At 54.7% G+C, this 67,148-nt stretch overlaps 6 protein-coding genes across 19 annotated transcripts in view; 2 read left to right on the top strand and 4 right to left on the bottom strand.

Moving 5' to 3' along the window:
* The window catches only part of SNRPD2 (small nuclear ribonucleoprotein D2 polypeptide), a 5,439-nt gene extending 2,012 nt beyond the window's left edge, over positions 1-3,427 (bottom strand). The window contains exons 1-2 of the mRNA XM_060083754.1: positions 3,326-3,427; positions 1,468-1,647 (exon numbers count right to left, since the gene is read on the bottom strand). Coding sequence (XP_059939737.1) covers positions 1,468-1,647; positions 3,326-3,327 — 182 coding nt within the window. The 5' untranslated portion in view covers positions 3,328-3,427. The remainder of the gene's footprint in view (positions 1-1,467; positions 1,648-3,325) is intronic.
* Positions 3,428-4,116: 689 nt separating this feature from the next.
* On the top strand, positions 4,117-13,028 carry QPCTL (glutaminyl-peptide cyclotransferase like). 2 transcript variants are annotated; one of them, XM_060084187.1, is made up of 7 exons: positions 4,117-4,365; positions 4,863-5,006; positions 5,770-6,051; positions 7,584-7,736; positions 7,837-7,936; positions 8,429-8,545; positions 10,619-13,028. In XM_060084187.1, the coding sequence occupies exons 1-7, from the start codon at positions 4,156-4,158 to the stop codon at positions 10,837-10,839; spliced, it is 1,227 nt and encodes a 408-aa protein (XP_059940170.1). In that variant the 5' UTR covers positions 4,117-4,155; the 3' UTR covers positions 10,840-13,028. The 2 variants fall into 2 exon arrangements, with proteins under 2 accessions (XP_059940170.1, XP_059940172.1); XM_060084189.1 differs by having other exon boundaries at positions 10,098-10,803.
* A 1,405-nt stretch (positions 13,029-14,433) lies between these two features.
* On the bottom strand, positions 14,434-28,528 carry FBXO46 (F-box protein 46). Its single transcript, XM_060083841.1, has 3 exons — positions 28,485-28,528; positions 27,630-27,804; positions 14,434-17,389 (listed from the first exon to the last, which is right to left on the bottom strand). Exon 3 carries the CDS (start codon positions 17,309-17,311, stop codon positions 15,494-15,496), a length of 1,818 nt encoding a protein of 605 aa, XP_059939824.1. The 5' UTR covers positions 17,312-17,389; positions 27,630-27,804; positions 28,485-28,528; the 3' UTR covers positions 14,434-15,493.
* A 3,376-nt stretch (positions 28,529-31,904) lies between these two features.
* MEIOSIN (meiosis initiator) lies at positions 31,905-51,100 on the top strand. Its single transcript, XM_060084115.1, has 14 exons — positions 31,905-31,963; positions 37,193-37,295; positions 41,511-41,622; positions 43,029-43,163; positions 44,044-44,289; positions 45,548-45,583; positions 45,761-45,869; positions 46,703-46,803; positions 47,287-47,442; positions 47,863-47,936; positions 48,917-49,081; positions 49,158-49,405; positions 50,246-50,335; positions 50,932-51,100. The coding sequence occupies exons 1-14, from the start codon at positions 31,905-31,907 to the stop codon at positions 51,098-51,100; spliced, it is 1,803 nt and encodes a 600-aa protein (XP_059940098.1).
* Positions 51,101-51,793: 693 nt separating this feature from the next.
* SIX5 (SIX homeobox 5) lies at positions 51,794-55,935 on the bottom strand. Its single transcript, XM_060085472.1, has 3 exons — positions 55,115-55,935; positions 53,330-54,132; positions 51,794-53,054 (listed from the first exon to the last, which is right to left on the bottom strand). Exons 1-3 carry the CDS (start codon positions 55,912-55,914, stop codon positions 52,456-52,458), a joined length of 2,202 nt encoding a protein of 733 aa, XP_059941455.1. The 5' UTR covers positions 55,915-55,935; the 3' UTR covers positions 51,794-52,455.
* A 902-nt stretch (positions 55,936-56,837) lies between these two features.
* Positions 56,838-66,882, bottom strand: DMPK (DM1 protein kinase). Of its 13 annotated transcripts, XM_060085487.1 has the most exons (16): positions 66,565-66,882; positions 64,850-64,906; positions 64,304-64,397; positions 63,952-64,035; positions 63,765-63,860; positions 63,073-63,221; positions 62,824-62,917; positions 62,330-62,536; positions 61,985-62,248; positions 61,180-61,268; positions 59,754-59,862; positions 58,836-58,993; positions 58,655-58,752; positions 58,437-58,483; positions 58,048-58,133; positions 56,979-57,710 (listed from the first exon to the last, which is right to left on the bottom strand). In XM_060085487.1, the coding sequence occupies exons 1-16, from the start codon at positions 66,741-66,743 to the stop codon at positions 57,551-57,553; spliced, it is 1,971 nt and encodes a 656-aa protein (XP_059941470.1). In that variant the 5' UTR covers positions 66,744-66,882; the 3' UTR covers positions 56,979-57,550. The 13 variants fall into 13 exon arrangements, with proteins under 13 accessions (XP_059941468.1, XP_059941464.1, XP_059941466.1 ...); XM_060085481.1 differs by lacking the exon at positions 64,850-64,906 and having other exon boundaries at positions 56,865-57,069; positions 58,048-58,137; positions 64,304-64,395; XM_060085483.1 differs by lacking the exon at positions 64,850-64,906 and having other exon boundaries at positions 56,888-57,069; positions 64,304-64,395.
* Between the last annotated feature and the right edge of the window lie 266 nt (positions 66,883-67,148).

The following is a 67,148-nucleotide window of genomic DNA, read 5'->3' as shown; positions in this document are numbered from 1 at the left end:
ACAATATTATGACAGATCAATTATGCCTCTATAAAGCTGTTAACTACCACCACAAGGGAGTCTCTGGGTGAATCAAACATGGCAGGACACATACTAGGGTGGTAGGCTGGGTGGGGAGAGGGATGAGAGGATGATATGGGGGCAGAGGAGGAAGCTAGGGGAAAAGGAAAGAGTCAACTTAAAAAAAAATCATATATATATATATATATCCACCAGCTATTGAGCACTTACCATACAGGAACTCACCAGGCCCCTTTAAGCACTTTCTAAGCATTAACCCGTCAATCCTCCCTGCATCTCACCCCCAGGAGGTAATCACTGACTGGCTTACTAGTTCTCTCCAGCTTCTAGAGCAGGAAACTGAGCATAGTGGGATGAAGTGACTCACCCAAGGTCACAGAATCTGGAAGTGGCAGAGCCTGTGTTCGAATCCAGACCTATCTGCCTCCTATACCCGGCACTTCCTGTTGTTCTCATTCTCATTTTACTCAAGGGGAAACTAAGGCTGAGTGAAAGACTTGTTCATGGTCACATAAAAGCTAGTGGCAAAAGCAGTCCAGGAGTAAGTTTCATCACACCACTGTGAGGAAAGCACTTCCCAAATGCTAACTAAAGGCTGCAGGTCATATGTTTACTGAGCATTTATTATGTGTTAGGTACTGAGCCACGTGCTCTTCATACATAGTATCATTTAAGCCTCCCAACTGTTCTGAGGGGTATTATTATGATGCATATTTCACAGATAAGGAAACTGAGGCCCAGAGAAGAAAAATCATTTGCTGCTCCCTATGGCTGAAACACTCAGACCCTCGCTTGCACCTTCATTTTATTCTTATCTGTCCACCGCTGCCTCTTCCTTTGAGGCCTCCCATATTATCTACCTAAGACAGCACCCCCTTCCCGGTACTTCAAACTCTTACCTGGCTTTACTTTTCTGCATAGAATTTATCATCACTTGTCTTTATGACATCATTTATGTGTTTGCTGTCAGCTTCCCTGCCTACAGCATAAGCTCCCTGAGTATAGGAACCATGTTTGTTTCCATCATTGCTGTATCTCTGGAGCCTAAAACAGTACCTGACCCAGGTGGACGCTCTCATTATGCAATAACTGCAAAAAAACTGATTAAGAGCTGTGTGCCAAATGCTCGACTTCTAATGACTTACTACGCTTCACATATATTAAGTGATTGAATCTTTGCAACCACCATGATTGCTGCCACTGTACGGACGAGATAAAGTCACTTGCCAAAGGTCACATGGCTGTTAAGAGGCAGAGCTGGGACACGAATCCAGGAAGACTGGCTCCCAAGTACATGACCATAACCACTGTGCTTCACAGCTGGAGGGACAACGACAGACCACCACATCTTGAGGTCCTGAGATGCTTCTGCCCTGGGCTTCGGACTGGAGCTGGGACTGCTTCTCCAGGCCTGGAAAGAACACCTCCCCAGACCCAGGCGCTTACCTGTCGAAGGCCTTCACACGGCCCAGGAGCTTCTTGTTGTTGCGGCAGTTGATAAGCACTTGGGTGTTGTTCTTGACCGACTGGGTGAGCACGGAGAGTGGCCCTGTGTTAAACTCCTCCTCCTCCCGTTTCTGCAGCTCCTCCGGGGTCATCTCACTCTTGGGCTTGTTGAGGAGGCTCCTAAGTGGGCAAGTATGGAACCCATAGGTGAGAGGGCCCAGAGCCGGAGCCTGGGTGGTCATGGCCTCTGGCTCGGTGTCTCCCTCACATACCCACCCTCCTGCTCGGTCCTCTCTCAGCATCACCACTTGGATGCTTAATAGACATTTCCACCCTTCACGTCCTAGGCTGAACTCCAGATCCCCCAATACCCCCAACTTCTACTATACTATCCACAGCCTTCCTCATCTCCATCAATGGCAACTCCATTCTTCTAGTTCTTTAAGCAAAAAGTCTTAATGTCAACTTGACTCTTCTTTTCTTCTCCCACGTCCTATATTCAATCTGTCAGCAAATCCTGTCATCTGCCGCTAAAATATATCGGAATCTGTCCATTTCTTACCATGGCTTAAACCTCCATCATCTCTCTCCTACTGGTCTCGCTGCCTCCAACCACGCTCCCCAACAGTTTGCTCTCCACAAAGCAGTCTCGGGGATGGTGCCAAGACTCAAGTCATATATCACCTCACTCTTCAAAACCCTCTCATGGGCTTTCCCTGGTGGCGCAGTGGTTAAGAATTGCCTGCCAACGCAGGGGACACGGGTTCGAGCCCTGGTCTGGGAAGATCCCACATGCAGTGGAACTAAGCCCGTGCGCCACAACTACTGAGCCTGAGCTCTAGAGCCCACGAGCCACAACTACTGAAGCTCGCGCGCCTAGAGCCCGTGCTCCGCAACAAGAGAAGCCACCGCAATGAGAAGCCCACACACCACAACGGAGAGCAGCCCTCGCTCGCCACAACTAGAGAAAAACCCGCGCGCAACAACGAAGACCCAACGCAGCCAAAAATAAATAAATAAATAAAAATAAATTTATATTAAAAAAATAGGTATTAGGCAAACTTTCTTCTTGGGTCCCTGCATTTGCTTTTCCCTCTGCCTGGATACCTCCCCAGATATCTCTGTGGTTCACCCTCTCACTTTCTTCAGGTTTTTGCTCAAGTGTTGCCTCCTTTATGTGTCCTGTCTCTCAAAAGTGGCGTTCCACATTGTTTCACCCTGCTCTACCGTTTCTTTATTCATAGTCCCGGTCACCTAACACACCACATACTTTACCTGTTTATTACCATTACGTTTACTGCCTGCCTCTTCCCATCCCATAAGATGCAGAAGGGGATTTTCTTCCTTGGGGGAGTGGGGTAATTTACTGATAGAGCCTATGTGTCTAAAGCAGCCTGATATAGGAGCACTCAATAAATAATTGTTGAATGAATACGTAAGGAAAATCATTCCCGTAACTCGTTATCCGTAAAAATCGAGAATGTAGTTAGAAAGCCAACCGTCTCCAGCTCAAATTATCCGTACAAGCCCCTTATCTAACATCGTTTTTCCTACAAGTCCGTACTCCCCTCTTCCAGATTCTTTATTCGTAAAAGCGCTTCCCCTTAAAATTCATTTCAGTAAGATTCATTATTTGGGAAAGCCCAGCCCGTTATCAGATAAAGCTGTCCCTCCTCCCGAAGTGAGAATCCGTCAAAGGCCCCACGTCCGTTCTCAAACCCATCAGTAGAAAAGTACGCCACTTTACCCCTAAAATGTTTGCCTCCGCCCCCGGCTCTGCCCATCCCCTTCCACCGGTAAGTGGCCAAACTTACACCCTCAACCCCACTCCCGCCACCTAAGCCTAGCCCGGCCTCACATGTTAGCAATGGTGGTGGCCGCACTCTCGAGTCACTACCGTCTGCTCCGCGTTGCTTCAGCCTTCCTCAGAGAGCGCGACACAGAGGCGGGACTTCCGCTTCCTGCGGCCCACTTCCGTGGGCGCCTGCGCAAACCCAACCAGCGCATGGGGGCGTGGCCAGTTGCCATAGCGATTTCCACCAGCCCTTCGCAGCTGTGGGATAAAAGCTTCACATGGTGATTCCAGGCCATTCAGGACAGTACGGGGCGGATGTTCACGACAGTGGAGAGGAAAAGAAAGCGGGGCTGATTCAAACCATTTTGAATCAACCGCACAGGTTGAAGGAAGGAAAGGACAAGCTATTTCCACATGCCCGCCCGCCCTGCCTTTGGGGGAGCGGCCTCCGCGAAGCCAATCCGCTCCTCGCTTCCGGGATGGACACCTCCCCTTTTCCTTCGGGGACCGTTCAAGTGTCTATTGATCTTTTGACTAGGGGTAACCAATCCTTTGCCTACATCCGGGAGGGGCGTGGACCTGCGCCCGGCAGGTCGAATGTTTTCCATGATCAAACGCTTCATATTGGCTTCCCCTCCTCCGCTGAGGCGGTACCTACCTCTTTCGCGCTCCCTTTTGGGTTGTGCAACCCTCAGGGGAACCAACCCCCAAAGCTCCGGGGAGACAGGGAGGCGTGTCCTCAGAACGAAAGTCCCATTGGCTTTACTGCCCGCGGAAGTGTGGGATGGTGCAGCCGCTCTTGTTGCTCATTGGTCCGATGATTCCACGGGGTGGGACTTGGCTGGGCCTAAACTCTATCCGCTGTCCCAGACCGGTTTCAGGGCAAAGCTGCCATGCGTTCCGGGGGCCGCGGGCGGCCCCGGCTACGGCTCGGGGAACGCGGCCTTTTGGAGCCACCCTCACCGCCCAAGCGCCGCCTGCTACCTCGGGCGCAGCTGTTGCCTCTGCTGCTGCTGGCGCTGGCGGTGGCCTCGGTGTTATACACCAGTTGGAGCGGCTGGCACCGCCAGACTGAGGAGCTGCCGCTAGGCCGGGAGCTGCGGGTGAGGCCGGGAGGGGACGCGGGCACTGCGGGAGCCCTGATTCCCCGCATCCCCTTCTCCGAGGTTTCAGGTTGACGTGACTTTATCTTTATCGTATTGCCCTAGCCGCAGGTGCCGCCGTCTCCGTCTTTAGAGCGCATGCCTCTTTCCAACGGAATAAGGCTTCGGGCTTGTTCTGTAATAGCGGTTACCCCGTAAGAGGAAGGGTCTGGAGGAGTAACACTGGGAGTTCTGGGTTCTAATCCTAAAGTCATTTATTTGGAAGAGTCCCTTACTCTAGCTGGGCCTCGATTTCCCCCATCAAGATGGGGGTGGGCTGGGCCGGATGGGCTTGGGTGTCTTTCCCGAGTCTAGGATTTATCCTAGAAACCTCCGATGCTGGAGGCTGCGATTAGGAAGAGGAACTGGGGCTTCTTAGGGACGACAGCCCCCAGGGTAGGGTTGGAATGAGTGTTGCTTTCACGCTCTGTTCTTCTCTTCCCCACCCCCTTCCCAAGGGCCCGTCGATCGGAAGTCTCCCCGAAGCCGGGGTGCGGAGGGTGGTGGGGCAACTGGACCCTCACCGTCTCTGGAACAATTACCTGCGCCCCCTGCTGGTTGTGCGGACCCCCGGCAGCCCCGGCAATCTCCAAGTCAGAAAGGTAAGGGGCCCCACCTCCAACCCCTGACCCCGCAGCCCACCAAGGAAATAGGTATTCTGCCCAAGTGGCAGAGCTAGGGCTCTGGCTGGGCGTAATCTGACTCTAGAGTCCTATCCTGCTAACCACCAGACCACTGCCCTCTTTACTGCCCCCACCAAAATCTTACTATACGCTAAGCATCAACAGCAGCCGGATAAGGTGGGCACCAATCTGACCTTCATTGTGTAGATGGGGAAACTGAGGCGCAGAATAGTTAGGCATTTTGCCCAAATCCCACAGCTAATGAATGATATACCTAGGGTTTCAACCCAAATGGGTTGGCTCCAGAGCCGGTGTGGTAACATCTCTACATTGCCTCTCAGAAAGTATTGAGAGTCATTTGAACACTGCCTGAGTTCAAATCCACATCAGCCACTTGGAGTGTGACCTTGAACTAGTTTCTTAACTTCTCTGTGCCTCAGTTTCCTCATCTGCAAAATGGAACCATTGACAGTCCCCACTCCACAGGGTTCCTAGAACAAGGGCTTGGCACAGAGTGAGTGCTATGGAAGGGTGAGCTGTGATTAGTCTTGGCATCAAGAGACAGGGTCACTTCATGCCTGGCACTTAGTAGGTACTCAGCAGAAGTGTATCAAGGGAACGATTAAACCAAAGCGAGATTTGTGAGTCAACCTGACTGCTCGGCATGGTTCAGGTCACATGGCCCTTCTTCCGACCTTCTCCCCAGTCCCCACCCACTCTCCCACCTCTCTCTTGCTACTAGTTCCTGGAGGCCACACTGCGGACCCTGACGGCAGGCTGGCATGTAGAACTGGACCCCTTCACAGCCTCGACCCCCCTGGGGCCACTGCACTTCAGCAACGTGGTGGCCACGCTGGACCCAAGGGCTGCCCGTCACCTCACCCTTGCCTGCCATTACGACTCGAAGCTCTTCTCATCTGGGTCAGCCCCCTTTGTGGGGGCCACGGATTCGGCTGTGCCTTGCGCCCTCCTACTGGAGCTGGCCCGGGCCCTGGACCTGGAGCTGGCTAGAGCCAAGGAGCAGGTGAGGAGCCAGGGTAGGGTGGGGGTGGGTGGGTGGGGACTGCCTCTACCTTGGCCCATACCAACACCATCCCGTGCTTGGTCTTGTCTTCCCCCACTCCACAACACAGCCACAGGGTCTCTCCATTTCCTGAATGTCAGATCCTGTCCCTTCTCTCCCACAGCTCTCACCTTGTTCCACAAGTAAGCCAGAGCCCTTCTCTTAGCCCATGAGGTGTGCCCTCTCACCTCTCTGGTCTCCCCTACCACCTCTCACCCCTCGCTCACTCCACTCTAGCCTCCCACCTCCTCCGTGTACCTCAAGCCACACAATTCACTCCCACCCCAGGCATTTGCACTTGCTCTTTGCTCTGCCTAGAATGTGATTTTCTCAGATATATTCCTGGCTGGCTGCCACCCTTCATTCAGATGTCCACTTTGATGTCACCTCCTCAAAGAGACCTTCCCAGCCACCCTAAAATAGCTCCGTCACTCTCCCATGCCTCATGGGGCTTTATGTTGATTTGTTTATGTCTCCCCAACTAGAATAAGCTCCAGATAGCCAGGCCCTTGGCTGTGTTTATTTCCTGCTGTATCCTCTGGGCTGAGAATATTGCCTGGCATAAAGTAGGATGTCAATAAAAATGTATGGAGGGACTTCCCTGGTGGTCCAGTGGTTAGGACTCTGCGCTTCCAATGCAGGGGCATGGGTTCGATCCCTGGTCGGGGAGCTAAGAGCCCACATGCTAAAACAACAACAACAAAAAGATAAAAACATCAACCCTGTGGGAAAAAAATTTTTTTTAAATGTATGGAATGAATGAACAGAAACACAGATCTCCTCACGCTCCTCCCCTGCTCAGATCCCTTCCATGGCTCAAACGCCAGTGCCCCTGTAACAAAGCCCAAGCTCCCTGGCCCTTGCTGACCCCTTGGGCCTCTACTCAAACCTCTTTGGCCCCTTCTTTGGCCCCAGTCCTGATTCATGTTTCTTCCTCACCGGAGAACACTCTTCCCTCTGCTCCGTTTTGCCAGGCCAGCTCCTACTCAGCCTCAGTGCAAACATCCCTTTCCAACAGACCTGGCATGTTCCCTAGGCCAGATCAGGACGCTGTTGTTCTTGGAAGCATTTGCCCGACTGCATTTCATCGTTTGTATAATTATTTATTTGTGGGTCCATCCCTTTTGCTACATGAACTTGAGGAATAACAATTACAATCAGAGCTAACCCTTGTTTAGTTACTGTGTGCCAGGCGCTGTCCTAGGACCTGGGTTCAAATCCTACCCTATGATGAGGACTGGTATTAACCCCATTTCTACATAAGGAAGCCGGTGCTTTGAGAACTTAGTAACTTACCCACGACTGCTTGGCTACTGAGCAGCCCAGCCAGGGTTTGAACGCAGGCAGTCTGGCTCCAAGTCTGTACTCTTGGCCACCGTGCTCTTCGAGTGAGACTTAGTTTGCCCTCATCAGCTGTGCAAGCAGGCAGGAAATGTGTGTGCACTGAGGCTGAGGGCTGGCACTGCGCTGGCCCTGACCACTGGCCCTCACAGGCAGCCCCAGTGACCTTGCAGCTGCTCTTCTTGGACGGTGAAGAGGCACTGAAGGAGTGGGGACCCAAGGACTCGCTTTACGGCTCCCGGCACCTGGCCCAGCTCATGGAGTCTGCACTCCATGGCCCCGGCTTCACCAGGATCCAGGCTATTGTAAGACCAGGCCCCACTGAGTTCCGGTGTGGTGGGGAGCGGGTGACACGAGGCTGGCAGCATCCCGCCTGGCCTCTCCAGTCCTGGCCTCTCTCCCTAGGATCTCTTTATGCTTCTTGATCTCCTGGGAGCCCCCAACCCGACCTTCTACAGTCACTTTCCTCGCACGGCCCGCTGGTTCCATCGGCTGAGGAGTATTGGTAAGGAGGCAGGCACCCACCTGGGAGGCTGGAGGGAGGCCAGGCACCTGTCCTCTAAGGGGTCATCCAGCCTTCCCTCTACCTCCCTAGTCTCTCTCTAAAGCACTAGGGCAGAAACACAAAAAGACCCCCCAGCAGTCAAATGAAGTGATTACAAACGGGGGCTCTGGGGTCAGATAGCCCCGGGTTCAAATTCTGGCTCTCTTTCTTACCAGCTGTGTGAGCTTGGGCAAGTGGCTTCCTCTCTCTGAGCCTCAACTTCCTATCTGTAAAATGGGCATGATGGTTATAATAGGGGTATCTACCTCCTTAGACTCAGAGGGATTGAGACTGGGAACACAGTCGGCCTGCATAAGGGGTAACTAACATTCATCCTTGTTGGGATGACCAGTGCTTCACCCCCAGACCCCCTGCCCTCCTCTGATTTGTGAGCAGGGGAACCTTTGACCATTGAGGGGCTGACCCTTGCTCTCTAATCCCCACCGCCTCCAGAGAAGCGCCTGCACCGTCTGAACCTACTGCAGTCTCATCCTTGGGAAGTGATGTACTTCCAGCCCGGGGAGCCCCCTGGCTCTGTGGAAGACGACCACATCCCCTTCCTCCGCCGAGGTACTTGCTGTGGGGAGGAGTGGTGGGCAGGGGTCCCAGGGAGCCACAGATACGACCTGGCCGTGGCCCCTGGTGGCAAACTGCTTAACCTCTTTGTGCCTTGATTTCCTCATCTGTAAGGATGGGGTTGATAACAGCCCCCATCTCAGAGTTGTTGAGGGGATTGAATGTAAAGACCTTGGACCAGTGCCTGGCACTAGCGAGTGTTCAAGAAGTGTTAGCTATTACTGGTTGTGCCTGGGTGATTGCAGTTTCTTCTAGTTCTTGCCTCTCAAGCCCTTGGCCACCCAGCATAATCACCTGAGCTTCGAAAAATGCCCAGTCACATTTCAGGCCTACTGAACCACAATCTGGGGCCTCTACATTATTTTTACAAAACTCCCAGGTGATTCTGATGCACAGCCAGGGTTGACGACATCTGGTAGAGGGGTTCAAAACATAGGTTTTAGAATTGGATAGGTCTAGGTTCTAGGATCTGCAACTTACCATTGGTAACCTAAGGCAAATTACTGAGCCTCTCTGTGGCCCCGTTTCTTCTGGAAAAGGAAGAGATAGATACATACAAACACATACGTATGTATGTATTCTTTTTTTTTCATATGGCAGTTTTATTTTTAATTTTTTGAGGAAACTTCATATTGTTTTCCATAGTGGCTACACCAAATTTATGTTATATATTCTTAATCACAGGGTTGGGAGGATTAGATGAGATTAGATATATAAAATGCCTTCTTAAACGGTGCTTGGCATATACAGTAAGTGCTAAAAACTGCTTTTAAATTTTTTATTCTATAATTTACTCACTCAACAAATATGCATTTGTTACAATGCCTTTATTGATTCATTCACTGAATACTTCCCAAGGCAGGTACTGAGCTAGCTGTCAGGGATATGGTGACGGGCCATAATCCACCTGGCTCCTGTCTAGCAGGGGGACAGATATTTACCAAATCTGGACAAACAAAGAGAGAAACACTCTGAGGACAGGAACCCAATGCAGTGCAATGGTTAGGAGCACACACTCTGGAGACATGTGGCCTGGGTTCAGATTCTGACTGTGCTCTTTACCAGAGGCGAGACCTTAGGCAAATCACTCTGCCTGCCTCTGTGCCTCAGTGTCCACATCTGTAAAACAGGAGTATTATAGTACACCTTACATGATTATTGTAAGGATAAAATTGTGTGTGTTTATGGCCTTAGACTCGGGCCTGGAATAGAACATAAACGTTAACTATCAGTAAAGAAGAGAAAAAGAGCCTAATAATGTATACCCGGCGAGGAAGGTCAAAGACCTCATTCCCTTCTTCTGTCTTTCCACAATCCGTTAAGTTTTGAGTTTTTCTAATTTGCATTATGGAAAAAATATACTGGATGTATTTTTAAAATGAACATGTACCTTCACACGCTGAAAATCATTGTTCAGAATTCTTCAAGTGCCACAACAGAGTATCTTCTGCTCGGGGGGACAAGGCAAGGTTCCCCAGACGTGGGCCTGGGCTCCTGGGTCAGTTGGGGGCCACACACAAGCCTGAGCCTCCTCTCTGTCCTGCAGGGGTCCCTGTGCTCCACCTCATCTCCACACCCTTCCCCTCTGTCTGGCACACGTCCGATGACTCTGAGGCCAACCTGCACCCACCCACGGTACACAACCTGAGCCGCATCCTGGCTGTGTTCCTGGCTGAATACCTGGGGCTCTAGCCTGCCTGGCAGACTCTGAGGGAGAAGCACCCAGCAGCAGCTGTGACGAGGGCACCTGGAGCCAAGGAGCTCAGGCCAGGCCTGCCTGCGGTGTGCGGACTTGTCCTTTTTTAACACCTTTGGCTCTGCTTGTGCTCTGACTGGAAGACCCTCTTTCTTTATCTCAAGCTGCCACTCTTCAAAGACATGGAAGAGACAGACCACTGTGGTGTGAGAGCCAAAGGAATAAGAGCTTGGCCGCTGCCCTGAGGGAAACACTTGGGCTGCAGGTCTGCAGGGGCCAAATGCCGTTCTCCATTTTAGTCAGCAAATGGCATGTGGACCAGCAATACCCCTGACCAAATGAATTCTCTGTGGCTTATGTTTTTGTGGCAGTTCCTTCTCCAGAATGGCAGCCTTGCTACCGCATCAGTCCAAACCCAACTCCCACATGGATGTGCTGTGGGGAGCCCACAGAAGATGTGCTCGTAAGCAGGGAACAGAGGAGATGGAAGCCAATACTTGGGAACTCCAGATTCTGCCAGATCCAATGGCCAATAAACCAGTGTTTCTGCAAAATCTATCCTGTAGAACTAGCATACATAGGTGTTGCATGAAAAGGGGGACCGAAGTGGGGTGAGACAACATTAAATGAGTTTCTTCGTTTGCGCAATGTGAATTTTCAAGAAAGAGAATGCAGTGTTCCTCAAAGTATTTCACCACGGAACCCCTTTATTGGGAAGCACCTCACAGAACCATGGTACCTCAGAAGATACTTCGGGAAACACTGGGTTTTGATAGTTTGAGTGTACTTATGGTAGAAATGGGTCAGACAGATCTAGACTCACTGTAAACTAGTTACACCAAACCATCCTTTCCCTTTGGGCTGTGGGTACAGGAGTGGGAGATGGTGTAACTGCAAACTCTAGTGATGACCCAAGAAATTATTTTCCAGCCCTAACTTTCAGACTTAACTGGGGTGCTTATTTAAAAATGCGGGGAATTCCCTGGCGGTCCAGTGGTTAGGCCTCGGCACTCTCACTGCCAGAGCCCGGGTTCAACCCCTGGTCAGGGAACTAAGACCCCGCAAGCTGCGCAGTGAGGCAAATAAATAAATAAATAAATAAATAAATAAATAAAATGCAGACTCCCAGGTCCCACCTACTGAATCAACTTCAGGGAGGGGCTGGGACTCTAACAAGCACCTGAGGAAGTCTCATGATCAGCAAACTTTGGGACATGCTGTCCTTAAGGATACAAGTTTGGTTCATTCACAGCTCCTTAGCAAACCTAAAGGGCACCTAGACAGGAAGTCCCGTGTTGGGCTCTGTACCTGCTGATTTCTTGACTTCAATGGAGACCTGGTAGGACACAGGGATGCCAGGCCAGGAGGCAGGGTTAAAGAGTGAAGGTAGGGGGCCTCCCTGGTGGCGCAGTGGTTGGGAGTCCGCCTGCCGATGCAGGGGACGCGGGTTCGTGCCCCGATCCCGGAGGATCCCACGTGCCGCGGGGCGGCTGGGCCCGCGAGCCATGGTCGCGGGGCCTGTGTGTCCGGAGCCTGTGCTCCGCAACGGGAGAGGCCACAGCGGTGAGAGGCCCGCGTACAGCAAAAAAAAAAAAAAAAAAAAAAAGAGTGAAGGTGAACGTCAGCCTCGCAAGCCAACTCAAGGCTGGCGAGGACTCGAGAGAACTCACGGGCTGAGGGACAATTTCGGTTCTCATTTTGCAAATGAGGTGGCCAGGGCTGAGAATTACGAACCAGTTATTGACAGAGCCCAGATTCTCACCCACAGCTGTGCTCCTATCCCCATGTCCTACCTCCCTTCCAAAAATCACCTGTGCCGGACCAACAGATTGTTGGTCAAAAGTAGCTCCTCCTGAGGCTTTTAACTCGCTGCAAGTCTGAGTGAGGTTTGGGGGGTGGGGACTAACAGCCTCTTAGAGGTGGAATTGGCAGAAGTTGCCTTCAGAAAGGAAATTGACAGATATCAACAGCTAGGGGGGCAGGAGGGTCTCAAATCACAAAGTTAGTTCTTGTTTGTTCATTTCTTGTGTGGCAGGCATGGTGCCAAACACTTAAAAGTGCAGCAGGTCCCCTTAGCCTCACAGCCATCCCAGAAGTAGGTGAGACCATCACCTCCATGTTAGGGGAAGCAGTGTGTTCAGTGACGTCCTTGGCCCCTTGCCTCCCTGCAGGTCATCTTGCTGAGTGTACTACACGCCAGGTTCTGGGCAAGGGGCCTGGGCACATTTTCCACTTGAATCCAGGGTAAGGATCATGAGCCCCATTTTACAGATGAGGCTGCTGATGCTTGGCAAGGTGATGTTTCCCCCAGCTCCCATCTGTCCCCGAAACTTAGGCTCCCCCAGCTTCACACTATGAAGAGGCCATGAGGTGTCTTTGGTGAGCACAACTGTTGAACATTCCAGATGCAACAGCTCTCATGTCAGTCTTTTGAGGAACTGTCAGTATTCTCATTCTTCAAATTAAGAAACTGAGCTTCAGAGAAATCAATTGCTGAAGATCACAGCTGGACACTTTCACTGCATGTGTCTAGGTATTCATTTCTTTTTATTTATCCTGCCTATGACTCACTGGGCATACCGGTCTTTTTACCAGTCTGGAATTTGCAATTATCGTGTCCTTAAATATCATTGCACCACTCTCTGATTCTAGAACGTCAGTTAAATGTGTTAGACTTCCTCACTCTATCCTCCATAACCTTCCTTCCTGTTTTCTTTCTTTTTTTGGTCTCTGTGCTACTTCAGACCTAGCTTTAGTTCAATAAATCTTTTTTTTAATTAATTTATTTGATTTATTTTATTTTTGGCTGCGTTGGGTCTTCGTTACTGCGTGCGGGCTTTCTCTAGTTGCAGCAAGTGAGGGCTACTCTTCATTGCGGTGCGCAGGCTTCTCATTGCGGTGGCTTCTCTCATGGCAGAGCATGGGCTCTAGGCACGCAGGCTTCAGTAGTTGTGGCACGCGGGCTCTAGAGCGCAGGCTCAGTAGCTGGCACAGGCTTAGTTGCTCCGCGGCATGTGGGATCTTCCCAGATCAGGGCTTGAACCCATGTCCCCTGCATTGGCAGGCAAAGGATTCTTAACCACTGCACCACCAGGAAAGTCCCTCCCTCAGCATTTAAAACATCTTCTCTGCAGTGTTCTGGGTCAGCCTTACCTGAGCTTGTAGTTCGGTGGGATCCCACCTCCTATTAGATTCACCTTGGACAGGCTTTGACCTTGGTTTCTGCCTGCTTGTCCCAATAAGGCTACAAATAGGAAATCCAAGTTTGTTCACATCAGCAAATACCCTCAGAGCAAAAGTGGCTTCAGGGCCCCATGGGCCTTTCCCTTAAATTTTTGGCTTAGTATATCCTTAACTGTATTTTATTGGATATTTGACGCTTTTCAGATTTTTTTTACTTCTGGTTTTCAGCAGGAGAGTCCAAATAATCTGGCCTTCCCGCTATAGGAAACCAAAAATCCCACAAAATCAAGCCAAGATTCAAACCCAGGTTTCTTTGATTCTAAAATCTAAGTATTAAATGACTGCTATGATATAGCCTAGTCTCTGGAAATTTTGATTCCTTGATAAGAATGTCAGAGACTGTTAGCCACCGCTCAATATCCATTTTTCCTTCTTCTTTTAGTAAATAATTATCTGAATATTTTAAAGCTTTAATTACAGGGATCTTTAGCAAGAGTTTTTTGTTGGGCATAATGCATCCAACTAAAGGATTGCATTTCCCAGTCTCCTCTGCAGCCTTTCCACGTGGCTAAAGTTCTGACCAGTAAGATGTGCACAGAAGTACACTGTGGTACTTCTGGGAGGCAAGGGACTTCCTTTCCTGCAAAATGGTGATGGGTGGAGTTCCAGCAGCCATCTTGGACCATGAGGATGAGGGCCACAGCCAAAGAATAACGGAATAGTGGGCTAGAAGGAGCCTGGGTTCCCGATGACTTCAGGTCCACCATACCTGCCAAACGCTGGGTTTCTAAAGAAATAAAAACTATCTTGTTTGAGCGTCTACTATTTTGAGGTTTTCGAATCCAAAATGACACAGATGAAGAGTCAAAAATAATCTCAGGCTAAGGGACTCGGCTAAGGATTCTTCTCTCAACTTTTTCCATTTCACCATGCACTGGCCCATGACTCCCTTCTCTCCCAAACCCCTTCCCTGAACAACACACAAACCAGTCTGGGCCCAGCCTTATAAATACTGATTTTATAGAAAGGACCAATTCAAAATTGGTCAGATGCCACACATTAGAAGCTTTCCAGAACCACAAGGATGAAAAACCAAAACCAAAACAAAACAGAACAACAAAAACACATCTCAAACAGAACAAACATAAATACCCCAGATCAAACTGCCTGAAGGTCAAGGTCTTGGTTGACCAAAGGCTTCTAAAGAAACACATGTGGATGGGGGGTGAAGAGACCCCAACACCTGAACAAGTACCCAGAGTGGAAGGAAAAACAACCCAGAAATTCAAACCCACAGTCCCTGCCCACCGGCCCCCCACGCTGTCCAGAGCGAGGCAAAGGGCTTCACAGCTTTTTTGCAGGGGGGAGGGGGGGAGAGTCATGGCAATAGCTTAAATATTGGGAGGAGGAGAATTTTTACACTTCAACTTTTTTCTCCTCTTCCCCTTTAGGGGAAGTAGAGAAACTGGTAGCTTGAGGTTAAGGAGAAAACTGATTTTTATTGTTTTAATGGGGAAAACGTCTAGAAATGGCAGGCGGCCATGAAAACTGCCAAATGTGATCTTTGATCTGATGGCCCCAATTCCTAAAGAGGAGGTGAGCCCTGGTGTAGTAGGTTAGGAAGGGTACCAACCCTGGGTGCTGCAGACTCTTGGGGGAAAAAAAAAGAAACAGCTCCAGAGAGAAAGAACTGAGGGGAAGGAACGGAAGGGGGCCAGAATGGGGGAACCCTTAAGTAGTACCAAAATTAGCTGCCGTCTGCTCCCTGCTTGTAGGTCCCTGGGGTATGAAGAGTGGCAGGGAGGGCGCTGGGGCTGAATGGAGAAGAAATTGAGATGCTGATAAAAAAACACCCTACTTGAGGGTCTGAAGAGTAGAAAACCAGTAGGGGTCAATCAGAGTGCTTTCTTGGGTCATCCCCCTGAACACCATCGCAGTTCTGGAGGGGGATCAACGCTGCCTGGGCTGAGGGTATGGGCTGGTGACCCAGTCCTGACCCTCGGCTCCCAGGGGGAGGGGGTGGGGGTGGGCATGGTGGGCTCTTCCCCCCCCCTCCCCCGGCTTCACCTCCCCTCCTCCCGGCCAGCCCGGCCGCCCCCACCGCCTGGCCCATTGCAGGGCAACACCCAGTTGTTATCGTGCAGACCCAGGCGGCAGCCGGGCGTCTCGCGGTCAGCTCGGCGGCAGCACATCCAGTAGGAACGTCCATAAGGCAGGTCGTGGTGGTAGGGCTTCGGGTGCCAGCGGCAGAGCGACACATCGCCCTTCTCGTATCGCTTGCGGCACTGCTTGCAAGGGTCATCGCGGTAGAGCGGGTCGCGGCTCCAGCGCGAGTCTGTGGCCCGCACGCCGAACGCCTCAATGATGCCCTTGAAGTGGTGGCAGGTGCACTTGAGGGCCGCCAGGGCGCGCGTGGGCAGGAAGCTGAAGATCTTGACCAGCACGTGCTCAGGCAGCAGCAGCATGTACTGTCGCGGCTCCAGCAACCGCTGGATCTTGAAGCGGATTTCCAGGAAGTCGTGCGACACGTGCCGGTACAGGCGGCACAGGGAGGTGTCCACCGTCCCCTCAGCATCGTCCGGGCCGGGTGCAGTGGCGGGCGAGTCAGTTGGTGGTGGCTCGGGGGGCCCATCCGGTCCCCGGGGCTGGAGGAAGAAGAGCTGGCCAGGCGGGGGTGGCTCCTCGGGGCTGACGGTCAGGCACACCGTCTCCTCCTTCACGTTTTTGGTGCCATCCTTGCCGAAGAAGATGCACTCATCCACCACCCCCGTCACCACCACATCCACATGGAAGCCTGACGCGCCACAGTCCCGGGCAGGGGGTGGAGGGGGGGCCGGGGGAGTGTCCTCGGGCCTGGCAGGGGCTGGGGTCTCACCCTCGCTGGCTTCATCCGCCCTAGCCAGCAGAAACTCCACATTGCTGGGGAGGGCATCCCGAGAGGGGCTGATGAGCTGGTACAGGTCGCAGGTGATCTTGTCCTTGGCGCGGGCCCCAGGACCCGGGCTGCCAGGGTAGGCACAACCCGGCCGGCCCCCGCTCCCGTTGGGCAAGCTGCCATCCGGTGCACGGGGCTCTCGGCCATTGGAGATCCGGAAGGCGATGCGCACCTCCCCGGGGCCTGGCCCGGGCCGCTCCTCCTTGCGGAGGCCTTTGGCTGGAGGGTTGTCCCGCTGAGCCTCGAAGTGGGCCACGGCCTCCGCCACACGGCTGCAGTCCCCGCCACCGGACCGCCGTTCGGACCCCAGCCCCTTGGCAGGCCCACCCTGCTCGGCCGACACGTAGACCACAGGCGCTGGGGTGCTCGGGCGCGGGTAGCTCTGCAGGGCCAGGGCGGCCCGCTGTTCCACCAGGGCCACCATCTCGGCCACAGAGAGCAGGTCCACATCCTCACCGGCTGAGGCTGGGACCCCCTCAGCAGCAGGGGGCCCGTCTTGTCCCCCTGGGTCCGGAGGAGCCTTCGTAGGCTCAAGACAGCGCCTCCTCCGCTTGGCCTTGGAGCTGTCACTGCCCCAGTGCCCCTTGACCTTCATGGAGCTGGCCCGGTTGCCTCCACCGCACTGGTGGGCCACAAAGAAGGCCACCTTCTCCTTTGTATTCCCGGGCTTGATAACATACCACGTGTCCAGCAGGACTCGACCCTCGTCGCCGGCAGCGGCTGCTGAAAGGAGCGGGGCAGGCTGGGAGGCAGGAGCCTCCGCGGCCAAGGCTGGGGGTGTGTTTTCTGAGTGGGCAGGGCCATGGTCTGGCTCCGCCCCCCCACCTGGCTCAGGGCAGGCTGACGGCTTGAGGGCTGCGGAAGGCGGGCGCGGCTGGTTCTGGGAGTAGGTGCCAAAGGGCCGGGGGCACCACAGCTGGAAGGGAAGGAGGCCCCCTCGGTCCATTCTGGGGAATGGTGGCAGACAGGCGGGGGTTCACCACATCTCAGGACCTGAATGGCGGTGGGGGGCTCCACAGGCCACCTGGAGACAGGGAAGAGGAGGCTGGGGAGCTGGGGAACGGCCTGCCCTCCCAGTACCCCACTGACCTCAACATCTCCTGACCTGAGGGGACAGACCAAACTAGACCACTGAGATCCTGTTCCCGCCCCCCTGGCACAGGTGAGCAAATGGAAGGCTGCAGAGGGGTGAGGACCTGCTCCTGTAAAACTCAGAGTGTGACCGGAGCTGGCAGTTTGCTCCAACCCTCCACTGTCTCACAGCCTGACTGGTTTCACTCACGATCCAGAGGCCTCCTGCTGCCATAACTTCTTAAACAGAAATGAAAGTACCAACTGACAGACAGCTCCTCCTTTTTCTATTTGCTCACCTAGTAACAGGTTCCTGAAAAGACAAGAATTCCCAGCCCTGCCCACAGCTACTGCAGCTTGAGCCCAGAGGAAGCAACAAGGTAGGCTGGGCAGGGGGAGAAAATCAGAGGTCGGAGACAGAGAGGTCCTTAAGAATTCAGCTCCTCGCTTTGCTCGGGTCGTGAGGCTCTTGAAGGATCCCTTAAAGCTGTGTATCCTCACCCAGAAAAATGCACACACTTGCACCAAGACTGTGCAGGTAATTCCCTTAAGCACAAACGCAGACCCCTGGGATGAGAAGGCCTTTCTAGTCAAGTTTCCTCAAGTTGCTCACAACTTGCTGAGTTTGAGGCTCAGAGTGGGGAAGGCTTACATAGCGTTAACACCAGGCCCTCAAACTTGTTTTCCAGACTTAGGGCTTGTAATAGTGACCGTTTTATTTTGCAATGACTTTGTGTGTGTGACCTAATCTGGAAGCAATTTTGCTAATGACTCTGACACGACCACGTTCCACTGCAGGACCAACAGTCTCAATCCCTCAGTCTCAATCCTTCCCTGGCCCATTTCCCTCCAGACATCTTGAAACCAAAATACCCTTCAGGGCCTCCCTGGTGGCCCAGTGGTTAAGAATCTGCCTGCCAATGCAGGGGACACGGGTTCGATCCCTGGTCTGGGAAGATCCCACATGCCGTGGAGCAACTAAGCCCGTGCACCACAACTACTGAGCCTGCATGCCACAACTACTGACCCCGCGCGCCTAGAGCCTGTGCTCCGCAACAAGAGAAGCCACCACAATGAGAAGCCTGCGCACTGCAACGAAGAGTAGCCCCCGCTCGCCGCAACTAGAGAAAGCCCGCGTGCAGCAACGAAGACCCAACACAGCCAAAAATAAAAATAAATTAAAAAAACAAAACAAACAAACAAAAAACAACAAAATACCCTTCAAACATCAAAACTTCCACATGCTTACAGACTGGTAAAAGTAGTTTGCTGACTCCTGGTCAGACTATTTTGAGCCACAGGCCAAATCTGGCCCACTGCCTGCCTCTGCAAATAAAGTTTTATTGAAGCATGTTCATTTGTTTATGACTGCTTTCGTGCTATCATGGCAGAGTTGAGTAGTAGCAACAGAGAACATATGGCCTGCAAAGCCTAAAATACTCATTATCTGGCCCTTTATGGAAAAAGTTTGCTGACCTCTGCAGTATATATGGTCCCTCTAAATTCAGGCAATACCACAGACACCACTAAATCACCATTTACTTCATAGCCCTGTACACACCATTCAAGATCTAGACAGCCTCCAAACATCCACAGACCCCAGAAAGTCCTAATCCTAAAAATCCTTGCCCCCCATAAGCCCCAATCCAACCTACCCCAATACTTACAGCCCCTGCTGAAATGCCAGTTTCTTGCTTAAAAAAACAACTAAAAAAAATGCCACACAGCCCCTAAAACCTACAGAAGGCTAAGTTTACCAACCACCAACACATCTAAAATGTCCAGGAATAGAAGCTACCACATCAAAGGCCATTCATTCTCTATAGATGCAAATGTATCCTGACAAAATATCCAGACCCTCTCAAATCCTGCTTTAAACTTCCAAACCTAAAAATATCCCCTCCAGCACAGAAAGTCTCAATCTCAACGAACCCCTCACAGATCCCATGCCTAACCAAGAACTCAAACACACACAGCAATTTCCCAACCTCACAGATGACCCAAAAGACCAGTTTCTTGAAATCCTATACTCACCTCAAACTCTTTCTAAACCTCCACATGTATTCCCTAATTCCACAGAAGCCCCCCAATGGCAAAACAACTCACTAAAGCATAAAAGCTCCGTAACACATAAAACCAATCCCAAACCAGATATTTCTCAAAAGCCAAAAGAACCTCCAAAATACTCCCAAAGAAACCTTACAAAATGTTAATAAGCAGACATGAGCTCATGGCATGCTCGCTGGCAGCTTACTGGGTACTGTTCTAACAACTCCTGCTAATCCTCCCCCGTCCCTAGGAAGCAAGTAGCGTTATCAGTCCCTGTTTCCAGATGAGGCACAGAAAGGTTAAATCCCGTGTCCGCAGACAATCAGCTAGAAAGTCGGGAGAGCCGAAAGCCCACGCATTCTGGGTCCAGAATTGGTACTCTTGGACTCTTTTCTTTGCTTCTCAGTCTCTCCGTGGCTCCCCAAATCCTATACCCACCAAACACCCCAATCCACACGGGAGATCCCCTACAACACAACCGAACCTTCCACACTACAACAGAACGGAAACCAAAATCCCAAGGTGCCCCCTAAACTCAAGGGAACCCCAAAGTATCCCCACACGCACGCAAGAATGTCCCCAAGCCCCCAAATATAGCCTCCCCGGAATCCGCCAACCCCTGGGGCTACCCTCGAAACCGAGCCCCGCCCCCAAAGCGCCCCCACCGGCGAGCCCCGCCCCCTACGGCGGGAGAAAGTGGCTGCACACACGCGTGCGCACGAATGGGAAGAGGGCCCGCCCCCTCGCTCCTTCCCTCCGGCTGTCGCGCGGGCGGGCACCCGACTAGTTTCCCTCCGCCCCTTTGTTGACAGACGCGCGCGTGAGGCCCCCAGCCAATGAGCGGCGGCCGTTCGGGGCCATGCCCATATAAGGAAGGCCTTGGCGAAGGGGCCCAACTTCGAAGAGGGAGGAGTAGGCGAGAGGTGACGAAGCGGGGTGTGGAAACAGCCGAGTGCAAGAGAGCGTGGAACAACTCCCAACTTCCTGCTAAACGGAGGGACAAGGCCAGGAACGAGGCCACGGCATTCAAGGAGAGGTTTATTACGACGTTTCCTCTCAACAGGAGCCTTGATTGACAGTTGAGATTTAAAGGGCCAAGCAGTTTAGGGATTGAGACTCCAGGGCGGAAGGAAGGGGGCAGAAAGATCTAAAAGTGCCTAGCTTTGGTAGGCAGCCCTGGGGGGCGAGATTTCCTGAGGGGGAAACTGGGCAGCGGGATCACCTAACCCTGAAAAACAAATGGGCAGAACCCTGCGATGGCTCCCGCGGCACTGAGTCTAAGCCTCTGGGCCTGGCATTCAAGGCTCAGGCCGTGTGGCCAAAAGGACCTCTCCGGCCAGCCCTTCCAACCAGGCGCCGCAAATCTGACTCTGAGTTAGTACAATAAAAGACTATGAAACACCTCAATAATGGTTTTTTAATATTGATTACCTGTTAAAATGATACTATTTAGGATATAATTGAGTTAAAATAGTTAAAATTAACTTCACCTCCTTCTTTTGACTTTTTAAATGTGGCTACTAGAAGATTTTTAATTGCACGTAAGGCTCACTTTATATTTCTCTTGAACAGCACTGGCCTAGAACCTTTCAGTGCCAGGCGGACTCAAGAGACACTCAAAGGTGGCCCCACTGCAGGCATCTGTCCATCCCCACCACCCTGCCTGCTACTAACCATCCCACACATCAGAGCCAGAAGGGTCTTCTAAAAGTATAAACCTGACTTTGTACCTACCCTTCTCAGAACCTACCATAACTCCCCAGTGCCCTTGGGAAAAAGCCCAGATACCCCACTGGTCCAGCCTCGTCCTTCCCCACTCTTCCACACCCCCAGTGGACCCGGGTAAGCACCTGATCTGGCACACAGAGTAGTTAGGATACTGGGGCCCTGTCTGATCCTCGATAGGAGTTGTTATCTCCATTGTATAGATGAAGAAATTGATGCAGGACAGGTTGCCTAACTAGCCCAAGGTCACACATAACTGCGAGTAGGGATATGAACCCAGGGAATCTGATTCTAGATTGCTGCGCTCTATTGTTTAATTATATATTCTCTGGGGTCTCAGCTCAGCCATCCCCTGCTGCAGGAAGCTAACCTCCCAGGCTGGGTCAGGCTCCACCTCTGGGCTCCCACACTGGCCTCCTTGCTGTCTATTTCTCAGTCACCAAGCTCTTTCCTTCCATGGTCTTTGCATCTGCTGTTTCCTCTGACTGGAACGCTTTGCTCCCAGATCTCCACATGGTTCAATCCCTTCTATCATTTGGGTCTTTGCTCAAATGTAACTTTAATGGGCCTGTATCTTTAACAGAGAGGCCTTCCCTGAGCTCCCTTCCTGGAAACCTCCCAACTGCCCAGAGGGAGACCTCCGGGTTCCCAAGTCCCGGCCCTGCCCACTCTTGAGTCATCACTGTCTAGAGATGGATCTGTCTCCTCCACTGGAGAGTGAACCCCCGGGAGGAGAGGAGGGAGGAAGAGTCAGAGGTATCATGCTCATCATGGTGACCCCAGCAACACTGCCCAGCATGGGACTGAATGGATCAAAGCTCCTTTTCCAGAGGCTCCATGTCGTAAACTCCATGAAGCCTGACAGTGTAAATTCTGTTTCACACCCAAGTATTCTATCTGTGTCCGAGGTCACTGGGGCAGAATTTTCTAACTTCCACACACTGAGCCCAGCACAAAGCCCTAAGCTAAGACAGCTTTTAGAGAATGCTCTGTGAAGATCCATTTATTGTAAAACATCAGAAGCCAGAAAGACTGAAAATAAAAAGATGGGAAAAGACTGACCAGGCAAATATGAACCAAGAGTCAAGGAGAGGAGTGACATTGCTGTTTAAAAAAAATAGTAACAACTGACAAGAGCAAAAGGTATTATTAGGGACAAAGATGGTGACAAAACAAACTGACCCATTATACACAAAAGTTCTCAACATACGTGCTCCTAATACTATGGCTTCAAAATATACAAAGCAAAAAACAGCAGAATGACAAACAGTTTGGCAAATCCACAAATGTAATGGGATACCTTAATATATCTCTCCATAAGACATTGGTTGAAAAGATAAAGTCAGTAAGGACCTGAACCACACAACCAACACCCTTGCTGGAATGCCCCCGACAATTAGAGAATCCAGTTTTATATCCCTCATCTGACATTCAGAGGTCCTCCTGTGTGCTGGCCCTGGGTTGGATGCTGGGGATACAGAGATGACACTGAGTTCACCAGAAAGAGCTCATGGGAAAGGGGGCAGACATCCAAATAAACAATCATGGCCAACATGAATATATTACAGAGCAAATGATGATCACAACAGCAGTTAACACTGGAGCACTCACCGTGAGCCAGGCTTTGCTGTGAGTACTTTACAAATATTAACTCGTTTAATTCTCACATCATCTTACTATTTTTCATCTCGTTTCAGGGATTAGCCAGTGGAGGCATAGAAGGGCTAAGTAATTGCTGTCGGACGCAGCTCTGTGGCTGAGCTTTGACTCCAAGAGTCTGGCTGACTCCACAGTGTGAGCAGCTCATTCACTGAGTATACGGAGCACTTTTCCTGGATCATCTTGTTCCTGGATCATCTTGTTCAGTCCACAAGGCCTTTGCACTCTCTGTTCCCTATGCCTAGAATACTCTTCCCCAGGTATTCACAGGGCTCACCCCCTCCTCAGATCACCTTCATGGGACCTTCCTTTTTTTTTTTTTTTTAACTTATTTTACTTAAGTATAGTTGATTTACAATGTTGTGTTAATTTCTACTGTACAGCAAAGTGATCCAGTTATACATATATACATATTCTTTTTTCATAGTCTTTTCCATTATGGTTGATCACAGGATATTGAATAGAGTTCCCTGTGCTATACAGTAGGACCTTATTGTTCACGAGACCCTCCTTGATTGAAAACTGCAGCCCCTGCCAGAGACAGACATACACTCTCCTTCCCTGATTTACTTTTCTCCTTAGCATGTGTTACTATCTAATACACTATAAACTTTATAAAGTTTATTGTCCGCTCCTCTCACTAAAATGAAAGCTCCCCCAAGGCTGATATTTTTGCCTAGTTTTTTTTTCCACTGCTGTGTCGCCAGCTTTTAGAACAGCGCCGAGCGGTTGGCTACTATTAGTGTGGTCCCCAGAGCGGCAGCCGCTGGCAGTGTGTTAGAAATGCAATCTTGGGCTCTGCTCTACACCCACTGAATCAGAATGTGCACTTCAACAAGCTCTCTGGGGGACTGCAAGCACAATTAAGTGTGAGAAGCAACGCCCAAGCACATCACAGGTGTGCAGTGCACATTTGTTTGAACAAACCCCTAACACTGCCATACTGTCTGCCTTCTGCACAGTTGTTACTGGGGACCTCTTGTGAAAAACTAGCTGGTCCAGCCGAGTCCACCGGTGGAAATCCTGCTCCCAGGACCAAGGTAGGATCCCACCTCCTCCAGGAGCTGTGCTGGTGCCATCCTAAGCTACACAGGATCTCTTCCTCCTCAGGCCTCCTCTGGCAGCACCTGTCACCTGCCCTTGCTGAATGACAATGACCTGGGTGAAGGCCTCTCTCCCCTTCATCCTCTGGATTTCTGGAAGGCTGGGACAGAGGTCCTCAAAGGTACAGCTGCTCCAGCCTCCGCATGTGGCTCCCTGGCCTGGTTTAACATTTCCGGCTCCATCCTTTCCATGGTAGCCAGAGAGAGCTTTCCACACACAAATCAGACCACAGCACTCCCCTGTTTAAAATTCTTCCATGAGAGGTGCAAGTTGGCAAAACAAAATGAACAAACAAACAAACAAAACATGCCCAGGAACCGTTTCTCAGAAAGCTACTGGAGGATTTGCTTCACCACAGGAAGGAATAAACCAAGAAAAAGGAAGCTATCAGATCAAAGAAATAAGATCTAGCCCAGAAAAAGGCAAAAGGAAGGAATCCCCAGATGAAGGTAAAGGGAGCTCCAAGGAGGACAGCTGTGCAGCAGGTGGAGGGAGAACCTGCTTCTGTCAACGCACAGAGAAAGGAGAAAGGCTGACAATTAACAAGCTGAGCCTGCGACTTGAGAAGCTGGAAACGGTAGCAACCACAGAATAAGCCAAAGAAGGAAGGAAAGGATAAAAGTAGACGCCTGACTCCCCCACGCTGAGTCAGGGGATACCCCCCTCCCCCCACCTTGGGGTACCTCCATCCCATGGTCCGGGAGGTCAGGGTCGTGCCAGCACAGGACTGGGCACAGAGTGGTGCCCAGGGAATGCACTTGCCCACTGCCAAACAGGCATCAGTGGCAGGACCCCGGGGCTCTGCTCCTGGTCCTGCTCTTTCTATCCTCCACTGTCTCTACCCCGTCACCCCCACCACTACTTTGTCCACAATCCTGATCCATCCATGTCCCTTTATTGGCTTTTTGGACTCAAGGTCTGCTGGTCTCTCTCCCCCTCTCAAGTTTCCCTTTCTGACTAACAGCTGATGGTAGGAATCATCCAAATCCTCAGGATCTAGAGATCCAGGGTGCAGACAGAATCCAGACAGGGCCTCCGAGCACCCCAGCTTTCCCACTTCTAGGGGTGTGACCGTAGGCAGGGTTTTTATCCCTCTGTGCCTTGGTTTCCCCCACTGAAAAATACAGATAATCACAGTACCCACCCATGGGTTGGCTGCTGATTCACTGAGATCAACCCAGTAGAGCGCTCACTGCCAGCGAGGCACCAAGGAGAGGTTCAATAAGAAGGCATCAGGATTATTAAGAAAAGGTGAGACAGAGAATTCCCTGGCAGTCCAGTGGTTAGGACTCCCCACTTCCACTGCACGGGGCACAGGTTCAATCCCTGGTCAGGGAACTAAGATCCCACAAGCTGCGCAGTGCAGCCAAAAAAAAAAAAAAGTGAGACTGCTGAAGAGTTATCACTGATGGAGCCAGAGACATCTCTCTTTATTTCACATTCTGAAATGAAACCGATCCTAGTCCCCCACAATAATCAAAATATGGCCATGCCTTTCTTACTGTTGGGTATTGGGTCTCACCTAGTAATTAAACAGAATTTACAGAGCAGCTACTGGGTGCCAGACACTGTTCCAGGCATCGGGGACATGCAGGGCACAGGAGACAGAAATCCTTGTCCTCATGGATTGGAGAGAGGGGACAAGGAATAAACAGTAATTTTCAAGGTGCTACAGGGAAACAAACATACCAAGTGAGAGGGATGAGGAGTGTAAAGCGGGAGTTATGATCTTAATTGAGGGGTCAGGAGCAGGTGACAAGCCAAGTCTTTGAGAAAACCTGTGCTTTTAGGAGTAACGCAGCTTTACCAGAGCCGCTAGATATATACCATTCGCAATGATAAAAAAAAAATCATTTTGTATGAGTAAGCTTCAGATAAGCACAGGCTGAAAACACACTTAAGATTTGAAGAAAAGGCAAAATAACTTGGAAAGGAGACACATTTTCTAAGAGAAACAAATAAAGGGGGGAAACGGTGTCACATCACCCCGGGGCACCCAGATGTGACAAACTGGTACAGGGAAGAGTAAGAGGTTGGCAACTTTTCCCCAAACTAACAGGAGACCTGGAGACAAAAATGTACCTGGTACAGGCCCTGGCACATAGTATGTGCTCTATCAACATGGTGGACTACTCAAAGGATGAACCCCCATTTTCCAGAAGAGGAAACTGAGGTCCAGAGGGGTTAAGTGACTTGTCCAAAGTCACATAGCTGGTGGGTGATGGAGCCAGGATTCAAATCTGGGTGTGCTGGTTCTGGAGCACATGTTCAATAAATTTTTCTTGAAAGAATAAAATTAATCAAAATACTTCACACTTATTAAGAGCTTAATATGCACTAGGCATTTTATACATGTGACCTCATCAACTGCTTACAAGAGCCTCATGGCTGGAATGTGGCCCCATTTTACATATGAGAAAACAGGCCCAGAGGGGGAAAGCAACTTGGCCAAGGACACACAGCAGCAGAGGTGGGGGACAGGAACGTGGTCCCATCTGATGCTGATGCTATTAACCATAAGCTTTCCTATCAGGGTCAGACAATTTATGGGATAAACTCTGGAAGCCTCAAGACAAATGAACCAAACTGTTTCAAAATGACTGACAAAGTTGCCAAACTGCCCAGTGAGGTCCTAATGACGAAGAAGTTGGGAGAAAAAAGCACACAGTTGTTAGAAATATTTCATATTCACAGAAATACCTGGAGTTGGGCCAGGCTGGGCATTGGCAAGTGAAATATTTATATTTGGCCGGGACTAGGAATGGAAATGGGGACATATTGAGTTTCTGAGCACCCCCTCGGGGAGTCACCCTTGGGCTTGGGTGCCCAGGGGTAGAGGGTGGGTAACTACAAGAGTCAGGATATGGGAGGAACCTGGGGGAGAAAGGAAAGGCAGCCTGGCTGATGATGTCTCCCTCACTGGTCCTTCTCTACTGCCCTCTCTCAGGTCTGCGTTTCCCATTCCCATTCAAAAAAAACCGACAACTCAGGTGTATAAAGCAGTTACTCCAAGCACTTCACGTGCTTACCTGCCCGAACCCTCTAACCTTCCTAGGGGTTCTGATCCCATTTTATAATTGAGGAGAGGCCAAAAGACTTGCCCAAGGTCACACAGCAAGTAAATGGCAGAACTAAAATTCAAACTGAGGACTGCTTCAGTTCTCAAGTCTCTGCCCTGCTCATGACATTGTACTTCAGTACAAGGAGAGGGGACTAAATTACAGTGGGGAGAGCACAGATTCTGAGCCAGGATGTCTAGGTTGGAATCCTGAGTCTGTCGTTTAATGCTGGATGACCTTGGGAAAGTTGCTGAACCTCTCTGTGCCTCTGCTTCCTTTCTGTAGAATGGAGAAAATAACAGAACCTACAACTTAGGGGTGTTGTCAGAATTAAAGGACTTAATACATACAAGTAGCTAAGAACAGGGCCAGGCACTTCCTAAACAATAACTATTAGCTGGAATCGACTGTGGAGAACGCCCCCCCCCTCCCGCCCCCGCATGTTTCTGAGCTGGGGTGTGCCCAGCTCAGTGCCAGGTTTTGAGAAAACGCCCCTGGGGCTGGACTAAAAAGGAGGGAATCCATTAGCACCTGTGACCCAGTCACATTCCTGGGGTGGGGAACTTCCCACCAACAGCTCTTAGACTAAGGACTTACCCCGAGCCGGGATGACGATCTTAGGAAGCCTCCTCTCTTCTCAGGGGCATGTTGTTCCCACAATAGATAAGGGCACTGAGTTTCAGAGAGGGGACACTTGCCCAGGTCACAGAGGAGTAGCAGAAGAAAAGATCTGAATGCTGGAATGTCCAGACACATAATCCGCTACACTTTTCTAATCCCATTGGAGAAACGAGAGTGCAAAAGGTCGTCTTTATGGCCCCTGCTGGCCATATTCATATTATCCTACAGTTCTGTGACTGTCCAGTTTATCGGGAGTCTCTGGCTGGACTAAGCAAACTATCGCTACAGGCAGGCCCCTCATCTCATGCTCCGCACTCCACCCACAGTTCTGTATCCTAACCTACACACCACTCTATCACTGATTTCTCTCTTCCACCATCTCAGCTTGCCCTCCTGTCCCCAATCCGATCCAGAGGCTCCAACCCACCGCATCCACAGCTGGCCTTTCCCTCGGAGCCTCCAGACCCCTTCATTCATCTAGCACTGACTCCCATGCCTTTCCACATCCCCTACGCTAAACCCCTCGAAATTGCCCCCTTCAGGGCCTCTGCCAGGACGCCCAGCCCCTTCTCCAACTCAGGACTCATCTCCCCAGCTCTGAGCTCCCTCACAATCAATCCCAAAGCTCGACTCTCTCCCCACCTTCAAGACCCATCCCCAGCCCCCATTCTTCTACTATTCCCTCCGGCTCCCATTTCTCCCAATCCCCTCCCCCAAGCGATCTCCCCTCACCCAGCCCCTTCTTAGCCCCTGCCTCTTCCCTCTCGCCACAGGGTCCCGAACCCCCGCCCGGGTTCTCAAGCGCCCCCGGCCCCCTCTCGGGGTTCTCACCATCTCCCCGCGCTGCAGCTCCCTCGGCTACGCGGGTTTCCCCCACTCGCTCCTCTCCAGCCTCCCCTTCCGGGTTCCCGCCCCGAAGCCCGCTGGGAATTGGAGTCCGGGCGGCCACGGACTACAACTCCCAGAAGGCAGCACGGTCAAGCTTGGAGGTGGGGAAGGAAGCAAACTGGGCGGGCTGAGGAAAAGAGCGACTCTAACTCCCAGGAGGTAGAGAGGGGGCCTGACAGCGCAGGCGCACAGAGCGCCCCCGTCAGGCGCACTGGGAGTTGGAGTGCAACCTCCTCCATTTTGGCCCGGGGTCCTTGGAAAAGGGATTGAGAAAACTGCAAAGGGGTAGTTTTTGTGAGGGGTGGAGAGGTGGGAAGAGCAAGTTTACCGATTTACTTAAACTGATTAACATAATAATTAACAGTGCCTTGTACTTTCTCAAACACTTTCCCATCCATTCTTCCCCCTGGTTTTCTTACCACCACCTCCTAATTTACAAATAAGGAAATTAGCCTTAAGCTTTAGGAGGGAGGATAGCTCCATGCACTAGAAATGTGTACATATAATAGAAGATTCACGAAGACAGGCACCTTTTTGTATCTTGTTCAAGCACACAGAAGAGTGTAAATAAATGTTGAGTAAATATCTATTGTATGTTAATTATATGCCAGACACTCTGCACAGAACCCAAGAATTATCCCAAATTTATAAAAACTAAGGCAGAAAGAGATTGAGATTCTTCTCCAGGGCAACACAGCAAGAAAGTGATTTGAACTGAAATGTGTTGGACCCCAGGGCCTCTGCTCTCCACTAGGTTGCTAGATCGTCTCCCCTTAAGCTGTATTTTCCTGTCCATCCTCCACGGTCCATGAGAGTGAACTTTCTAAAATGGAAAGTTTGCTATATTAAGGAACATAACAACTTCATGAGGGGAACTGCTATTAAGGCTCGATTCCAATGGCCCTTCTCTGAATCTTTTCTCAATTTATCTCTCTTTAATGCAGCCTCTGCCTCACTAGATTCTCACGGTCTGTGAGCCTTCCCAACTGCACTGGGAAGACTTTGGCTAAATTCCCAACTTCTAGCATAGCGCTTGGCATAGGCCCTCATTAGACATGCGCTAAAGGGAAAAGTTGGCAACGGGACACCAGAGGTTGGGAAGGGAGACTGGTCACATCTCCCTCGCTTCCGGAGAGCTGGCAGTTAGGGAGACCCCGCCTCCTCATTAGGCTCCACTGGCTCAGGACCTCAGAAGTGGTCTGGGGGCGGGGCCTGAGGGGCGGTGGCCTGAGGGGCGGCACCCGCCGAAAAGGCGGGCAGCTGAGCGAGCGCTGATTGGTCGGCACTTTTGGCGCGCCGGCAAAGACTGTGTCAGGAGGCGCGAGGCCAGGCTAGCTCTGTGCTGGAAGACAGGGCCTTCCCCAGGCGCGCGTGCGCACGGCCACTCGAACCCTGCCGTTTCCCCTCTCTAGTCTCGCACCCAGCACATCTTGGCGGGAACTGGTGAGGGCGTGGCCTGGCCTCGAGAGTTCGCTCTTGCTCTCCTCCTCAGGCCTCGCGCCGGAGCCTCGCGCCAAAGGGGATTCGCATCCACCTCACGCCTGGGCTGGGAACGTGGTGGCTGAGGCCGGCCTGAGGTTGGCGCACGCGGCCAGCCTACCGGGACCGGCACGAGACGCTGTCTGATCGGGCTCCCAAGTGTGGGGCTGGCGTAAAACCAGAAGGGGGCGGCTCACGCCATTGTGCACGTCCTGAGGCGGGTGCTGGAGGCCAAGGGGAACCGGTCGGGTGACTAGCCGGCGAGAGGGGAGCCTGGGGTCCACTTCGTGGTCGTGGCCTCCCTCTGGGAGTTTCAGGCAGATGGGAGGGCGGTTGTGCCTTGGGTGCCCGGGCCCTGGGGGAGGCAGGACCCGAGCAGCAGAGCCGGAGTTTGGGTTTGAGGCTGGGCCTAGGTTTGGGGATCCACACTCAAGTTTGAGATACGAAGTCTCTGAATAGTGTTGGGGGTTTGGGGTCACAAGTTAGGATCTGGGGTCTCGGGATTTGTGTCTGGAGAGAACTCGTTTTGGAAATCTGAAGGTCTTGGGTTTTGTGGCTGGAAGCTTTCCTGTTGGAATCAGAGATCCTAGTCTGGGGGTCTGGAAGTCTAGAATAGCATTTTGGGGGTCCAGGGTCTAATTTGGGAGGATTGAAGCTTCAGTGTAGATTTAGGGTCTAGAATCTCAATGTAGAGCATGAGGTATGAGATTTAGGGTCTGGAGTCACAGTTTGGAACTTTGAGAATTGTTAGGGCCTGCAGTCCCCCACACTGAGTATGAGGCTTCAATTTTAGAGTTTGGGTTTCAGAGTGGAACTCACAGGTGAGATCTCAGTTTAGGGTTGGGGGTCACAATTTGAGGGTCTGAAGTGACAGTTTGGGGATCTAGACATCTTTATTTTAGGATCTGAGGTCAATTTGGGGGGCTGAGGTTTGCTTTGGGGAGATTGGATTTCTTACTTTAGGGTTTGGGTTCTCAATATTAAAGTTTGTGGTCTGTGTTTTTTTCTTTTTTTCATTAATTAATTTATTTTTAGTTTTGGCTGCGTTGGGTCTTTGTTGCTGTGCGTGGGCTTTCTCTAGTTGCAGCGAGCAGGGGCTACTCTTCGTCGCGGTGTGCGGGCTTCTCATTGCAGTGGCTTCTCTTGTTGCGGAGCACGGGCTCTAGGCGTGCGGGCTTCAGTAGCTGTGGCACTCGGGCTCAGTAGTTGTGGCTCACGGGCTCCAGAGCGAAGGCTCAGTAGTTGTGGTGCACGGGGCTTAGTTGCTCCATGGCATGTGGGATCTTCCCAGACCAGGGCTCGAACCCGTGTCCCCTGCATTGGCAGGCGGATTCTTAACCACTGAGCCACCAGGGAAGCCCTGGTCTGTGTTCTTAATACTAGGATTGGGCTCATATTTGGAGATCAGAAATTAACAGTCTGGGGGTCTAGAGCATCTCAGTATTAGAGTTTAGGACGTTTAGGTTTGGGAAGGTCTAGGTCCTCACTTTGGGAGCTTAAAGACATAGTTTTAGTATCTTAATATCACAGTTTAGAGATCTCAAGCCACAGTTTTCAGATGTGGTTCCCATTGCAGGGTCTGACATTTCACTGTTAAGACTGAAGTGCTGAAGTCAAAGTTTGGGAATCTGCATCTTTTAGTTTTAGGTCTGGATCATGATTTACGGGCCCCAATTTGCAATTTGAGATTCATGGACTTCAGTTTAGAGTTTGGGCATTTTAGTTTGGTCTCTTGACCTGTGTTTATGGGGACTGGGGACTTATTTTGGGATCTCTGAGTGCTCAAAGGAGTATCATGGGGGAAATGAGGCTGCCTGTCAAGCTGTGCATTCCTCCTGGAATCCCAGAGGTCACTAATAATTCTTTCTTTTCCCCTCTTTGCAGATGTGGGATTCCAGCAAGCACTTGTGTTCCCTTAAACAGCCCAGGACCAACTCCCTGGGTCTCAGGGACAGGGACAGGTAAGTGTTCCCCTGGCCCACCTCCCTTACAGCTCCAGCCACTCTGGTTGAATAATAGTAACAGTAGTGTTTACTGAGCATTTACTAGTTTGCCAGACTTTTTGCTATGCCTTTTGTTTGTATAAAATCCTTTAATCCTTACAACAACTCCACGAGGAAGTAGGTGCGAATATTACCGCCATTTCAAGATGAGAGAACTCTGAGGTAGTTGGCAAAGATCATCTCTAAGCCCTTGCAGGTTTTGACATTCTGATTTTCTTAAATGCCGTTCCTTCCTTTCTTTTATTCACATGTTCATTTTGCCATCAAGCACCTACCAAGTGTCAGGAATCTTATAGAGGGGATTTTCCTAGCAGATTGAGGGTTGGATCAGATTTCTCCCTTCCTCCAAAGTCTGGATAAAGAAGAGAGCCAGAGTTCATCTTATTCCCCACTGTCTTCCCCAGTGACTTTCCGCCCACCTATGTCTTCATTTATTAACTCCAAAAATAAGTGTCTGCTTTGTTCAGGTTCTCTACTTAGGTACTGTGCTCAGAAGGGGCAAATGAAGAAAATGAAGAATGCCTCTCGCGCTTGCCTTTTCCTCCTGGAATTCCAGAGGTCACCAACAATGCATTCTCTTTCCCCCCTTTCTAGATGTAGGGTCTTTGTATTAATAAAGACTCTTAGTTGCAGTTAACAGAAACCTAGCTAAAACTGGCTTATGCATAAAAGGGGATTTATTGGATCCTTTAAACAAAATATTCCGGGGCATCAGGCTTGGCTGGTTCTAGTTGAGGAGTTAAATGATATGGCCAGGAGTCTGCCTCTCTTTGCTCTGCTCTTGTCTGTGTTGGCTCTCCATTTGTGAGGGCAAGACGGCTCCCAGCCACTCCAGGTCCATATCCTGCCAACTAGACAAGCCTAGCAGAGAGTCTCTTTCCAGGATCCATTGACTCTGATTGGCCAAGCCTGGGTTACAGCCGCAATCCTGAACCAATCACTTGACTTCTTGGCTAGACCTTGCTTCAGTGCTCCCTAGTGGAAGGGGAGGTTGGGGTCAGCTTCTCTGAACCATATGGACTGAGAGTGGGGGAGGGATCATTCCCCAAAAGAAACTATTACCAGAAAAGGGAGGAATTGGATGTCGGTCAACCAAAAACAACAGTTTTATCAACAGTAGTCATCCAGTACAATACCCCCACCCCATTCTCCAACATCCCTTATCCCTAAATCGTTCCAACAAATGACTGTCTACCTTCGGTCTTGAACTAACATTTCGTGAGCACTCCCTATGTGCTAAACACCTTCTGGACAAGATCACACTTTCCAGCCACCTCCATTTTGTAAATGAATTATAAACAGGCTCAGAGAGATGAAAGCACTTGCCCAGAGTCACACAGCAAGTGGCAGAGCTGGGATTTCAACCAAATCTGTTTGCTTCAAAAGCTGAACCTTGTAACCAACTATTATGCTGCTTCTTGGGACTGCCCCCTGCTTGGTCCCACTTTGGGACAGCTCTTACTCTTAAGTTCCTGCACATGTTAAAGCAAATTAGGGTCTGGGCCTTGGTTTTCCCATAGTTAATGTGAGAAATTTGGACTGGCTCTTGATTAAGGCTCCTTCCAGCTCCTGCATTAATAACACATTAAGGGACTTCCCTGGTGGCGCAGTGGTTAAGACTCCGTGCTCCCAATGCACCAGGGCCTGGGTTCAATCCCTGGTCAGGGAACTAGATCCCACAGGCCGCAACTAAGAGTTTGCATGCCACAACTAAGGAGCTGGCAAGCTGCAACTAAGGAGCCCACGTGCCGCAAAAGACCCAGAGCAACCAAATAAATAAATAAATAAAATATTTTTAAAAACACATTAAAAATTATAGTTTATGACAGCACTGGTATAAATATGAATATAATCCAACTTGAATTATATTCATTTATTTCTCTCCTGGTTTTAAAAGAAATTAAAACATTCTCATAAACCCCTAAAAGTAGCACCAGCCCTAGGCACTGTGCTTACGCTACCTGATGGATAAGTCAGTCCGGGATATAGCAATAAATAAAAGAGACAAAAATCCCTCTCTTTATGTTTATATTTATAAGAAAGAGAGAGAGAGAGAGGAGAGGAAGGAAGGAAAGAAGGAAAGAAGGAAGGGAAGGGAGAAAGAAAGAGAAAGATTTCAGATGCTGATAAAGGATATGGGGATGTGACAAAGAATGTGCTTATTTAGATCAGGTAGTCAGGAAAGGCCTCTAGGGAGATTACATTTAAGCTAAGCGCCGAATGGCAAGAAATCAGCCATGTAAAAATCGGGGCAAAAGAACATTCCAGGTGGAGGCAATGGTAAAGGCCCTAAGGCAGAAATAAACTTGGCAGTTGAGAGAAGCAGAAAAAGACCCATGTGGCTGGAGCTGACCTGTTCCCCACAGAATCAAAGGGCAGAGCTGGGATTAGTGGGTGAAAATTAAACAGACTGAGGAAAGAACTTGGCTGAAACCAAAACCATCCAGCCAAGAAAGGAGCAGCCTTGAGAGCGAGTGCCCAGTTCCCGGAGGCCCCTGTGAGCAGAGCCCCAGGTCACACCTCTTCAGGACCGCTGCCCAAGAGCGGCCAAGATTTTGCATTTCCTAGTCACCCTTTTTCTCCCTCCATTTTTTTTTTTTCCTGGAACTCCTGTGTTTGTGCAGAAGGCTCTCTCAGTGCTTTGCAAAACCCAGAGGAAACACCCAGGGACTAGTTGATATGAAACCCTTTTTCTCAGACATGCTCAAATAGCACCTTGAACTTAAATAGACCTGGATACTTTTTCTTCCTGGCTTTCTGTGCTGCTTCTCTTTGGAGCTTCTAGGGAGTCCTCTAGAACAGCAGGCAAGTCGCATGCAGAAAATAAATATAAGCGCCAGGCAAGACGTTAGAGGTCAGCCTACCCACTGTTTCTCCACGGATAGAAACCCAGCACCCACCCTTGCCCCTCGAAATTATGGTTTCTATCAGGAAAGAACTAGAGACCAATTGGTGGTTTTGTTTTTCTTTCATTCCTTCGTTCAGCTGACTAATACGTTTAGTCTCCTGTACTCGTGGTGGTTCTGGGAGGGTGCACTAGAAATGCCATCCCCTGCAGAAAACACGTTAATGCTTCTCGTTGGGCTTCAGATAAAGGCAAAACTTCATACTGTGAGCCTGCGAGACCCATAAGACCCTGCGTCATCTGGCCCCTACCTCGTCCTCCAGCCTCATCTCACCCCACAGGACTCCTTGCTTTCTGTGCTCCAGACACTTCAGCTTTATTTCCTCTGACTTCTCCATGCTCCCTCTATCTGAAACGTTCCCTCTCCCCCTCCACTGATGCAGCTCCACTCAGCCTTCAGAGCAGCTTCTGGCCAGGTTTACTTCCTCTGGAAAAACCTCATAGCTTAGATCAAAACCACCTTTCACAAGTTTCCATAACACCGAGCAGCACCTCTCCTTTGTCCCCAGGAGGGACATGTGATTCATGCAGTCACAGAGCCCTGAGCTTAGAAGAGCCCAATGCTTGGTTTAATGCTCTGCTCTCACCATCTTGAAATTCTTAACTTTTTTTTTTTTGGCCAGGCCGTGCGGCTTGCGGGATTTTAGTTCCTGGACCAGGGATTGAAGCTGGGTCCTCAGCAGTGAAAGTGCAGCGTCCTAACCACTGGACCACCAGGGAATTCCCAGAATTCTTTTTTTTTTTTTCAGAATTCTTAATTTCTGAACAAGGGGACCCACAGTTTCATTTGCAATGCCCCCACCCCCAGCAAATTATACAGCTGGTTCTGGTCCTAGTTGCCATTTTATGTTTATTTGTATGACAATTTGATGAATGACTTTATCCCCGACTGCATTGTAGGCTCTAGAAGGGGCTGTAGTTGTTTTATAGTCTTTTGTCCCTGTCACCGGTCACACTTCCTGGCACACAGTAGGGGCTTAGTAAGTAACTGCTGAATGAATGAGTGAGAACGATTCTTTCAGGACTTCAGAGTTTGGTTAGGGAGATAAGTGTCTCCCACACTGCTCCCCCATGTCCTCGGGGGCAGGACAGTGATTCCTCTCCCTTTCCACAGTGTCCAGCACAGGGCCTGGCAAAGAGGGGGTGTCAGTTCGTGGGTCTGAGTAGGAACCAAAGATACATCTGTAATCAAGGAAGTGTTTTGGGCTGGGTGGCGCTGCAGGTGACACAAAGTGTTGTGGACATTCAGAGTCCTCGGGTGGCAATTGAATCGGGCCCTGAAGGAAGGTAGGATAAGGATTGGTGGAGACGAGGTGTTTGGGCCTTCCCAGAGAAGTAGCAGGAGGAGTGGCAGTGGTGCGTAATCTGGGAGAGAGACTCCAACGTCTTTGTGTCTCCATCCGTCAGGAGAGAGGGGTACAGGTGTGTGTACATGGATATATTATGAATTATGAATTCAGGGATTAGATCCTAGAAGTTCTGCATCTGCTCAGGAGTCAACTTCTTTCATGCCCTTATTTATTCAATCATTTAGCAAATAGGCGATGACTTCCCGCAGTGTGCCAGACCCTGTTCTAGGTGCTGGAGATACAGCGGTGCCCCCCACTCAGCTCTCACCCAACTGCAGGGAGCAGAGAAATGCATGAGCACAGGGGCAGGGGGACCTGAGCAGAGATACCTCACCTGTCCTGTGGAGTTGGGGTCCATTGATGGGAGAGAACGAAAGGAAGTAAGAGATGAGACCAGAAGGGTCAGGCGGGCCAGGCCGTGGGGTGCATTATAAGCCATGTTAAGTAAGGGTTTAAACTTGATCCTTAAGAATGGGATGGCATTGAGAGGTTTGAAGTGCTTATTAAGTAACTAATGTGTTCAGTCCTATTGGTAGCCCTCTGCCTCTGAAAGAATATCCTCATTCCTTCTGCACAGATGAGAAAACCATAGGCAGGTTTGTGTTTCAGAAACTGTACTCTCGTAGAGAGTATGGCTTGGAGGAAGCCAGATGGAAGGCTGGGAGAACTATGCCAGCACATGGACTAGGGCAGGAGCGAGGGGACGGAGAGAAGGCATTGGAGGAGGAATGGGCAAGATTTGGTGACTGATTGGACCAGGGGATCGGGGAGAGTGAGCGGTCCAGACAATGCCCAGGATTCTGTCTTGGGTGCCTGGGGCAGGGAGCTTCTCTGAGATGGGGAACACTGAGACAAGCGGTCTGGGGGGTCAGATGCCAAATTCCATTTCGGATGTCCTAACCCAAACCATCTCTTGCCCCAAAACAGGAGGCAGAAGAAAAACCACACCAACAAACTGCAAGAGCTGGCATTGATGCTGCCTGTGGCCCTGAGGACCGGTACCAAGAAGCTCACCAAGGTAAGGGGGCTGAAGGAGATGAGGTGGATCTGAGAGGCAGGTCTTAACATATCAGCAATCGGGTTGACCTCCCTTGTCCTAGGAAACCTAGACAGACCCACCCAGTGACAGCAGTGACGTGGCAATGGTCCTGACTGGGAACTTCTGGGAGTCTGTGATCCCATGACTAGAAGCCTGGGGGGTTCTTTCCTGCAAAGGAGACAGGGGGAATTGGGGGGGGGTGGAAATAGGCAAGGTGCTGGGTCAAGGTCCTCCCTCTGGGAGTCACACAGCCTGCATTTGAGCCCTCCAGCCCCACACCTGCAGAACTCTGGCCAGCTCGCTCAGGTTATCAGCCTCTCAAGCCTCAGGTTTCCCAGCTATAAAACAAGAAAAAAATAACTCCTCCTACTCAGTGATATTGTGAGACCAAAGTGATATGATAGCCGTGACAGGGCCTGAATAAATGCCAGTCCCTTTCCGGGTGCCTTCCTTTGTGACTTTGTGGGGATCATCTCCATGAGGTAGGGATAAAGCTTCTCGGTGCCTCCCCAGTGGCTACTCAATAAATGTTTACAGTGCTGAGTTAACACTTGCTCCCAGGACGAACAACTTAATATGAGACTCAGAGATCTGAAAGGTTTGGTGTGATGTTTTCTTGCTATAGTTTCTCTCATTCAGTCCCTCATTCATTCATTCATCAGCCATTTATGGAAAGATTGTCAGATGTCAGAAGCTGTTCTGCCGGCAACAAGGGGAAGCAAAGAAATCTGAAACCCAGCCCTCCTCCTCTGAGAACTTAGAATCTGGTCAAGAAGGCAAAGATTTAGGGACTTCCCTGGTTGTCCAGTGGTTAGGACTCGGTGCTTCCACTGCTGGGGCCTGGGTTCGATCCCTGGTTCAGGGAACTGGGACCCTGCAAGCTGTGTGGCATGGCCAGGAAGAAAAAAAAGAGGAAGATTTGAACACACAATAACTGATCCCATCTAGAATGTTATACTTGCCTTCAGAGAGGTTCAGGGAAGCAGGTGTTTGGGGAGAGATTTGCCTGACCCTGACCCTGTCCTCCTCCCTGCCAGCCACAGCCTATCCATCACCAGGTCACGCTGCTTGTCTCTCCTAAATCCCTCTCAATTGTAGGTGCTTGTATCAGTTTCCTGTGGCTGCTCTAATAGATTACCACAAACTTAGTGGCTTAAAACAACACAACTTTGTTCTCTCAGAGTGCTGGAGGTCAGAAATCCAAAATCAGTCCCACTGGACTAAAGTCATGGTGTCAGCAGGAGGCTCCAGGGAAGCCTCCATTTCCTCTCCCTTTGCCAACTTCTAGAGGCCGCCTGTGGTCCTTGGCTCACAGCCCCTTCCAAGCCAGCAGCGTAGCATCTTCTAGTCTCTCTTTTACCTCTGCTTTCGTCGTCATTTCGCCTTCTCTGCCTTGGACCCTCCCACCTCCCGCTCATAAAGATGCTTGTGATTACATGAGGCCCACTCAGATAATCCAGAATAATCTCCCCATCTCAAGGTCCTTAACTTCATCACATCTGCCAAGACCCCTTTGTCATACATGGCAACATATTCACAGGTCCCGGGGACTAGGACATGGACGCCTTTGGGGGAGGCATTACGCGGAGCACCACAGTGCTCAAACAATATCTGAGGGATTTTGCCCTCTGTCCTCCAACATTTGAGTACCTGGTGTGCGTAGGCACTATAAGTTCTTGTCGGGCAAGGCAGAGATGACTGGGACACAGCCCCTGCCCTGGAGGAATGACAGTTGAGGCAGGGCACGGGCAGCATTTCATCTTTGACTAGATGACCACATCTCTTCGTGGAATCCTCCCCAGGCCTCAGCCCACGTTCTTTACCATTGATTCTCTGCTGTCTAAATAATCCCACGTCTTCCCCATCTTCATCCTCCCTTAAATTCAGTCCTGGGCCCCCTGCTCCATGTACAACCAGTGTCCGAGTCAGTCCCCAGCCTCCCACCAGACCAGTCTGCCTGACATGCATCATCACAGCTCGTCCAAGGGCTGTGTGACGTGCTCAGTCCACTGCTGAATAAACTGTGGGAGCTATTATGCGTTGTTTCGCTCGTGTTTGAGATTTAGGCTGCAGCTTAGGTCCGTGGTATCCTTCCTCACCATCCTGGCTGATTGAGTGCCCCTGCCCCATGTGGTCCGTGGCTTCCTATCCCTCTGACCATCACAGCCCTCTGCACATTACTGTCATTGTTTCCATTTCTCTGATTCCCTTTATCTTATTTCATTTTTTTAAATTTTATTTTTGGCTGCATTGGGCCTTTGTTGATGCACGTGGGCTTTCTCTAGTTGCGGCGAGAGGGGGCTACTCTCGTTGCGGTGCACGGGCTCTAGAGCGCAGGCTCAGTAGCTGTGGCTCACGGGCTTAGTTGCTCCGCGGCATGTGGGATCTTCCCGGACCAGGGATTGAACCCGTGTCCCCTGCATTGGCAGGCAGATTCTCAACCACTGTGCTACCAGGGAAGCCCCCAAAGGTTTCTATTTAATCCCTTGAGAGGCCGATGAAGGTGTTTCGTTCTCATCCAGATATCAACTAAGCATTTATTGGACAACTGATTTATCAGGCTCTGTGCTGGGCGATTTCACACACACTAATTTATTTTGTCCTAATGATAATCCTCTGAGGCTGAATGAATATCCTCGTTACCATTGCACAGATGAGAAAACCGAGGCCCAGAGAAGTAAAATGACCCGCTCCCAGTGCACGGCCAGTAAGTGGCAGGTTGGAGCCAGGCCCCAAACCAATAATCTCTTGGCTGTGTCACATTATTCCTTAGTTACATTATAGCTTCCTTCCCTGGATCAGGTTAAATAAGTTCAGTGACTGTATTATATTTTATGGAACAATTTCACATAAGTCACCTCATGAGACCAGCCTTTTTTAAAATTAATTTTTATTGGCGTATAGTTGATTTACAATGTTGCGTTAGTTTTTGCTGTACAGCAAAGTGAATCAGTTATACCTATACATATATCCACTCTTTTTTAGATTCTTTTCCCATAAAAGCCATTACAGAGTATTGAGTAGAGTCCCCTGTGCTATACAGTTGGTCCTTATTAGTTATCTACTTTATATATAGTAGTGTGGATATGTCAGTCAGTCTCCCAATGTAACCCCCACCCCCCAGACCATGTTTGCTGATTTGGGGTTGGAAGATTCCTGCTAACGGTTTTGTTGTTATTCTGGGGATCCAGTTCAATCCAAAAAATATTTATGGGTGTTCTTCCTTCACCAGGCTAACTCCTTTCAGTCTTCAGTTTAAATGCTGCCACTTCAGAGAGGCCTTTCTGGACACCCAAGTCTAATTTCAGAGTCACCCGTTATGCTCTTTTACTCATAATGCTTATCACACACTTGATAATTTTGTATGAATTATGAGTTTATTAAGGTCTGCTGCCCTCTCTGGATTGTAAGTTCCATGAAGGCAAACAAAAGTATGTCTAGTTCACCCCTCCACATGGCTCTTAGTGGGTAGTATCTTTTTTAGCCTAGTGTCTCTAATACCAGCTCAGCTGGTATTTGGTGGCTGGTTGGGGGATGCCCGCTGATGCTGTGGGGAAGAGTCATTCCTTCAGTGATAACTGACTAAGTCACCTCTCGATTCTGTGTTCTTGGGATCCAGAAATCAATTAGCTACAGTCTCTACCCTCAGCTAGTTCAAGGTCAATGGGAGAGAATGATACATAAACAGATAATTATAAAACACTGTGGCAAGTGCCTTGGTGGAAACAGGCCCAGGGTTTTACAAGAATGCGGAGGAGGGACATCTGACCCAGCCTGGGTGAGGGATCAGGAGGGCAGGAAAGCTTCCAGAAGGGGAGAACACTGTGCTGAGGCTCACAGGAGGAGAAGCCAGGGAGGGAGTCTGTGGGGAGAAGAGGAGGGCTTTGCATGTGCCAAGGGCCAGGGGTGGGAAGCTGAGCAGTGTGTGCCCCCAAAACTGGACCAGGGGGCAGGCGGGCCTGGGTTCAGATCCCAGCTCTGCCACTTCCTCTCTGTAACCCAGAAAGTCCCTTTAGCACTCTGGGCCTCTGTTTCCTTAGCTGTAACCGCTGCTCACTGGGCCACAGTGAGGACTAAAGAGCAGAAGAGGAGCCTCTCTGCCAGTGGGGGGATGGCTGGGGCAGGGTCCCCGGTCCCCAGCATCTTCACATCATTTCAGGCCCCCGCTCAACCCTGTCTTTCTTTCGGGGGCAGAAGGAGATTCTGCTGCACGTCCTGCACTACATTCACTACCTCCAGAGAAGCATCGATGTGGCCAAGGCCTTGCTCGAATTCCACACCACCGATGGGAACGCTGGACTGGCGGGTAAGTAAGTTCAGCCGACGTTTCCCAGCGCCTGCTACGTGCCAAACATTGTCCTGGACGTCAGGGACGCTGAGTGACTTAGACGGGTCCAGTCCTTCCTGGATCTCACAGCCTATCTCACGGGACAAGTCAGAGGGATGTCCAAAGTGCTGTGACCCCAGAGGAGGGTGTCGGGGAAGACTGTGGTGGGAGGGGCCTCGGAGCTGGGCCTTCGAGGACAGGGAAGGGGGAACCAGGCCAGGCAGAAGAAACAAGGTGAACAAGAGTCTGAAGGCACGAGAAGACACATGTGGGATGTCTGGGGACAGGCAAGCAGTTGGGTATGACTGGAGGGGCCGTGTAGCACCCAGATGATGTGTGCAGACTCCTGAGCCAGGTCCCAACTCAGGCACAGTCCTGTGACCTACACCGCTCTGTGCCTCAGTTTCCTCATCTGCAAAATGGACCCATACCCCCTTTCTGTGTTTGTTGTGAGGATTGAATGAGTTAATACATGTAAAGCGTGCTGTAACACGGCGCCTGGAACAAGCCAGTCATCCCATGCTGTGTGTGCCGGCTGCTATGGTTACTGGTGTGAGGAATACACGGGCAAGAAGGGTAGAAGATGAGGCAGGGACGAGATTCTGAAGGGCCTCGAGCACCTGGAGGAGGAGGGAGATGAAGAAGATGAGAATGACTGAAGGCCTTTAAGCCAGAGGAGAGCCATGGTCAGAGTTTCTTTGAAGAAGAGGTGCCTGACATCTAGTGTGGGACTTGCTATTAAGTAAGAAGCCGGAGTGGGGGAGATGAGTGAAGATACTTTTAGGGGTGATCTGGATGGGAGACGATGAGGCCAATGTAGCACCGTAGCTGAGGGTGTAGACAGAAGCAGGTAAATTTGGGAGTTTTCTTTTTTGGCCGCCGTGCCACACGGCATGCGGGATCTTAGTTCCCCGACCAGGGGTCGAACCCATACCTCCTGCCTTGGGAGCGCAGAGTCTTAAACTTAACCACTGGACCGCCAGGGAAGTCCTTGGGAGACGTTAATGAGGACGAGTTGAGAGGCCTGGGGGAGAGGCCCCGGGCCACCCAGGGTGGGTGCTGGAGCCCCTACCATCTTGAGGAGGCTGGAGGAAGAACTGATTTAGCAGGCAGAAGACCGGGAAGCATCTGGGAAGCATTGGGTCTGAGGCCCGGAATGGCCCTGAGGACACCTGAGTTCTCGCCTGTACTTCTGCCGCCTGGCTGCGCAACCTCAGCCAGGTCCCATCTCCTCCCAGGACCTCAGTTTCCCCATTTGTAAAGTCAGCCTGGGGACCGTGGCAGCCTCCCAGCTCCCTGTCCATCATGAAGTGCTGTCCAGAGGCAGCATTCAGGATGGATGAGGGTGAGGGCATCTGACCTGCCTCATTCTCCATCCTGTGCAGGGCTGGGTTGGAAGCTGGCCGCAGGCCCAGCAAATTGGAGACACTCCACCCCGTCCAGCAACCCACACTCTCATGAGTCCCATCTTTGGGGAGGCTGCCGGAAACCTCGGAAGAAGAAGCCGGCCCGAGCATCAGGTACAAGCCGTCAGTGGAGACAGAAGAGGGTGCAGGGGTCAGATGGCAGCGGGACTCCTTCTCCAGGACCGTCCCCACTCCTGGGAGGCCCAGTCAGCAATCCTGAGCCCTTGGCAAGGCTCTGGATTCAGATGTGCCTGGGTTCAGCTGTGGTGCCTCCTCTTCCTAGTTCTGAGGCCTGGGGGTGGGTCACTCTTCTCCTGAGCCTCAGCTTCCTGGTCTGGAAATTGGAGGGCCTCCCACAGGGTGGTCCTCAGATTAGGAGCCAGGTGCACCCCGCTCAAGCAGTGCTTAAGTGACGGGGCACATGGCCAGCGCCCAGGAATGGAAGCTGCTGTCAGCGTTTATCATCCCTCTGCCCAGTCATCCATCCCCGGGCCAGGGCAGCAGGGAGTGTGGGGTGACAGAAGGACCCCAGTGCGGGAGGCAAGTGTCCCAGGTCCCACCTCAGCCTTGCTACTAACACTACCTGTCCCTTCCCCTTTTCAAACCTCCGTTTCCATGTCCTTAAAAAGGGAGTTGGACCTAATCAATGATTTCCAGCTCTGGCTGCACATCTGAATCACTGGGGTGCTTTTAAAAATGCCTATTGCCTGTGCCTCACACCCAGAAAGTCGGGCTTCAGTGATCTGGGTGGAACCTGGGCTTCAGTATTTTCAGAACTCACAAGGTGATTCTAACGTGTGGACTGGGGAAGGGGGTATCTGACTAGGTGATCTTTAACTGAGGATCTGGGCCTCTCCGGGAAGGACTGAGTGACCAGGCCAGGCAAAGCCTTGAAGCAGGTTATTGGGCCCAGAGCAAAGACCCCCACCTCAGCCACCATCTGGTGACAGTCAGGCCCCCAGCCCTGTCTGACGCCATCTCTCTGCTCTCCCAGAATGCCAGACCCAGGCCCAGAACCCTCGTCGCTGTCTGGCCCTGGACAAGCCTGAGAAGCAGGTGACCCCATCCCCAGACCAGAGAGGAGGAAACATGGTGGGAACCATCACCCCTCCAAGATGCCTTGACTCCTGCAGTCACCCCAAGGCTGCGTCATCCCCATCTCAAGGTGACAGAGAGGGAGGACGATCCTGGCTGACACTGCTGCATATGGCTGAGAACAGCGTCCACTGTGACATCTCAAGTTGGTGTCTCTCCTCTCCACTAACTTAGCCACTCGTTTATATACCACTTGTCAGGCACCCTCAACAGCCCAGGCACTGTCCTAGCCCAGGCACTGTCCTAGCCCAGGCACCGTCCTGGCCCAGGCACCGTCCTAGCCCAGGCACCGTCCTAGCCCAGGCACCGTCCTGGTCCAGGCACCGTCCTGGCCCAGGCACCGTCCTAGCCCAGGCACCGTCCTAGCCCAGGCACCGTCCTGGTCCAGGCACCGTCCTAGCCCAGGCACCGTCCTGGCCCAGGCACCGTCCTAGCCCAGGCACCGTCCTGGCCCAGGCACCGTCCTAGCCCAGGCACCGTCCTGGCCCAGGCACCGTCCTAGCCCAGGCACCGTCCTGGCCCAGGCACCGTCCTAGTCCAGGCACCGTCCTGGCCCAGGCACCGTCCTAGTCTAGGCACCGTCCTGGCCCAGGCACCGTCCTAGCCCAGGCACCGTCCTGGCCCAGGCACTGTCCTAGTCCAGGCACTGTCCTAGTCCAGGCACTGTCCTAGTCCAGGCACTGTCCTAGCCCAGGCACTGTCCTGGTCCAGGCACTGTCCTAGTCGCCAGGGATTCTACACTGGACACGAGAGGCGCTGCTGTCTCACAGCCTCTTTCCAAGTTTCCTTTTCCCTTCAGGCTCTGTTGGGGGGTGTAAGCAGGGGACAGGGTCACAGAACTGGGGGCAAGAGCAGGGCCACCTCGTGAGCCTTCCTTCACTTGAAGCAGCCAGACAAACGCTCTTGTGAGTCCCCATCCCTTTGCCAGCTTGCAAAGGTGTGACACCCCCAGGAGATACGGGCGCGACTGGAAGGCGAGGCCTCAGGTCATCCTATTCCTCTGTCTGTTCCTTCAGCCTTTCCTCCCAGAGCATCTCCTCTGGGCCAGGCCACGTGCGCGGTGCCGGTGACAGTCCAGTGAAGAAATCCCACCCTCTCACTTCCTGGGGTCGCCCAGGAGGCTGTGGGAGCCCCAAGGAGGCGCCTGACCCACCTGGGGAGGGAGGGTGTCCCAGATCTTGAGCTAATCTTGTGACCTTGGGCCAGTTACTTGATATCTCAATGCCTCAGTTTACTTAACCGTAAATGGGCATTATAAAAACCATACCCTTTGGTAAAGGGCTACCGAGTAGTATGTAAAACTTAAGATTAAAACCGTGCCGCCTTGGTAAGCACTATATACTTGTTTGCTCTCGTCATCTTCATCATCATCATTCTGCTTAAGGATTTTATCTTCCTTAGAGCTTCTGATAGGGACGTGGGATTCCAGAAACCTGCGGGTGATTCAGGGAGCCCCCAAACCTCACACAGAGGCCCCAGAGCCTGAGGTTTTGGCTGAGATGGGGGGAGGGAGAGGCTGTGGCATACCCCAGCACCTCTCCGTCCCTGCCTCTGTGAGTCCCAGGATTTGGGCCAGTCACAGGAGTGACCATCCTGACTTGCCCCACCCCCCGTAGACTGCTGTTGCAAAAACAGTGCCCAGGATGCGGGGCCTTACCCTGCCTTCGAGGCCCAGCAAGGGGTTGAGAGGATCCATTTTCTCAACAGGACACGGCCCTGTCCCAGGTAAGGGAAGCCCAGGGATGTGAGTGGAGGAGGCTGAGGCGTTTGGTGGGGTTGGCTAAGGCTTGGTGAGAAATGGGGTCAATCACCACCCTCGACTGGTGTCTGTGGAGTGAGCACCTCTGAGGGCCTAGCTTTGCGTCAGGCATCGTGAGCTCGAGGGAGAGCCTTGCTTCCTAGGCGTTGACCAGGGCCGCAGCCCCTCCCTGCCTCCCATCCCGCCCTCTAACCTGTCCCCACTAGTCACCTGCATGGCTTTTCTAACACACAAGACCTTGATCGTGTCAGTTTTCGGCTTTAAGCTATTCCCTCCTGTTGGATAGAGCCCAGATATCTTAATTAGCATTTGAGACCCTCTCTGGTCCCAGCTCACCTTGCCAGCCCCCTTTCCTGCTCCTCAACTGCAAACCTTACGCTTAACACCACCAAGTATCCGCCACTCCCTGCGGGAGCCGTGCCCGTGTCCCCTCCAGGCTTCTCACCCTCTGTTCCCTCTTCCTGGAAGTTGATCCCTTCATCCACCTGGAAAACTACCCGTCTTTCAAGCTTAGCTCAGCTCGGTCCTCCCTCCTGCCCTGCCCGCCTTCTGTGTCCTCCTCAAAGCCCCATCACAGCTCTGCCCCCGTTTAGTCAGCTCTGATTACAGCTGGCCTCTCCTTATAAGCCCTGAAGCTCCTTGAGGGCGGGCACCCCCCAGCGGCCGGCACGGAGAGATCCCTGTCTTAGTCCACAGTGGGCGACACTGAGACACCGAAAGGGGAAAGGGCTCGCCCCTGGGCCCACGGTGTTTCCAGCCCGGGGCTCCAGGTCTGCCTCTTCAACTCCTCCTCTTGCAGGCAGAAGCTGGTGTTGTACGATTACAGCGAGGAGGTGGACAAGGAGTCACCAGATGCTGACCCTTGGCTTCCTGCCTGGACCCCAAAGGGCAGCGTCCATGGTGACTGAAGCTCTGTCTTTCCTCCTTGTAGCCTGGTGTGGGGTCTTCTTGGTACCTTCCTTCTGAGGATGTCTGTGGAAGGGGGGAGAGCGGGAAAGGGATGGATGTCCGCTAAGCACAGGGATGGCAACACACAGCCCACTGTCCCTGAGCCATCGGTTGCCATGGCAGATGTTGCTGATCAATCACTACTCTTTCTGTTGATCCCAGACACTGCCTCAGAATCTTTCTTAACACAGAGCTCCAGATAGCTAAAGTCAGTCTATTGGATCTGGCACATCATGATACTGATATTTTTTCCTGGCCATCCCTAACAAGATGCCAGGCATCGTGCCTCTTGATTTCCTCTTCCAAGCACTCACAACAAGGAATTGACACAGTCACCTTTCCCCAGTGTCTGGCACCAGCTGCTCAAAGCCAGCTGCTGTGCTGGGGGAGAGGGCAACCTCTGACACACCCTCGAGCCTGATATTTCCTTTTCAGGGAGCCCACTCGCCTTGGGGCCTCCCCAGATTGAAAACTGGAATGAGACAGGCCACCCGAGCAAGATCCTAGGACTCAGCCCCTCCCTCTTCAGCTCCCCGGGGAAACTGCTGCCAGAACAGATCCCGGAGGATGACACCGAGTACCTGACCCCAGGTGAGCACCCAGGGCTGGACCTGATGCTTGGTTCATTCAGAAAAAACACCTACAGTGACACCCACCAAGTGTGCAGCCCTGTGCTGGCAGTGCTGGATAACCAGGGATGAATCCCACCGAGGATGAATCCCATCCCAGCCCTCGAGGAGCCCACAGCCCGGTGGGGAGCAGCCCCAGGCCAGTGTGGCGCGTGGAGGGCTCCAGGAGCCTGGAATAGGGACCCACTCGCTCTGCCCAGGTTGGTGGTTCCCCACGGGGGCTGGCCTGTGAGCTGGATTTGGACTTGGGGCAGAAGATCCCAAAGCCAAAGCCAGAGAAGGGCACTCCGGCTAGCAGGGATGGCAGGACGGAGGCACGGTGCCCTGAGAGAGGTGTTTCTGTGCCAGCCTCCCCTCCGGTCTCCCTCCCCGCCCCCGACAGCTCTCTTTGAAGAAGTATTCTTAGATCTTGCGTCTTCACCTTCTGCCTGCACGCTTGAGGGACCACAGAAGAAGGTAGGCGTCTGCCCACGCATATGTCCACACGCACGTCCATCCTTCTCTCCACCTGCTTGATCCACTCATCCGTCCCCTCGACCTTTCAGCTCCTCCCCCACTCACCTGTCCATCCATCATGCTTCTCCTCATCCTTCCAGAGACTCATCCACCATCTGTGCCCTCACCTGCCTGCCCGTCCTTTGAACACTTCCTGCGGGCCACCAGGCGCCCTGCTCTGTACTGGGCCCTTAGAATGAACCAGACACAAAGGATAAAAGCTAAAAGCTGCCAGGTGCCCAGAAAAGACCGCACATAATTTTACGACTGCTCTATGAGTCAGGCCCTCTTGTGACCCCATTTGACAGATGAGAACATTGAAAACAGCAGGTGACCCCCAGGATCCTCAGTTGGAAAGAGCCTCTTTCCCAGGCCCCTGGGCTGATTTCCGTAGCACCGTCTGCTCCAGCAGTTCAACGTCTGACTGCCAGAGGGGCAGCCCCAGCTCCGGTCCCCAGTGTGTGGCCCCCTCCAGGGTGTGGGGAGGTGGCCCCCTGCCACAATGAATAGCTAAATCTGCTGCAGAAACAAAAATAGACGCCTTTAGCGGAGCTCTTGGAAGTGCAGCCACTGCACCAAGCGCTTCTCGGCCTCGCAGAGGACGTGTAGTGACACCAACTGTGCATGAAACTGAGGCTCAGAGGAGTTAAGACCTACCCGGGGCGTCATGGCTACTTCGCAAGGTGGTAAACTGATGGGACTGAGAGAGAGTGCCCCAGAATAGGAGGCAGAAGACCCCCATCCACCTCCTCTCTGACCCTCTGTGGGAACTGGGGAAACTTTGCTTGAATTTCTGAGGAGGTGTCTGGACGAGGCTCTTTTGAGCCTGAGCTGTTTGTGATGATGCTCGTGTGACCTCCTAGGAAAGCAGTGAGTGGGGGCCATGAAGGCACAGCACTGTCCCCCTCCGTCTCCTCCCATCTTTCTCCTTCACCCCCCAGGACACACCCCCTGAGGCCCCCGAAGACCTTCCCAACTCCCACAGCCGGTGCCAGTCCTTGGTCTCGCTGGACCACTGCTACCTGTCGCTGAATGAGAACAGCAAGGTGCCGTGCAGCTCCAGCTCGGAGGACACGGACACAGACTCGGCGTGGAGGCAGCAGGCGGTGAGGGAGACAGGAAGCCATCCGCCTGGTCAGTCCGCGTCTCCTGCCCGCCCTCACCTCTCTGTCTCCCACCCAGGATGCTCAGGCCAACCTCGAGGGCCTGCAGTCCTCCAGCGATGAGGATGAGAACTATACGTGGACCCCCACCCAGCGGGCCGCAGCCCTGCCCGCAGCCCTGCCTGCAGCCGGGAGGAAGACCAGGGCGGGCAGGGGCCTTGTGAAGCCCAAGGAGAGCAAGCAAGCCCCCTGCCCCACCCAGGTGAAGAAGAAGTGTATCAACGGCTTCATCATGTTCTGCAGGATGAACCGGAAGCAGTACATCAGGTGGGAGGGCGTCCTCTTCGGCCCTGATTGGGGCCCTACCTCACTGTCCATCCATCCGCAGAGCACGCCACCCACTGCTGCCGACCCATTCCTCAGCCACGCTCTCCCGGCCTCCCCCTGGCCCCGTGGCACTGGTCAGGGCCTGTGCACTGTAAGCAGTGAAACTCAGCTCAGACTTAGGAAAAAAAGGAAACTAACTGTCTTGAATTAATTAATATAATGAACTAATTAATATAATTAATTAAATTTATATAACCTGAAAAAAGAGGAGCCACCTTCGAACGCGGTTGTTCCTTGGGCTCAAAGGACGCTGCCCGGGATCCTTGTCCCCCTCCACTCGGCGCTCTGGGCTGGCTTTGTGCTCCATCACGCTGGGCTGGGCTGGGGCAGGCTCTCCCGCAGGAGCTTCAGGCTCGTGTCCTGTCTCCCGCCCCAGCAACCCTGTGGGAAGAGAGCTCCTTGTTTCTAAGATTTCAAGCAAAAGTTCTTGGGGCCGACTTGATACGATCTATCAGGCGCCTAGCCCTGAACCGATCTTGCCAGCCTGCAGCTCCGTGGAGAAGAGGTGGTGCCGGTATTGGAGCGGCGGATGCAGGCCCCAGGACACGGGGTGGCCCCTTTCCAACCACCATTTAGTCCAGCTCCCTTCCTTGCCACCTCTGCTCCAGGGGGCGCGAAAGGGGGCATCTTTCAGGGCAACACGGAAAGATCCGAGTTCTCAGATTTGGAAAGCTGCGGCTCTGAGAGGGCCAGGGACCCTTGTATGGTCACACCGTTGGCCTGCGCCCAAGCCAGGCGAGGTTGCTGACCTCTCCTCACCTCCTCCTCCCTCCGCCCCAGAGCCTACCCTGGGACCGCGTCCACGTCTGCCACCAAGCAGCTGGCCCAACTCTGGCGGATGATGACCCTGAAGGAGCGGAGACCATATTGGTGAGAAGCCCCTGCCCAGAAGGTGTGGGTGGCGGAGGCGAGGCCCCTGCTCCTCATCCTGCTCTGATTTTCAGAGCCTTGAGCTCCGTGATGTTGGAAACAGGTTGGGAGTTTCCTCGGGCAGGAGATCTGGGTGTCACGAGCTCTTAGAGTTGGGGTGACAGAAGCAGAGCGGCTCTCTACCCCTGCCTGTAGCTTAGAAGGGCAAACAGCTGAATTCTGGATTTGGACCCCACTGCCCTAAATTTCCTTTGCCCTCTCTGCCACAGGGAGCTTCTCAGAGCAGAAAACTGGGTCTTAACTTCCCTGTCGCTTGGTCTCCTCCTCCTCTTCCCCTCTTGATGCCCCCTCCCTCCTGAAACCCTCTCCTCTCCACCTGCCCAGCTTGCAACTAGCCCCGGAAACACACGTGCACGTGTGCAGATGGTGACAGGTCCTCACGGGAGCCAGTGGCTCCCCCGCTGGGGCCAAATAAAGCCCTGGCCGCCCCCTCAGCCCAGGCCCTGGTCACTGCTGGGGCCAGAGCACTAGGGGTGGGACAGAGATGGCCGGGAGGTGACCGAGGAACCCCGCCCATCCTGCCATCTCTCCCCCAGCACCAAAGCGCGCAGGTTCAGCCGCCGGCACAACCGGAAGGTGAAGAAGAACAGCTCCAGCAGCGAGGACGAGGACTGGGAGACCCCCAAGCCCTTCTACCAGCTGCTGGCTGAGAAGGCCCGCCGCTCCGCAAACAGTGCCTTCCCGCCGCCCCCTCACCGCGCGTGAGGGCAGCCTCGCCCCCTCCGCCACCTGCCTCGCAGCTCCTGCAACCGTGGTCTGAGACCAGGCGCCGGTGGTGAAGAGGTTGTCTCGTCCTGGGCATCACCGCCGCTAGTGCAGATCCCCTCGGTCGGGTACCCCCAGCTTGGGAGGCGGCTATTTATTGACCCCGGTGCTTTGTGCGTTTGCCTTGTACGGGGCAGCCTGAACTTCTCCTGCCCGGGGTCTGCAGGCGTCTCACAGCCCCTTTCAAGCCTGGCCTGGCCTATCAGAGGAGCCGCAGGTGGGGAGGAAGCACCCCCCCTGCCCCGCCCCCCCCACAATGAAATGCGAGGAGGTGAAGTTGCCCTCTGCCTGTCGTTTGCCCAGCCCAGAATCAAATGCTTTCACCCAGTTGTACCTCACTCTATGCCTCCGGCCCTGTTCTATTTATAGATTATTTATTGTTTTCAACTAAATAAAGTGGACACTGTTACCAGCAAGAGACAGGGCCGGGCCCCTGGTCTCCTGCTTTCTCAGCCCTGCTCCCGGCAGGCGTCTTCCCAAGCAACACCACAAATCTGATCTCCAGCCCTGTTTCCCCTCAGAGAACATCTGGTCAGAAAGCCAGACTCTCAAGGTGAGCTTTTTGTGTTTCAGCTTTTCCTTGGGCAAGTCGTTGGAAGATAACCCACACCCCCCGAGGTTCTAGTTGTCTGTTAACTTTATTTTAATTGAAATGAAGGCATAACATGTCCTAGAAAAATAAAGATTTAGGATACAAACTAGACACAGGGGTCAGGGTTGGCCCGAGGGTCAAGGGATCTTTGGTCTGGGGCTGGACGTGCTACTGAGGGCTCTAGTCCAGGAGGAGCTAACGGAGGACCCTGGCCCACAGACCGCACACCCGCATCCCTCGTGGGCAGGAAGGGCCCGGCGGGGAGAGCCTGTCCGTCTCTGGGCACAGGACTGCCCGTCCTCCACCCTCGGATTCCAAGCAGTTCTGGGAACACTGGATGTCAGTGGAGCTATTAATAGTGTTTCAGGGAGTGATAGGGAGAGGGCTCAAGGGGGTTGGAAATCCAGCCATTCGGCAGGGCTTTCAGCTCACAGCTAGTACCAGGTCGAGGGGGGCAGAGCCCCTGAGTCAGGAGCCCCAAACCTCCCCATGCAGGCAGAGCAAGGAGAGGGCTGTAACAGAGGAGGCGTCCCGGCAGAGGACGGTGCCCGGACAGGAGTGGGCCTCCAGGGCGTGGAGGGGTTGAGCAGCCGCGGGGAGGGTGTAGTGTGTGTGGATGGCAGCCGTCTTCGTGTTTGAGAGGCTCCCTCCTCCCCGCCGTCCTCGAGCACCATTGTCAGGGGAGGCCACGGGGCCCGGCGGGTCACAGTTCCAAGGGCTCTTCCACAGGCACCGACTGTAACTGGGTCAGGACCTTGGTCTCCACTTCCAGCCCCTCGTCAACCTCGCCCCCCGCCGTGGCCCCCAGGAGCAGCCCCTCTGGGTCGGGGTCCGGCAGCCTCAGCACCGTGTGGGGGGCCTGCGTCCCCAGCCCCTTCTCTGCCTCTAGCAGCCCCTCGGTGCCGGCGCTCAGTTCCAGCCCGGCTGGCCAGATGGGCACCGCCGCGGGCGACAGCAGGAGCCCCTCGGGCGGGGGCGCCTGGAAGCCGGGCAGGAGGCCGGAGGAGTCTGGGGAGAAGGGCAGGCTGGCGGCGGCCGGGGCGGGGGGCGGCTGCGCAGACAGTGCGCCTAAGGCGTGGGCTTCCGGCAGAGCGGGGCTGGGGGCCACCGGGAGGGCTCCTTCGGGGACTGAGATGGCCGCGTCTGGCTTCAGGGGCAGGGCCAGGCTGGGGGCCGGCGACAGGACCTGGGAGACCAGCATGCTGGTGGGGAAGGTGGCGGTGAGGATGATCTTGCCCTGCTGCACGGCCACACCTGTCACGATGGGGCTGCCAGACACGGGGTTGGCCAGCAGGAAGTTTCCTGTGGGGAGAGGAGAGGGGCCAGGCGCAGAGGTGAAGAGTACGCCGCTGGAGGGCAGGCAGGGAGATCAGCCGGAGGCAAAAGGAGCCCCTTCAGGGTCAGGGTGAGGCCAAGTCTGCGTGGCTCGAGCCTCAGGGTACTGCCTGGCACTGGAGGGTCTGGGACCCGCCGGGGATGAGCTCCCCACTCCCCACCGCTGCCCCAGGAAGCCCACTGACAGCGCCATCCCTCCCTGAGGTAACTGTACCCCCCGCCCAGCCACCAGAAAGGGGTACCTGGGGCAGTGGCCGAAGGCAGCTGCAGGGCAGTCACGCCCACCCCAGAGTTTATCAGGTGCACGTTGGCAGGGCCCGGGGCAGCTGCCACCTTCACGGGGCTGCCTGGCCCAGCTGCCAACAGCTGCAGTGGCCCCACAGCCTGAGGCAAGGTCACCACCTGGGAGGTGGGCACCACCTGGGGCAGGTTCAACAGTGGGGAGGTGGGGCCCAGGCCGGCAGGGTAGCCAGGGGGTGGGGAAAGTGGCACCACTTGTGGAGCAGCCACGGAAGTCACTGGTCCTGGGGGCAGAGGAAAGGTGGCAGCCGGTGGGGGGCCAGGCACCACTTGGGGCAGAGGCCCCGGGACCTCCTCTCCAGGCGGCCCTGAAGCAGCCACCTGGGCCCCCTTGGTCTCAGGGGCTTCAGGCTGAGCCTCCTCCAGGCGAACCTCCCCAGTCTGAGGGTCCAGGACCAGGGAGGTCTTGCCCTCGCTGGCCCCCTGGGGGCTGGGCTGCGGTGCAGGGGCGCCCCCGCCCCCGCCGAGCAGCAGGGGGCCCAGGCTGGAGGCCTCGCCCAGGGCCAGGCTGTTGATGATGACGGGGCTCCCATTGAGGAGAACCGCTGGAGAGCTGCTGGCGGCCAGGAAGCTCCCGTTCACCAGGATGGAGGAGGAGGCGGGGCACGGCGCGGGAGGGGCGGCCCCGGCCAGGAATATGGAGCCCTGGGCTGGGGCCTCGGCCGCCACTGGAGCCGCCCCCCTCTCCAGGTCCTCAGGGCTGCGGCTGGACTCGTCCTCCGTAGTGGGGTTCCCATCAGATTCGCTGGCCGGAGAAAGGATTGTGAGTTGTCGTCCCGAATGCTGTGTTTCCCCGCTGGCCAGCCCGATTCCTGCACGGAGCCGGCTGCAAAGTGCTCGGAGGAAGCACAAGCCGCCCACTGCCTCCCCACCTTTCCCCAGCCCAAGTTCCTGTGCACCATTTCAAGGGGTTAGGAAACCTCCTCTCTGAGACCACCCGAGGGCCCCAGGGAGGAGCCTCTGCAATACCACTGACTAAAGGCTCAAGCTGGCCGCTTTGGAGGGGAGGAGGCCCTCCTCTCCCAACTCCTCGGCCTCAGGGCCCCGGAGGCTGAGCAACCAGGCTGCCTGAAGTCTCCGGAGTCGGCCTGAAAGCAGCCGAGTGGCTTTGGAGAGAGTAAGGAGGTAGTCGCCCGCTCAGTTCCCGGTGCCCTCCCCCGACCCCCCTCCTCCCCGGGCGTCGGAGGAGTTGGAGGCCGACGCGCAGGGTGGGAGGAGAAGGGCTTGGGTTACAGGGAAACCGGAGCTGGGGAAGGTTCACGTTTCACAACAAAGACAGAAGACGGACCACGCTGTTTGGGCCCTGAGGGGGCGCGGGAAGGGGGGAGGTGAGACCGAGCAACGGTCAGGGAGGGCCTGGCCGCGAAGGGGGACTGAACAAGCCCCTACGCCCGGTGGGGAGGACAAAGGCCCCTCCTCCTTTCCCGCAAACCCTCATTTTCTCACTGCCGCCCCGAGTCTAGCCGCGGACACGGATGGGATCTGGGACGGAGCCTTGAGTGGAGCAGAGAGAGGTGGTCTCCCGGCCTCCGCGAGAGGAGCATTGGTGTCCGGGTGTCTGGGAGAGGGCCGGGGCGCGTGCCCGTTCCATGCACACGGATTCCCCGCGCTCGGCTGGCGCCTGAGGGTGTGAGCGAGGGGTGTCCGAGGACAACAGGCATTGGGGGGGGGCTGGTGGATGGCACGTCTCCGGGAAAGCGGGACTGGCGCCGCCCGGGTCCCCTCACCTCTTGCAGGGCGCGCCGCCGCCGCCCCCGGTCCGGTCGCGCTGTCGTCGGTTCTTGAACCAGTTGCTAACCTGCGTGAGCGAGAGGCCGGTGAGCGTGGCCAGGCGGCGCTTCTCGTCCGGCGTGGGGTAGCGGTTGCCGCGATAGCAGGCCTTGAGCGCGGCACGGGACCGCTCCTTGAAGCAGTAGACGGTCTCTTCGCCGTCCCAGATGGTCTTGGGCAGCGGGAACTTCTTGCGCAGACGGTACTTGTCCACCGCGCCCAGCGCGCGGCCGCGGGCCCGTTCGGCCTCGTGGTAGCGCGCGCGCAGGTAGAGGTCCTGCAGAAACGCGTGGTGGGCGGCGGGGAAGGGGCGGCTCTCGAGCAGCCGGTAGAGCTCGGCGTACTCGCCCCGCTGGAAGGCCACCAGGGCCCGAGCGCGCAGCACCGGATCGCTGCCACGTAGGCGCTCGGCCGGGGGCAGTGCGCCCAGGAAACGGCTCAAGCGGCCGGCGTGGCCCGCCTGTAGCAGCGCCTCGCACACGCACGCCACCTGTTCCGGCGAGAAGCGGAGGCCCGTGGGCGGTTCGGCAGCGGCCTCGGGGGGCGACCCGGGGACGCCCGGGGATCCCGGGCCCTCCACTTTCACCGCCGCTTCGCCCGCCCCGGCCCCGGCCGCCGCCGCTGCCTCACCCTCGGCCGCCTGCAAAGTCTGCAGAAGCTGGCGCGCTTCCTCCTCCTCCTCTTCGGTCGCCGCCGCCGCCACCGCCTCCCCCCCAGCCGCCGGCCCCGCGCTCGGCTCCGCAGGCAAGGTAGCCATGTTTTGCAACTTTGGGAAGTTCCTCCCTCCTTCTCCTCCTCCCTCGGGCTTTCCCCAGCCCCCTCCCCCGCCCGGCTCCCCTCCCCGCACCCCCCCCGCAACTTCGCGCTTCCCGATCTTCTCCCGCCGACCCCGCGTCTCCCCCCTCACCGCCGATGCCAGGCCCAGTTCTCTATTAGGGTCTCTGTCCCAGTGTCTGTGTGTGTGCCTGTCCCCCTCCCCGTCTGTCCGTGATTCTCCCTTTGTTTTCCCTTCGCCTCAGGCCGCGCTTTTTGCTTCCCCCCCGCGTGTGCCTCTGGTTCAGGGCCTCAGTTTCCCCATCGGGACAACGGAGAAGGCAACAGGCCGCCGGGAGGGCTAAGGGCGCGAAGCCGCCTCCGCCCCGAGACTGAGCTTCTGCACGCCTCCGTCTCCAGGGTCCTCCGAAGGCCCCCCTTACTCCCCATCTCGGCCCGCGCTCCGCCCCTCGGAATTCCCGGCTCCGCAGGGGGGCGGGTCTGGCTGGGAGAAGGGGCGGGGGAAACGGGCTAGAAAGTTTGCAGCAACTTTTCTTGAGCGTAAGTCAGTCCCTGGAACGGATGCGCGTGGCCCGCGCAGGCGCAGTGGTAGGAGGATGGCTGCGCTAGCTGCCAGCCCAGCACCCCCCTTCACCGCGGTCTGATGGCACAGCTGGGCCACAGCTGGACAAGAGGCGGTGCCTCCTGGTGGCCCGCTCTTCTTCTCCTATTGGCCGGATGTCGAGGCCACGCTCCCGCAGCCCACCCCCACCCCTGATACGTCCGCTTCGCCTCCCGCGAGCTTGCTGCCAGGCTATTGGCCACCTCCACTCGCCTTCCTATTGGCCCACTGAAAAGCCTCCTGCCCTCAAAGCAAACAGCGGACACGAAGGAATTTCAGAATTTGGGGCAGACGAGAGGGCCTTTTATTCGCGAGGATCGGGGGTGGGGTCCTAGGTGGGGAAAGACAATAAATACCGAGGAATGTCGGGGTCTCAGTGCATCCAAAACGTGGATTAGGGTGCTGGGGTCCTGGAGCCTGTCAGCGGGTCGGAGGAAAGGTCAATAAATACCCATACTGCCGAGGCGGGCGGAGCCGGCTGTGGCTCCGAGAGCAGCGCACGTGAGGAGGGCGCGAGAGTCCCCGAAAACAGTGGGGCTGTCAAAAGGCAAAGGCGGAGCTCGCGCTAGACGTTCACCGCGGAAGGAGAGTCTTCCCGGGAGGGCAGGGCCTCATGCACAAGGAGGATTTGTGGTTTGCAAGCCAATGTGGGTGGGGGTGCCTGGAGGGTGGAAAACAGATGCCGAGCCCTGGCCCTGCTGCCTTCTCTAGGTCGCAGCTTGCCCATCCACGTCGGGAGCCTCAGCTAGGCCGGAGAAAGGAAGAGGTCCGCGATCCCCCCAGCAGCAGCAGCAGCAGCAGCAGCAGCAGCATTCCCGGCTACAAGCCTCCCTGGAGCCGCGGCCCCGGCTCCTCCCTCCCCGGCCGCCAGGGGGCGGGCCCGGATCACAGGGCTGGAGCTGGGGCGGAAACCCACGCTCGGAGTGCTGTGAACTGGGGGGCGGTGGGAGTGGCTTCTGGGCCGTGCCTGGGTCACCAAACCCTCCAGCGGAGCCCGAGTGGAGGACAGTCTCGGGTTCTAGGGTTCAGGCGGCGAAGGCGGCTCCCGGGCGGGGTCAGACTGCGGCAAGATAGCCGGCGCAGGCCACCAACCCAATGCAGCCCAGGGCGGCGGCACCAGCCAGAGCAGAGGCGAACAGGAGCAAGGAACGCGCCTCCGATAGGCCAGGCCTAGGGACCTGCGGGGAGAGGGCGGGGGTCAGCACTGGCGACGCGGGCCTCTGATTGGCTCCTGGGACCAGCCCCGCCTACGCCCATAAGAGGGTCCACACACTCCCTGCACCCGCCCCGCCCCCTCACAGCGCGGGTAGCTGTGATTGGTCGGCTCGCAAGCCTAAGTCTTGTCCCAACTCCTCACTGGCTGCCTCTTAGAGGCCTGTGTTGATTGGCTGCCCGAGTATCCTCTCTCCCCGCAGCGGGCCCCACCCCGCAGAGGCGCAGCTAAGCAGAGGCGGCTTGGGGTACGTGGAGCTGGGCGGGGGCGCGCGGCGGGCGGGCGTGAGCAGCCGGACGTACCCTGGCAGGGAGCAGCAGGTGGCGGCGGTGCATGGGGCCTGGCCCCACCAGCGGGCACTGGCCCAGAGCCACGGCCGGGGGGCCATCTAGCTGGAGAGAGAAGGGACAGGTGACCCGATCCGAGCCCAGCTCGGCACGGCCGCCCTCGGCGGGGTGCAAGAGACAGCGAGGTCGGGGAGGTCATCTAGGGAGATCCTGGATGGGGTTTGGTGAGAGGCCTGAACCGAGGGAGATCTGGTAGATTTGGGCATGAATGGAGGGTGTCTGCTGACTGGAACCTCAAAGAGGTAGGGGTGAACCTCTAAGTCTGGACAGGGGTACGGGGAGATGGGGACAGAGTCTGCAAAGGGGGCAGCAGGCTTGACGCAGGGGAAAAAGAGGGGTCTTACATGGGAAGGTGGATCCGTGGCCCGGGGACTGGGGACCCCCGTGACAGCTGGAAGGAGAAGAGAGAGGCGTAGGGCGCGTGGAGGGACGGAGAAGGGCGGTGGCGCGGCGTGCCCCAGCCTGGGCCCCTCACCCTCCCCCAGGTGTATACACACGCCGCGGGCCCACCTCCCCGCCCCCCCGCCGGCGCCTCAGGAAAGGTGGTGGAGGAGTGACTCGCCTGCGGCTCCCCCGGCCTGAAGCAACTCCATCCGCTCCTGCAGCTGCCGGACGTGCGCCTCCAGGTCTCGGTTACGGGCCTGGGCCTCGCGGAGTTGGCTGCAGGGGAGGTAAGGACCATGAGCCCTTCGGGATTTCGGCTGGAGAGGCTGCTAAAGGTAGTGACTGTCCCCGACCCCGACCTGGCGAAGTTCTGGTTGGCCGTTCGGATGGCCTCCAGCTCCTGGCTCAGGCTCTGTCGGGTGAGCACCTCCTCCTCCAGGGCCTCCTGGAGTTCCCGCAGCGTCACCTCGGCCTCTGCCACCGCCTCCGGAATGGCCTCCGGAACTGCTGCTTCAGCCTGGGTATGGGAACCGGGCTTAGGGCTGCCTGTGGCTCCTGGAGCATTCGAGACTTAGGCATAGGTTCCAGGCCTGGGATCCTCTTTTGACCTCTATTCCTGCACCCCCGAGATCTTTCTGGAATCCCCACAGCTCCTGCAGTGATCCAAGCCCCCTCCTTCCCTAACCCAGCCCAGCCCTCGTCTCCAGCCTTTAATCTGGTCTCCTCCCATCCACCTTCCACACCAAAGGGCTGTTCCTCTAACACTACGCAGCTTGACCATGTCCCTCCCCTGGAGAATCTCTCCGGCCCCTCAGTGCCCTCAGGAGGAGGCCCACCACACGAAAACTAAAGGCCCTGTCTGGTGTGCGTCTGCTGGCCTCTTCAGCCTCCCCTCTCCTCACTCCTCACCCTCCTTCCTCCTGGAACAACGCAGCCTTACTACCCTCCTTTCATGTTTCAGAGCAAACCAGCTGGTTCTCACCTCAGAGCCCTTACCCTTCTCTTTGCTGACCAATGGGTGGTCTTCCTCCTTCTCCAGGGCTTCCCCTCCCCAGAGAGTTCCCCTCCATGCACACTCACTGACCTGTTTTAATTTCTCTGTGGGGATCATTTCTGACTGAAGTAACCTTGTCTCTACTTTGTTTTCCATCTCTTTCTGTCGAGGAAGCTCCCAGAGGGCCTAGCACTCCAGGGCGCACACTATCCCTGAAGGCCTCCCCTTTTCTCTCGATTCGTCCCTCACTGACCCTCTCCTCTAAAGACTCCTAAAGACTCACCGTTTCCTCTGGTGGGGGCACCGTGGGTTCCAGGCTGGGCTCTTGCAATGGCTCAGGCAACGCCTCGGCCTCCAGTTCCATGGGCGTGGAGCCTGGGATCTCATCATCCCTGGGGAGAGGAAGAGGGCGAGGGGAGGAAGAGCCGGCCTCCCCGCAGAGGCTGCCGATCCCCTGTGTTTACAGCCAGGACTCCCTAGCCTGTGCCCTGGGGCAGCCAGACCTGAAGGCTCCAGGCTTGAGGAGGGGGAGGGGCAGAGTGAAGGGAACAAATTGCCAGGCTGGTGGCACAGGTCCTCCTCTTGTTAGGAAAAGGCCTGCCCCTGGCATGGCCTCAGGCCCCTGGAAGCTGGCCTCTCTGCACCTTCCTCGGGAACCTGGGGTCAGGAAACCCATGTTCTAGGATCTGCCCATCTCCGTCTCCATGTGCGCTTTACAGGCCCCTCTCCTAAGGGCCTCAGGAAGTGAGGGAGGCACTCCCAGCTCTGGCCACCTCCAAAGAGGTGGTCTTCAGACTGGGTGTTGGACCCCAAGACTGACTCTAGACAGCAGCCACCCCCCCCACCCTCAGACCCAGGTGCTGGGAGGAAGACCGACCCTCCCAAGGCATATGAAATGGCGGTAAAAGTGATGTCCCCTCCAACCCAGCAGTCCCTCTTGTAGAAATATGTCTCAAGCACCCAAAGATGCTCGACAAGCGCCAAGACCAACCTGCGCTGTTCCTCCAGCCTGGGTCATGACAGGGAGGCGGGTTAGCTGAGTCCTGACCCGCCCAGTAAGGAGAACACTCCCCAGTGGGTCAGGATTGTGTTATAGTTTGTTCAAGAAATGGCACTTGCGGTACATTGTCCAATAACAAAACAGATTAGAATACGGCATGTTCCTACAGCTGTTAAGTACGTGTGCTGTGAGCCAGGGACCGTTGGTTGCTGCTGGCGCCCTTCCTTTTTCTCATCCCTGTTTTCTAATATACTTGTGATAAGCAATGTATTGTTTTCAGAATCAATGTTTTAAGAAGGCTTTGTGGTTATGTAATTCAGTGAGTCCGTGTTCTTTTAAGATTGACTTAACAATTCTAAACTTCTTATTCTCTAAGATTTTGAGGTCCCATGACTGTATACTAGAAATCTAAAAGTGGAAGGTCAGAAGATTCCAGAAGGCCGAGCCTGTGACTCTGAGGTTTTACATTTGAATCTAAATTTCAAAGTAGTTATGGTCTGAGAATTTAACGTCCTACAATTCTGGGCTCCTAAAAGCCCTTAGTCCCAAGACAATAAGGTTCCGAGACTGACCCTGCAATTCTCCTGGGCACCAACGGGCCAGGATGTGATAACCCCAAGCAGCCTCCTGGGGCCTCTGGAGGCAGGACACCCCCACCCCCACCCCACCCCCGTCCACTCCTCTCAAGCTGCACAGGGGCAGCACTTACCCAAGGGCCATGCAGGAATAGGAGGAGTAGCCCACGAAAGGCAGGTGGACCCCCAGTGGCGTGCCTTCCTGCATATCCGACAGCGTCTCCTATAGGAGAGAAACACAGATGTGAGGTGACCAGCGGCTGTCAGGGATGGCCCCTCACTCACCCCTTCCCAGCCTTGGCTTAAGTGCCCTCCCACCCCCCCACCCCAGCCTGGGGTCTATCTAAAGTGGACCCTGCGTCATTTTCTTTTATTACATCCTGCTGCTTCCCTCAGGCACTTGCCACAGTATAATTATACACTTCTCCAGACTGTAAGTAGATGAGGGCAAAGACCAGGGCTGACTTGGTCCATGTGTGTCCCCCGCTGTGCCCAGCACAAAGGCAGTCAGGCTGAACAAGCACGGGTTAGCTCATACAACAGCTGAGAGAGAGATGGCCTAAGCAAGGGAGATTCCTCTATGGTGCTTTCTCACCTCTCATCCTTCCAGGTCTCAGCTCAGATAGCCCCCTCCTCCAGGAAGCCCTCCAGGACCTTTCATGCTGGGTCAGGAGGCCCGCCCCCCTGCACCCCCCGCCCCCATCTCAGCCCTGATTTCTCTGGGGCATCATTGTCTGGGGACAAGTCCGTGTCCTCCACTGGACTGTGAGTCTAGGTCACTGCTGGGTTCCCAGCCCTGGGGCCACACAGAGCAGGTGTTTCTGGGGAAGGAATATGATTTCAGGACCCCAGGAGGAGGGTACTCTCCTAACCTCAGTGTTACGGCAGTCGGATGCGGGGGTACCCTCTGCGGACCAGGGATCGATCGCAGGTACCTACCCCGCCCCCGCTCACCATGGCAGTGAGCCCGTCTTCCACCACATCGAAGTTGCACGTGTCCGTGGCACCCTCAAAATCCGGCGTAAAGGGGGGCACGCTGTCTCGGAGGCTGTCCCAGTCAAGGCCAAAGAAGAAAGGATGCTTCCGGAAATCGCCTGCTCCATTCCGGCCCAGGCGCGTCTCAGGGGGACACAGCAGCTGCTGGATGAGATCGCGAGCCTCATCAGGGACTCCTGCGTCTGCCAGCGGTAGAGACAGGTGCTCCTGCTCGGAAGGAGGGGGAAAGAGGGGATGTTACCTGGGAGCATGTGCGGAGAGGTCAGGGGCTCCCCGGGCTGTGCTCACCTTGTAGTGCACGATCTTGCCGTAGGTCTCAGCTGTGGAGTCGGCGTAGAAGGGCGTCTGCCCGTAGAACATTTCATAGGCGAGCACGCCCAGCGCCCACCAGTCACACTCGGGCCCATAGCTGCCAGTCCCAGGCCCACTGCCCACGGCCTGCAGGATCTCAGGAGACAAGTAGTCCGGGGTGCCCACAGCCACCAGTGACCGCACCTGAGCCAACAGGATCCGAGCTAGGCTTGACCCCGCCCCTTCTAGCTCTGGCTCCGCCCCCTCTTAACCACTACCCTAGAGCTTAGTTCCTCCTTTTGCCTGTTCTAAGCCTGAGCCACAGGCAGGCTAGGGCCTGGGTCGCCTCCTCCTTTCCCCTCCAAATCTAGTCCTGCCCTCACCCTGACTCTGCCCGCACGCCTCAGCCCCGCCCCCACGCTGCACCTCCGGTTCCTGCTCCCGACCCGTCATTGGTAGTCCGAGTTGCCCAAGGGCGGCGCACCGCTCACCGTTCCATCCGCCCGCAACTTGAGGCAGGAGCCGAAGTCTGCCAAGCGGATGTGGCCGCAGCGGTCCAGCAGGATGTTGTCCGGTTTGATGTCCCTGTGCGGAGGGAAGAAGGGAAGGGAGAGGGATAAGTGAGCCTCTCTCCTGCCATCTCACCAGGCTCCACCCCACTAGGCAGCACCGCCTGGGCCCCACCCTCTTAAGGACCACGCTCTCCAATTCCCGCGGCTCTCAGCCCCTGCAGCGCCCACCTGTGCACGTAGCCCAGCCGGTGCACCGAGTCTATGGCCATGACAATCTCGGCCAGGTAGAAGCGCGCCATCTCGGCCGGGATCCGCTCCCCAAACTTGCTCAGCAGCGTTAGCAGGTCCCCGCCCACGTAGTACTCCATGACCAGGTACTGGGAGGGGGCGTGTCACGGGGGTCGGTACCCTGCCTGGGCGCCCACGGCCGATAGCCCGGGACAAAGACTCCCAGAGACGCCCCATCCCTGGGCAGAGACTCCACAGCCCCAGCCCCAAGAGATCTCCCAGGCCAAATGAGAGACACGCCCACCCCCAATCCTCGTTCCCCCACGATGTCACTGGACAGAGATTCACTTCCCCCACCCCCGACCAAGAGAGTCAGGAAAAAGAGAACCCAGAGACCTCCCGATTGTCCAGGGTATGGAGCCCAGATACCCCCTGCCCAGTGGCTCCCACTTAGACTCTAGAGACTGTCTCATTCCAGGTAGTGCCCCCTGGAATCCACCTGGGGAAAAAGGCGGTAAGGGACATCTCCCATCCCGGGAAAGGAAGGCCAGCTCCTACCACACCCAGGGACTGCCGCATACATTTCGAGGCAGCTCCCCGACCCTAGAACTTCCTCTGCCTGCCCACACCTCGATAATTGACAGCCTCAGGGGTGGGGGTCCGCCCCTCTAGTCGCCTGGCCTGGGGCTCACCAGGTAGTTCTCGTCCTGGAAGGCGAAGTGCAGCCGTGTGATCCAGCGCTGGTCCCCGTTCACCAACACATCCCTCTCTTCGCGGAAGCACGACACCTGCGGGGCACCCGGAGGAGCTGAAGCGGACGGGGGTGGGAGGATGGAAGGGGGGATCCTCAGCAACCTGTACACCCAGCCCGGCCGTCACCTCGCCTCTCTTCAGCATGTCCCACTTATTCATGATCTTCATGGCGTACACCTGGCCCGTCTGCTTCATCTTCACCACCGCCACCTGAAAGCCCAAACAGGGTAATGGAGCGGAGGTGGCGGGGAAACACCAGGGCTCCCCCAGATTGGATTCCACTCTTAACCCGGGCCAGACTTGGCCCCGCCCCAACTCGGCAAAGCCACGCCCATTGACCTCAAGCCCCGCCTTAGGTTCTAAACTCAGTCATTCATCAATTTCTAAGGCCCCGCTTCCGGAATTCCAACATTGCGCCCGCTGCAGGAAAAGTCAGGTCTCTAACCCCGCTGAGCTGCCTCCGCTGCTCCAGGCTCACCTCGCTGAACGCCCCGCGTCCGATCACCTTCAGAATCTCGAAGTCATCCCTCTGCAGTTGGGCCTCCTTAAGCCTCTCCGCGATGGGCTCCACTGGGGGGGAGGGGGCGAAGCGGGGGGGGATGAGAACCCAGAATCACAGGGACTGACACTGGAGACGAGGAGAGACAGTCCCACCCTCTGTCGCTGAGTCTCCCCTGCCCCTGCCCCTCCCCTTAGCACTTAGTCTGCCTCCTTAAAGACTTCACATAAACATTATGTGAGGCTTTGGGGACCCAAAACTGCTCTTGTACAGAGAAAAGTGGGATGCCTGGGAACCCCTTTCTGGGACAGGACACTGGGCCAGAGGGCTCTAGGGGGCGCAGGATGGACAGGGTGAGGTAACAAGTTCTGCCAAAGGGAGGCCCTGAAGAACAGAGGAAGAAGAAATAGGCCCAGTTCTTAGAGCTCCCTGGGCTTCCGGGCCCCTACTCCCGGGGACCCCGCCCACCGCCAGGGCTCTCATTCAGTCTGTTTTGGGTCATGTCCCAGAGCCTGCAGTTTAATCCTAGGCTCAGATACTGGTGGCTCTTGTGCCACACTCTGGGAAACCCTGAGTTTAGGGCTGGGGCCAGGAGAAGGAACGGGAGAGGGAGACAAAGCCAGCGTGGATCCGCATTCCGGCTCCAGGGCTGCAGGCACAGTCAAGTGTGTTATCTCTAGCTCTCAACTCCAGGAGGAGGTTTTACTATTAGCCCTTATCTACAGATGAAGAACCAAGGCTCAGACAGGTGAAGTCCTCTGCCCAAGGTCCTACAGCTGGCAATGTTACAGAGAGCAGTTTGGGAGGGGGAAGGCAGAGAGTGGAGGCAGGGGGAGAGGGAAGCCTCACTCCCGGAGGTGGAAGAAGCTGGGAGCTTCTGAGGCAGGAGGGAGAGAGCAATGGGTGCAACTAGGAATGAGGGAAGATCCAGTGGGTTATGGAGAGGGTTCGGGGTTCAGGAAGAGTGGGCCAGCAGGGAAGCAGCAGCCAGGGCCCAGGATGGGGGAGGGAGGAGAGAGCCAAGACACTGAGCCCTTTTAAGGCAGCGGGAACCCAGGCCCCCTCCCCCGCCCCAGCGGCCTGGCAGGGGAGGGGCCGCAGGATGCTGCTCGGGCCACAAAAGGAGTGCTCCTTACAGGAGAGCTGCCCCCACCTCAGGTCTCAGTTCATCCTCTGCAAAAGAGGAGCTGAGAGAGTTACTAAGGGCTGGGGGGATGTGGGGAGAAGGTTCTCCCAGAGGCCAAGTGGTCTAGCCCTTGGCCTCCACCTTCGCATCTGCAAAATGGGGAGAGAGAAGCAGGGCCTGGGTCAGAAAGAGATGGACACAAGAAAAGAGGGAGCGGGAGAAGGCAGAGAGACAGGAAACAGGGAGGGGGACAGGGACACACACAGCCTAAGGACCAAGAGCAAGCCACTGAGGGACAGACCAGTGGAGGGACAGATGGCAGATGTTAGAGAGACAGAAACCCAAGTGAGCCTGAGCCTGGGCCAGGAGGGAGTGGCGCAGGCAAGGCAGGAGGCTGAGGCTGAAGACGAAGCATCTTCCCTCTGGACCTGTCTCCAGGGGAAGACTTGGCCAAAAGGGACTTTAGGTGGAGAAGGAACCTACAGAGAAAGTGGGCCCACTCAGAAGAATCCTAATTCTTCCTCCTCCAACCAGGCGGTGGACGGGGTGCTCGGTGGGGCCTGTGTGCAGAGCTGGTTCTCCCTGGGCCTGCCTGAGTCACCGCGCCCTCCCAGCGCCTGGGCACCTGTTGGAGCAGCTGGAGAGGCTGGCGCCCAACACCTGCCTGTCGGCCGCACCCCTGGCAGCTGCCCTGTACTGTCCCTTCCACTTGCCCCTGCGCTCTGGGGAACCAGGGTGGAGGGCCACAGGGCCCATTTTGGTGGGGAGGGGTCCTAGGAGACAGGGCTCCCCAGCATGTCCCTAGGCCTAGACTCGGGAAATGGGTGCAGGGGGACCCTGAGAGGCTGTGCCCAACCCGGCTTCCCATGGCTCCCAAGTCATGATTCTGAGTCATGGCTGCCCTGGCCTCTGCTCCTCTCACTCTGCCCTGCCAGGGTGGCACAGGGGTAGGACTATGTCGCCCCAAGACCCAGCCCCAAGTTCTGGGCCCCTGAATGGGAGGTTTTCCCCGTGTCCGTCCTGCCCCCAACACCCAGCCCAGACCCACCTCCTCCCTCTGGCCTGACCCCACCCCCAAATCTGTGGGGTGCCATGCAGGTAGGTAGGCACTCACCCCACTCCAAGAAGTTGGCCACATACTTGTCCTGGGCCAGGTCGGAGGCGCCCAGCTCCTGGTGGACGCCCAGGAGAAGGTCGAGCAGGGGCTCCAGCCCCAGGAAGCTGGGGTCCAGCACCAGCTGCTGAAGCCGCCTCAGCCGCACCTCGGCTGACATGTCGGGCAGGCAGCACCATGGCCCCCTCCCCGGGCCAGGGGCTCGGGGTCCTCCCGTCACGGGGCCTGGAGGGCCCTGTCCAGGCCCTGGGGCCCTGGCTGCATGTCTGCCTGTCCCTGGCTGTCCCCTGGGCTCCTCTGGCCACTTCTCTCTGCTGGCTGCTAAGGCCTCCTCCCCTTCTCCCCACCCCTCGGTCCGGCCCCCTCCAGCCTCCCAGCCTTAACCCCTCACAAGCCAGGCCCCCCCAACTTGCTCCTTCCAGGGCCCCTCGGAACGCTTCAGTGTGAGATGAGGGGTGGTGGAGAATCTCTACCCTCAAACTACCCCCCCCCCCACTGAAAAGGCAAGGCACAGAGGAACGCTACAGGTATGACAGATGCCGAAGATGAGCCCTCCCATTCCCCAGAGGGGACCAATTGAGGTT

The sequence above is a fragment of the Mesoplodon densirostris genome, chromosome 19 (assembly GCF_025265405.1).
Source record: "Mesoplodon densirostris isolate mMesDen1 chromosome 19, mMesDen1 primary haplotype, whole genome shotgun sequence".
Lineage (NCBI taxonomy): Eukaryota > Metazoa > Chordata > Mammalia > Artiodactyla > Ziphiidae > Mesoplodon > Mesoplodon densirostris.
This window is presented reverse-complemented; position numbering and strand designations above follow the sequence as displayed.

Coding starts and splice junctions, on each gene's coding strand:
- MEIOSIN (XM_060084115.1), top strand. CDS start 31,905: ATGTGGGATTCCAGCAAGCACTTGTGTTCCCTTAAACAGCCCAGGACC. Junction 47,937..48,916: donor TTGAGGGACCACAGAAGAAG/GTAGGCGTCTGC, acceptor TTCACCCCCCAG/GACACACCCCCTGAGGCCCC. Junction 50,336..50,931: donor AAGGAGCGGAGACCATATTG/GTGAGAAGCCCC, acceptor TCTCTCCCCCAG/CACCAAAGCGCGCAGGTTCA.
- FBXO46 (XM_060083841.1), bottom strand. CDS start 17,311: ATGGACCGAGGGGGCCTCCTTCCCTTCCAGCTGTGGTGCCCCCGGCCC.
- DMPK (XM_060085487.1), bottom strand. CDS start 66,743: ATGGTGCTGCCTGCCCGACATGTCAGCCGAGGTGCGGCTGAGGCGGCT. Junction 63,222..63,764: donor TCCAGGACGAGAACTACCTG/GTGAGCCCCAGG, acceptor GCCCCCTCCCAG/TACCTGGTCATGGAGTACTA. Junction 57,711..58,047: donor ACCTGCTGCTCCCTGCCAGG/GTACGTCCGGCT, acceptor CTCTCCCCGCAG/GTCCCTAGGCCTGGCCTATC.
- QPCTL (XM_060084187.1), top strand. CDS start 4,156: ATGCGTTCCGGGGGCCGCGGGCGGCCCCGGCTACGGCTCGGGGAACGC. Junction 4,366..4,862: donor CGCTAGGCCGGGAGCTGCGG/GTGAGGCCGGGA, acceptor CCCCTTCCCAAG/GGCCCGTCGATCGGAAGTCT. Junction 6,052..7,583: donor TGGCTAGAGCCAAGGAGCAG/GTGAGGAGCCAG, acceptor TGGCCCTCACAG/GCAGCCCCAGTGACCTTGCA.
- SIX5 (XM_060085472.1), bottom strand. CDS start 55,914: ATGGCTACCTTGCCTGCGGAGCCGAGCGCGGGGCCGGCGGCTGGGGGG. Junction 54,133..55,114: donor GGCGGCGCGCCCTGCAAGAG/GTGAGGGGACCC, acceptor TTCTCCGGCCAG/CGAATCTGATGGGAACCCCA. Junction 53,055..53,329: donor GCCTTCGGCCACTGCCCCAG/GTACCCCTTTCT, acceptor CTCTCCCCACAG/GAAACTTCCTGCTGGCCAAC.